Genomic DNA, 71,970 nt, shown 5'->3' on the forward strand with positions numbered 1-71,970 from the left:
GGGCAAAAAGCCCAGAATAAAATTTAAGATTCTAACTGATGCAAAGGATAGAGGGGGCTTTGCTCTGCCGGACTTAAGACTTTATTATGAAGCAGCAGCTTTTTGCTGGCTGAAGCAATGGCTACTTCTTGAGAATACAGACATTTTAGATCTAGAAGGATATGATAACAACTTCGGTTGGCATGCATATTTATGGTATGACAAGGTAAAAGTGCATAGAGGTTTTAAAAACCATATTGTCAGGAAAGCATTGTTTAATGTATGGAATCGTTATAAAGATTTGTTGGAAAATAAAACCCCCAGGTGGTTGTCACCCCTGGAAGCTAAAGCGGTAAAAAAACTTAATATGGATTCAGACTGGCCAAAATACAGTGAAATCTTGGAATATGATGGTGAAAAGCTCAAATTACAGAGCTTGGAGAAATTAAAACCTAAAGTCAGAGACTGGTTGCATCACCAGCAGATTAATGAAACATTTAAGCAAGACAGGAAAGTAGGATTTCAGAAGGAGAGGTCAAAGTTAGAAACGGAACTATTGGAGCCCAATACTAAGAATTTGTCTAGAATGTATAATTTGCTGCTGAAATGGAACACCCAAGATGAAACAGTTAAATCAGCAATGATTAAATGGGCACAAGATATTGGTCATGACATTATGTTTGCGGACTGGGAAAGGTTATGGACCACAGGCATTAAATTTACGGCATGCACTGCCTTAAAAGAGAATATAATGAAAATGATCTATAGGTGGTACATGACCCCAGCCAGGCTAGCAAAGATATATCATTTGCCCAATAATAATTGCTGGAAGTGTAATGAATGTGAAGGAACTTTTTACCACCTTTGGTGGACCTGCCCAAAGATTAAGGCCTACTGGGAAATGATCTATAATGAAATGAAGAAAATTCTCAAGCGGACATTTGTTAAAAAACCAGAGGCTTTTCTCTTGGGCATGGTCGACCAAATGGTACCAAAGGAAGACAGAACATTCTTCATGTATGCAACCACAGCAGCAAGAATTCTACTAGCAAAATATTGGAAGAAGCAAGAACTACCCACTCTGGAAGAATGGCAGACCAAGGTGACAGAATTTATAGGATTGGCAGAGATGACCGGCAGAATCCGTGACCAGAGGAGAGAGACGGTGGAAGAGGACTGGAGAAAATTTAAAGTTTATCTTAGGAACTGTTGTAAAATTTCGGAATGCTAAAATGTCAAGGGATATAAGATAGAGAATTATAGCTGTTAAATCTTAAATTTAAATAAAATATAAAGAGAATCAGTTATGAATTGGAATGAAGGATTGCTAGAAATGCTGTCTTAAAAAAAAAAAATAAGGGTGCAGTGAAGGGAAGGCTTGGGGAAGTCGTGTTATGTATGTTATTGTATGTTATGTCTTAGTATGTTATGTTATGTCATTGTATGTTATGTTATGTTTTTATTTTGTTATATTTGTGAAAATGAATAAATTTTTTAAAAACAAAAAACAAAAACAAAAACAAAATTTCTCCAATGAAAATAGGGGAGTCGAGTGGCACTGTGGGTTAAACCACAGAGCCTAGGGCTTGCCAATCCGAAGATCAGCAGTTCAAATCCCCGTGATGAGGTGAGCTCCCATTGCTCAGTCCCTGCTCCTGCCAACCTAGCAGTTCGAAAGCGCGTCAAAGTGCAAGTAGATAAATAGGTACCGCTCCTGCGGGAAGGTAAATGGCGTTTCCGTGCACTGCTCTGGTTCACCGGAAGCGGCTTAGTCATGCTGGCCACATGACCCAGAAGCTGTACACCGACTCCCTCGGCCGATAAAGCGAGATGAGCGCCGCAACCCAAGAGTCGGTCACGACTGAACCTAATGGTCAGGTGTCCCTTTACTTTGAAGGAAAAGTGGGACATGCAGTGATCAAATCAGAAGTCAGGACGGCCTGGAAAATAGGGACACTTGGAGTCCACACAGCCATTTCTTAGCTATAGAATTGTAGATGTGGAAGAGACCACAAAAGTAATCTAACCCACCCTCTTGCAAAGTCCTGAGATTAAGAGCCTCATGCTCTACTGACTGAGCTATCTCAGATGACCATCTAGGACCAGCCCTCAGAGCAATCTAACAATCAAACCTATTGTACCCTGGTCCTACAGTGATTCTGCTCTTAAAGAGCAATGTGCCTGAAATAGTGAATTGGTCACTAATGTCTTAGCCTCTCCTACTCTCAAGAGGTTTGCTGCAACTGTTGCAGGCAAAATACCAAGACTGGCAGGGTCTTTCCTGGCCGCTTGCTTCTGAGAAAAGTAACTGCTGGATTCAATGGGGCTTATTTCCAAGTGAGTATTGGACTGGTCATTTATTCATTTCTTTAGTGAATTCAAGATGCCTTCTCTAATTCTCCTCCTTCCTCATTTAATCCCCATAGCAGCAACCATGTGAGAGAGGTTAGGCTGAGAGTGATTGACTGGCCCAAGGTCACCCAATGACTTTCATGGCTGAGTGGGGATTTGAATCCTGTTCTTCCAGGTCCAGCTATACAACACTGGCTGCCTGAGACAGGATATTGTGTTTTGGGCGGCATGAATAAGAACACATCATTATTATTTTATTTTACATTTGTTTCCCATTCTTCACTAGCTGGTCAATAGATAATAATAATAATAATAATAATAATAATAATAATAATAATAATAATTTTTCATTTATACCCCGCCCTCCCCAACCAATACCGGGCTCAGGGCGGCTAGATGAAGGTTGACATCTTTTGTTTGGCAGGCTTCCTATGCCTTTAAGAGCTATATGGCAAAATTCAAAGCTAAGGCCTCCACCATTTAGCTTAATGGAAGCAAAAAAACAACAACCTGAATTTCTGCCTGTCAGGAAAAACAACATCAACCTCTAAACCAGTATGAAAGTATTAAGGACCTCTCAAGTCCATAGTATCATAAGTAGGACTAACTTATTTTTAGCAGTTGTTAACTTGCAATTTCTTAAGATTTGAAAGCGGTGCCAATGAATGCCATGTCAGTAAAACCATTCACTGCCATGATTTAATATTGGAGACTTGGGTAATAAAAAGAAGAAAAAAAGAGGAAGTCAAGCAACAATAAATATGTGATTTAACTGCACGGTACAGTACAGTGTAATCACCTGTGCCTTAGCTAAATTAATTTTGTATTTTAATGTTAAGAAACTCCAAGTTTGAAGTTCATAGTCTATACTACAAAAAAAAAAAAAAATCAATATTACATTACCCAAAGGCACTAATGAATACATTACATCTGGTCGAGGTAGGTAAAAACTGATTTCACAAGGCAACATCTGTGCTTATTAGATTACCTGCTTGAATTGCTAGGGCTGATAACATAACTATTCACAGGAGTCAAATACTGAAAAGTTTCCTATGGGATGAGGCATAGAATGGAACAGGAAGGTGAGCAAAAACACATTCTCTGCATTAAGGAAAGTCTCTCATGGGTTAAAGGAACTCAGTAATAATAATAATAATAATAATTTATTATTTATACCCCACCCATCTGGCTGGGCCTCCCCAGCCACTCTGGGCGGCTTCCATAAAAACCAAAAATACAGTAAAATATCACACGTTAAAAACTTCCCTGAACAGGGCTGCCTTAAGATGTCTTCTGAATGTCAGGTAGTTGTTTATCGCTTTGACATCTGCTGGAAGGGCGTTCCACAGGGTGGGCGCCACTACCGAGAAGGCCCTCTGCCTGGTTCCCTGTAGCTTCGCTTCTCGCAATGAGGGAACCGCCAGAAGGCCCTCGGCGCTGGACCTCAGCGTCCGGGCAGAATGATGGGGGTGGAGACGCTCCTTCAGGTATACTGGACCGAGGCCGTTTAGGGCTTTAAAGGTCAGCACCAACACTTTGAATTGTGCTCGGAAACATAAAGGGACAGGAGGTTTTTCTTAACCTTCCGAATGATGTGCTGCTAATTTGAGAAGCTGTAGGCAGGAAGAATTCACTAGAAGTGTGCATTGCCTCTGTTTTGGGGCCAAATAAAAGGGTATTTGAGGATCTCTCCCCCCTCCTAAGTTACAGCTCAATAGTCAAAGCCCCCTTAAACCTGAGCTTTAAGTAGGGCATGTATAAGGAATGGAAGTACAGTGGTACCTCGGGTTACATACGCTTCAGGTTACAGACTCCGCTAACCCAGAAATATTACCTCGGGTTAAGAACTTTGCTTCAGGATGAGAACAGAAATCGTGCTCTGGCAGCAGGAGGCCCCATTAGCTAAAGTGGTGCTTCAGGTTAAGAACAGTTTCAGGTTAAGAACAGACCTCCGGAACGAATTAAGTACTTAACGTGAGGTACCACTGTAAGGGGAAATCATGAAGTAGTCAACAGCTGCAGGAGGGGAGGTCAGGTGGGCTCAGAATGATCTCAGGCTTGCAAGAGAGGTTAAAAATAATATAAAAGGTTTCCTCGATTATGCTCAAATCAAGAGGACGAACAAGCAAGTACTAAGTCCTCAGCGTGGGGAAGACAGAGAAATGCTCTTGTGTGACAGAGAGAAGGTGGAAATGCTCAACACCTGCTTTGCCTCTGTCTTTATTCAAAACGAAAGAAGTGCCCAACCTTGTGATAATGGAATAAACAATGCAAGGAAGAAGATGTAGCCCAAGATAGGAAAAGCAGTAAGAGAACACCTAGCTACTTTAAATGAATTCAAATCTTCACAGGCAGCATTAAGCACAGCCTCACCCTGTAATGCCAAATGGAGAATATTCTCTCTCAACAAAACAAGCACTAGATATCTATACTGGCTAACCTGAAGTTGCTATTTCTTTTTCTCAATGTACAAGCAAGAATACACATCACTTAATTGTTTTACAGTAAGAGATGAACTCTTATTCTTCCTTCAAAAATATTTTAAAAGTATGGATTTTGAAGTTTTTGTTGGCCTGATAAAAGTATTGTCCTAATATGGATGATGGAGGAAAGTGAATTTGTTTTACTTCCTCCACAAAAGCCCCTGGGCCTGCAATTTCACCGTTTTAACACACTCTAGAAGGGCTTTGTGCCTGCAAATTTCATCTGCTTCTGCCCCAAAAGGGGAAATATTACAAATAAGAATGATTGGGTCAGAGCTTTGTTGTACACAGAATGTTTCAGTAGTCAAATCACAGAAAAAGAACACAGGGCAGAGAGCGACTCAGAAACCAATCTGACTTTTTTAAAAACAAAAAACAGGGCAAGTGGAGGGCAAATCTCGGGCCCCATTTGCAGCCCTACAACATATGCACAAAATTCCTTTGTAAACAAAATCTAAGAGTGCTTATGATAGCAGTTACACCCCAATATGAAATACACAAATTCAGTTCCAAGTTGTATGCAGTTGACTTTTCTAAACACAGGGTTCCAAGGAAATAGACATGTGTAGTCATAGGAGAATTGAATCTGTAGCTCATTCTACTGGAAAAAGCAAAGTGAGTGGCTACTTACAAGAACTTATTGTATGCTGCATATATGGTTACTTCTTTGTCCAGTACCCATAGCATTCTCAGAGCATGATGGAATTTAACATAGCTTTGCATACATAATAGATCCATAGGGTCACCATATTTCAAAAAGTAAAGTTCCTGACATCAGCTTTTTTTTTTTTAGAAACCCACCAAAATTTGTTGAGTTTTTTGGGGGGAACAAACCCAAAATAGTGAGTTTAAGCTTTTGGAGCTTTCCATTACGTTGTCATACATAGCGTGTTCTCCCTAGCAGAGAGCACGTGTTGCGGTTGGGAAAACAAGCCACCCTGTAGTGAATGGGGTTTGTCTAGAATCCAAGCCTTTAAGGGGTTAAATTTGGGTTGCTGGGGATTTTTGAGTGTTGCCAATTTGGAGGAGGGATCATAGTCTTTAAATACAGGGGACGGACGTGGGGACGTCCTCTTGGCCGATTTGCACCGGATCACCCGCCCTCCCGCCCTTTAATTAGGGTGGTTTTATGCTTGATTGACCTTGCTATGCCTGTCACGGGGTCGTTCGCCTTTGAGCGGGGGCCTGGTAGGAATTTTGCCATCTGGCTGATTGGCTGGTGCCATTTGGTTTTTGCCTACTGCGTAGCAAATCGTCACAACTTGTAAGGTTGGCGGTTAGGCATTGGTTAAATTGGTGCTTGGAGGGGTAAGTGCCTATCCCTCCAAATGATGCGGATGGGAATTCCGTTAAAGGAATCCAGGGGCTTGCCATTCTTTTCGTCCTTGTCCCCGGAGTCGGACCTGGGCCGTGCAAGCCCCACCGGAACATGAGGGTGAGAGGTGAGGGACTGGGTCTCAGCTCCATTTTCTCACCCAATACTTGTTTCCCACGCTGGCTTCTGTTGATGGCCGGAAGACCAGCTCTGTCCCTGAGGGCAAGGACAGTAGTCATAACCAATGCCTAAGCAACCACTCACGTTTTTTGTAATTGAATAAAGTTGTGGCCAAAATTATGCCAAAAAACCTTAAACAAAAATTGATGTGTGCAGTGTGAATTTTTTTTTGGGGGGGTGGCTTGTGGGACTCAACACGCAACCGGGTTTTCCCTGACATTTTGCCAATTCGGCAAAATCCCCCCGACATCATTTTTGGACCCGATTCCAACAGATTCCACACGAAAAACACTTATGTCCCTGTGGAGATGATAGTACTGAATTGGTGGCGCATGCCTTTCTGGCTTGCACTCTTTATAAAGACTTGAGGATTGAGATTATCACCCCTCTTTTATTGTCCATTATGGGTCGCCCAACCACTGCCGCAGGGTCCTTTCTCTTGGCAGATCAAGATGAGCAGGTGACAGCAAAGGCTGCAAGGTTTTTAGCTGGGGCGATCAGAATATGATCCACCAATTTAATATTGATTCAAAACCCTAAAATGTATTTTATATAATTGACTTTTTAGTTCTACTCTTTGTATATCGTATTGTTGTTTTATTGCTATGGCCGATGGCTGACACAAATAAAGATTCATTCATTCATTCATTTTAAACCCGAAAACCAGAACATGTCAGGAATATTCCTGACATATGGCAAGCCTATGGGTCCACAAATATCCAGTTCATTTGAACAGGCTTTTGTGGGAGAGATAAAATGGTGTGTTATATCACATACTGCATTGTCTTTCTGTTGAAGAATGATCCTGGATGGCAGAACTCGATTCTAGACATGATTTCAGAGCCTGTCCAGTTTACCATATGTTTATTATTAGCATAAATGTAATAGCTCTCAGAAAAACAATTATCAGAAGGGCCAAATCCTCGTTGGGCCATGTATTGAGAGATCTCTTCTCTTTGAGTCTAGGCTTCCATTTCTCATGGAAAGAACAGTTGACCACCACCATTTATTTGCGTATGTTCATTTATTTAAGCACATGCAAATTTTCTATCACTGTCACTTGACAAATACATAATTTAAACCAGAGGGGAGGGAAATTTGGAATCCAAAGGCTGTAAAATTATTATTTTTTTCTTTTTGTATTTTCTTTTCATCTGCATTATATCTGAAAGGGGGGAACTCGTGGAAGGGAAAACAGATCTTAGGGGATGGGAATTTGAAAAAATTGGGTTATTGACGATGAGTGTAATTTGGGGATAAGAACTTGTTGAATTTAATTGTTTATTTAGAAGATTTGGAATACAAGAGGGGGGGAGGGGGAAGTCCTGGTTATTGGAAGAAGTGTATAAATTGGATTTAATTTGTTTTAATTTGGAAAACCTTAATAAAAAATATTAAAAAAAAATAAAAATAAACCATAGCTGACTGATCATAAAAATTATCTTAGTCTGTCTGGTTTTATAGCTGGTTAGGCTAGAGTTCTGCACAAGTTTTTGTAAGCCTTCAAAGTAAATCAATCTGATCATATTCTATTTTCCCAACCCCTTTAGTCATAGGGAAAGGTTATTGAAGGAATCTCTTAGACACATAGCAAACGCTACCAGATTAATTTGAAATGATAAGAATGTAATTAAGGATTGCTAGAAGCAAATCTAAGTTAAATAGTGGTGTTCTTTTTTTTTTTAAGCAATAAAGAAGATTTACTATCTATTTTCAGGTAAAAGTATGGGAGATAAGTGCTTCGTGGGTAAAAAATCCAAAAGTAGACTTTTCTTTGCAATCTGTTTAGCTGCGGTTAGAAATGTTGAGATAGAAGTCAACTAAATTTTACCAACAGTAAACCTATTAAATTTAATGAACTTGACTAAGTAAGGACCATTAGTTTCAATGAACCTACTCTAAGTATAACTTAGGCTGAATTAGGTGGAAGCCAAGACTGTGAAAATGGTAGAAAAGGCCTTTCACTCCTTTTAAGGAGTCTCGAAGCGGCTAACATTCTCCTTTCCCTTCCTCCCCCACAACAAACACTCTGTGAGGTGAGTGGGGCTGAGAGACTTCAAAGAAGTGTGACTGGCCTAAGGTCACCCAGCAGCTGCATGTGGAGGAGCGGAGACGCGAACCCGGTTCCCCAGATTACAAGACTACCGCTCTTAACCACTACACCACACTGGCTCTCACACTAGCCTCTCCAAGGACCATGTTGTGTCTGCCACCCACTGTGACACCTCCAGAGAAAGCAGCCTTACAGGCCTGGGCTATAAAAGAAAGAAATTGGGGGCTACAGCCAGTGTCACGGACATGGATTTCATAGAAAATCCTCATGGAAAGATGCCTCACATGTCCATGCTTCTAGTGCTCGCTTCGGCAGCACATATACACATGTCCATGCTTCTCTCCCCCCACCCCCGGTTGGTCCAACACTTACCCGAAAGCCGACACACATCCTGCTAGCTTCAGCCTTCTGAAACAGATCTCCCAACAGCAGTCAGAGAAGGAAAGAAAACTGCTTTTTTTCATTTTAAGAATGTTTATTAAGAAATATTAATTAATCCTTCGAATATCAAAGCAACCAGTCCCTCCAATTTCTATATTGAGTTTTAACATATGCCAGTGACGCCGTTCTCCTCTTGTCAGGGACTGGCAAGCGGGACATCAGGCACTGAGCAGCATGGAATTCCTCCAGCCACTTGGAAGGACAGTACAATCCAGAAAGGCAAGACTGGGATGCCACGGATGATGGAGTTTCGCTTTTGTTTAAAATGTTCTCTAGTGCGCAGATTTCCTGCATGGATAAGGGGCAGGGGTGGCAGCTGGGAACCGCTGGGATGCCCTCTGATTCTTTATCCTGGGAACTGGAGCTGGAGCCTGATCCCTGGAGTCGTGGCCCTGTGGACGAAGCAGAACGTCAGCTCAGACGCACATTCAGCTGTCTCAGCCACTCCAGACATTTAGAGGCCTATCCAAGGCAACTAGCCGTGATGGCTACGCTCAGCCTCCTCGGTTTGGGGGAGCAATGTTTCTGAAAGAAGTTGTAAGAAGCTGCAGGTGGGGAGAGTGTTCCTACGACTCCCGAAAGGTATTTCCCTGTGCCCCAGTGCCGGAGGTTTGTCACGTCTCTCCAGAGATTTGGCCAGAATAAGGTAAACGTTGGGGAAAGGCTCCTTCCACGAAAAGAAAACAGAGATATCAGCAGGTGCCTGGCTCCCTGCCAGGGGCAGATGAAGGGGGGACGGTCCACCCCGGGTGTCTTCACGGTGGTGGTAGTGACAAAATTACTGTACTTTTCTATCTATAAGACCCCCCCCCCCATGTATAAGATGACCTCTTTTGGGGGGACTATAATTTATTCCAAACTTAAAAATAGAAAGCGTCAACAAAAGAGGTTTAAAGACTCTTTCAAGGAAATCTAGAAAAATATAGTATAAACACCAACAACTGGGAAACACTGGCCTGTGAGTGCTCCAATTGGAGAACAGCCTTTACCAAAGGTGTCATGGGCTTTGAAGACACTCAAACTCGGGACGAAAGGGAGGAACGAGCTAAGAGGAAGGCACATTTGGCAAACCCTCACCGTGATCAACTCCCACCCAGAAACCTATGTCCCCACTGTGGAAAGACGTATGGATCCAGAATTGGCCTCCACAGTCACTTACAAACTCACTGTTAATATGTTCGTGGAAGACAATCTTACTCGGCTAAAAGTGATCGCCAAAGAAGAAGAAGATTGGTGAGCTTTACTAATGGCAGAAAAGGCAACAGCCTGATTTTGAATAGCTTTTCTTAACACAGGGACATCTGATTGCCAGCAGATACGATCTAGTTTGTTTGTAGCTGATATTTATCCTCAAGCAGCTGAGCTATGTCTGTACAAAGTCTGCACCCCAATCTTCAGATTAATAATTTTAAAAGTGAGCTGGCAAGCGCAGCGTTCATATGGTCAGTGAAATATCTGGGTACAAGGCAGGGAAGGGAAAGAAAGGAAATCGGCACAATAGTAATTTGTGGCACATTGAGAACTTTTAGAAGCAAATAAATGCTTTTGTATTGTGTATTGTAGCTTCGATTAGCAGCAGCAATTCAGAGAACTGGACAATATGTCGAGCTGTTTCTGTGGCATTCCCAAGTGTGCCTTTAGTAAATGAAATTGCTTATTATGACTGTTTTTTAAAAAAATTCATTTGCTCCGAGCAATTTTTAGTGATGCTTTCTCTCTATAATTCTTATTTGAACCGGACTGAAAATGCAACTATCTAAAGGTTAAAAGGAGTGCAAGCTGTGTTTCTAGCTACCCTCCGCCCTGTGCTTGTGATTTTGTTGTATTTGTGAGGGTTTTTTTTGCGGTTTCTGGTACATATCTGACCAGAGTCATGACTCGTGAATTGTTTGTCACACTCTGATATGATCAATTTTGAGATCCTCCTATGCTTGCAAAGCACAGTATCGGCGTTGAATCCTGTATTGTTTCATGCAATGGACAATGGCAGAGGAAATGAGCAGACGTTTGGGAGGAAATTACATTTTTGCCCTTGGAATGCTATCGTTCGAGCTTTCCTGAAACCTTAAATCCATTTCATATGCACTAATGACTTTGCAGCTACAGTTAAGCAAGTGCCACTGTCCTGAAAGCTGATCAAGACTAATGTGATCATAAAGCACAGCAGAGATAACAAAATGAACTGCAGTCAACATCCCCACATGATGCGCCTTTTGTGCTAGTCTTAAGAGCTTAGTGCTTCAGTTCTGTTTAACATTTGCAAAGGTGGCAGAAAGCTGGGCCATGATAGCTTTTCGCCGGGAAAGTTTGCAGGGCCTCTTACTGCCTGCTCCTAGGTCTTGCTGACACAATAAAATTGGATCTGAGCTCTACCATTTCGACGGAAGACCAGTGTCTGCAAATTAGAGACTTTGCTCTCAGCACCATCTTTGGAGATTTGAGACATGAGCACGAGAGACGGAGCCTTCTCTGTGTCAGTTCCCCAGTGCTGGGAGGTTCTGCCTAGTTAAAAATCATTGGGCTGCTTCTTTGCTTGACTTTGGCCAAAGTTCTTTGAGCGGAGGGAGGGGGGACTTTTATTTTGATGGGATTTTAAAGTATGGCTGCCAGAAAACCCTGCTCAAAATCATGGAGAACCACTGCCAATTAGAATATAGACCATGGGTCAGCAAACTAAGGTCCGCGGGCCGGATGAGGCCCAATAGATCCGGCCTGCAGATGGTCCAGGAATCGCTGCTTGGATCGCCATTGTGTGGATCGCCAGCGCATCCGTTCTTTCCCTCTCCCTCTCCCTCACATGGCGGCACTTTTCTCCTCAGGGACAGACCAATCTTGTCCCATGCCAGGCTCCATTGACGGTGGGAGTTGGCTTGCCCACCTGTCCGCCTCAGCAGGGCAGCACCGTGAAGGCGGCATGTGACGTCGGATGCCAACTGCTGCTGCATTTTCTTCCTGCTCCTCCTCCCTCTCCCTCAGTCCGCCCTTCCTTCCTTCTCCGTGCCTGTTTCCTGCACCGCTTCCTTGCACACTTCCTTTGTCACTGCCCGCCTCCCATGACATTCAGGCGGGTTGTTGTGGAGGCCAAGGTAGCCGCTTGTGGGTTGACGGGCGGCTCTGTCTTCTTCTCCACGGTGCCCCTCAGGAAGCAGCAGCAGCAGGTAGTGGGTAAAAGCTCCGGTGGCACCCCGGTCCCCCTACCTCCATCCGCGGCTCCTCCACTGGGGCTGCTACTTCTGTCTTCACTGGCCAACACAGCTTCCTACCCTGCCACAGCAGCTGCCTGGCTGGAGAAGCCCAACTGCGGCTACTGGGACGACAACTGGGACAGGTAAAACAAAGCATCTTCAGGCCTCTTTGTGGGTGGGCGAAAACCGTTCATATTTTTCTTTCCAAAATATAGTCCGGCCCCCCACAAGGTCTGAGGGACAGTGGAACGGCCCCCTGCTGAAAAAGTTTGCTGACCCCTGATATAGACAATACCAAGCTACAAGCAGACCCTGTAACTTTCCCTATTTTCTAGGGACAGTACTGGATTTACAGAAGCCATCCTAGTTTTGGATCTGATCCTGGAATATCCCACTTTTCATTAGGACAATGCTGGAGGGTATGGAGTTATGTGAGCCAGGCAAATAAGTAACTATACAACCTTTAGAGGACATCTGAAGGCAGCTCTGTATAGGGAAGTTTTTAAATGTTTCATGTTTTATTATGTTTTAATAAATGTTGGAAGTCGCCCAGAGTGGCTGGGGGCCACCCAGTCTATTGGGTGGGGTATAAATATAAATGTTGCTGTTGTTGTTGGATAGGAAGGCCCTATTTTCATTGGAGAAATGTTGGAGAGTATGCTTCCTGTGGTCCTATGACCTTTTCCCAGCTGGGACATAAAGTAGTTGGGGGGGGGGGGCTATTCTTATGTGGAAGCAAATAAATGATTAACCCCATCTTCCTCTCATAGTGCAGACTTGTTCCCTATTGAGATTCCCTGTGGCTGTATGAGAGAGAGAGAGAGAGAGAGAGAGAGAGAGAGAGAGAGAGAGACTCAGACATTTTTTTCCTTAATTTTGATTCTGGATTTTCTATATGAGGATTCGCCATACTCTGGTAACAAAGACAGATGTTTCAATATTCAGAATCCTTTTTTTTTAAAGCATCTTGTCTAGTGAATAAATACTGTTCTTCTGAAGGAACATGCTTTGGCATCAGCTGGATGTATGGGAGGGAAAAACTATCACTGAATTAAAAAAACAGCACATTTTTTAAATAATAACATCATTTAATTGGAATTGCTTCAACTGAAAAAATGATGTTGCTGTGGCATCACTGTCAAATATTTTTTTTATTGAAAAAACCCTTCAGTTATTGAGTAATAAAGTGATTGTGGCTTTAAGTAAGGTTGAGGTAAGGATATACACATAATCCTCGACCTCAGCTGCCTAAATACCTTGATACACTACAGGGGGGAATGTTTGCAAAGGTAATCATTTAGGTGTTCCTCTCATCATTTCAAAGAGAGCTGAACTCTCTTTTCACTCTAAGGTCCAGATCAGACTTCAAAATAAGATCTGTTTCTTTCTATTACTGAATAAATCAATGTTGCGGCTAATACTCCTGTCTGCTTGCACTGTAAAGGTAAAGGTAAAGGTACCCCTGCCCGTACGGGCCAGTCTTGACAGACTCTGGGGTTGTGCGCCCATCTCACTTAAGAGGCCGGGGGCCAGCGCTGTCCGAAGACACTTCCGGGTCACGTGGCCAGCGTGACATCGCTGCTCTGGCGAGCCAGAGCCGCACACGGAAACGCCGTTTACCTTCCCGCTGGTAAGCGGTCCCTATTTATCTACTTGCACCCGGAGGTGCTTTCGAACTGCTAGGTTGGCAGGCGCTGGGACCGAGCAGCGGGAGCGCACCCCGCCGCAGGGATTCGAACCGCCGACCTTTCAATCGGCAAGTCCTAGGCGCTGAGGCTTTAACCCACAGCGCCACCTGCGTCCCCTGCTTGCACTGACTCTTTGCCATTTCATTTTGCAGGATTACAAAAACCACAGAGCTATTAAAAGAAGTGTCGTCATACCAATTTGTTACTGATCAGTAGAGCACTTCATTGTAATGCAACAGATTAATATAGAATGTGCAGACAGACACAATGGAGAACATCAGCTGCATCTCTTCTTCCAGAAGTGAGTTTGCATTAATCATTGAGATCAGGAAGCCTGTCACATTGTGAGGAGTTTTATTTCCTACCCCACATTTCAATAATTAGTACTGCAAAACCATCATCTTAACAGAATGAAATAAATAATGTTTGGATTATTTTGATTGTTGTTAGCTGCCCTGAGCCCAGCTTCGGCTGGGGAGGGCGGGATATAAATAAAATTTATTATTATTATTATTATTATTATAAATAAAAGTGTTAGTTCCGTTTCCTGTGTGCTTCTATCTACCTGCTGCTTCCAGGATAACTGGAAGAGAAATAGCCATAGATCAATCTATCAATCTATCGTCTATCTATCTCATTTCAAATTTATCCCTGGGGATTATTGGACATGACACAAGAAGCGTCCTGAAATGCAAAGGAAGGGTAGGATTCTAAGGCAGATGAAGAATTTGTCTCCTCTCCAACCAAGAAATGAGAACGTTGAATGCTTTCTGGCAGAGGGTCCTCACATATCCTAGAATCATAGGAATGTAGAGTTGGAAGGGACCCTGGGGGTCATCTAGTCCACTCCCCCGCAGGACTGATTTGTCAATCAGTGTGACACTGCCAACAACAGCTCCTGAGCCGGAAATCATTTTCAGATTAGATACTCTCAAACGTGGGCTCAGTAGTGACTGGGCGTGGTGAGCTCACTACCAAAATTGAAGTTATTGGAATATGCATTTAGATGCATCCTATATTTGCACCTCAAGATCTACTACAGTGGTACCTAGGGTTACATACGCTTCAGGTTACAGACGCTTCAGGTAACAGGCTCTGCTAACCCAGAAATATTACCTCAGGTTAAGAACTTTGCTTCAGGATGAGAACAGAAATCGTGCTCTGGTGGCAGCAGGAGGCCCCATTAGCCAAAGTGGTGCTTCAGGTTAAGAACAGTTTCAGGTTAAGAATGGACCTCCAGAACGAATTAAGTACTTAACCTGAGGTGCCACTGTATTTTAGAATTATTATATTTTTAAAAAATATTGATGTGCTGTTGCATCATAAAAATTTATTGCAGTGGTTTGTAACAACTTAAAAACATATGGGGGCACAGCTGGGGAGGGAAGCAGCAACCACTCCCTCCAGCTAGCAGTGGTGGCCAAACTTGGCCCTCCAGCTGTTTTGGGACTACAATTCCCATCATCCCTGACCACTGGTCCTGTTAGCTAGGGATGATAGGAGTTGTAGTCCCAAAACAGCTGGAGGGCCAAGTTTGGCCACCCCTGAGCTACAGCAACATTTTCAAGGCCTAGCAAATATTTGAATTATGATACCAATGTAGTTTAGTTACACGGTAACAGTTTTCATCTTCTGGATCAGAACTCTGATACGCAATTCATGGAGAACTGCATTTATCCTACATACCTGGACCTTTGTTTTGTTTTCTTCATATGTCCTCTGTGACGCTATCACAGAATCTCCTGTATAAGAGTAAAGGTTAGAAAAGGAACAATCACTTTCTTGGAATCTGTACACGTGCAGCACAATATAAGGTGGCAGAATGAATTGTACTAATTCATCCTGCAGATAGCAGATAATCTCCTCAATCTCTCTGTAGAATATGTCATCCTATAATGCTATGCACCCCTCACCTGCAAGGGCCTTCCTTATTCTGCATTTTCTGTAGTGATGCACAATCACTTTTGTTGTGAGCCATTCTGAAAGCCCATTAGGACTAGTTTAGCAAGCTCTGGATGTCCAGAAATACCTGTGTGTGATCACATCCCACACTCATTTGGGTTTAGGTCAATTCTGCGGCTCACGCCTGTAGGCCAAGAGAAATATCATTGCTTTTTACCAGAGTGCTGCTGAAATTTTCAATCCTTATAGTCACCCAAGATTTATCTGCGCATAAAAATCTTGACTCTTGAAGAATCATAATTAAAATATAAATGTTTCAGAGAGAGTTGGTTACATTTCATGGTTAATGCTTTTCTTGACCTTGATCATTTACATCTATTTCCACAGAGATCTGGGGTTTTCCTCCTTCTCCCATCAGGGTTGTTCTGAAATTGGTACATGGTTTTTATGACCACATGCTAAAAGCCAATCAATATCATGAAAGGCGGAGAGTGACACTGAAAATGCGCATCATTTCATCAGTTGATTCCAATGATGAAAAAGTTGGTATATGCAGCAGAAAAAATAGAGGTGAAAATATATCATTAAATACAGAGCAAGCACAGACTTTTGATTATGATTTAGGTGGATACTGCCCTAGGGTAGGGGTGGAGAACCTGTGGCTCTCCGTAGTTGTTAGACTACAGTTCCCATCATCTTTGTCCATTGACTATTGAAAGCCTCAACACACATCCTCCAACATTAAAGGTAAAGGTGAAGGTACCCCTGCACGTCAGGGCCAGTCGTGACCGACTCTAGGGTTGCGCGCTCATCTCGCTCAAGAGGCCGTGAGCCGGCACTGTCCGAAGACACTTCCGGGTCACGTGGACAGCATGATGAAGCTGCATCTGGCGAGCCAGCACCAGCGCAGCACACGGAAACGCCATTTACCTTCCCGCTAGAAAGCGGTCCCTATTTATCTACTTGCGCTGCGAGGTGCTTTCAAACTGCTAGGTTGACAGGAGCTGGGACCGACAACGGGAGCTCACCCCGTCGCGGGGATTCGAACCGCCGACCTTCCGATCGGCAAGTCCTAGGCACTGTGGTTTAACCCACAGCGCCACCCGCGGTCCCTCCTCCAACATTACTCCAGTGAAAATAGAGACATCCTAAGGAAAGGCAGGACATTCCTGGATCAAATCAGAAATCGGGATGGTTTCTGTAAATCCGGGACTGTCCCTGGAAAATTTGGATAATTGGAAGGTCTGTCAATGTCTTCCACATGTGTTGTGTCAGGAAGATTTTGGGCATCACATGGCAGGACAGAGTCTCAAACAAAGGTGTGCTCTCCCAATCCCACATTCCCAGAATGTGTCCTGTCTCAGTGACATCTACACTGGCTTGGTCATGTGCACAGAATGGAAGATGTCAGGATCCCCAAGGAGATCCTGTGCTCTGTGAGGAGCTGGCTTCAGGTACCAGGCCTTTTGGCTGACCAACTCTGCATTGCAATATTAATCTTGCTATGTGGGAAAACGTGTTCTCCCTAAATGAGAGCATGTGTTGCGGTTGGGGAATGCAGGCCACCCTGGTATGACTGTGCAGTTTGGATAACCCAGGTGTCTAAGTGGTTAATTGGGTTACTGGGGAGTTCTGTATGTAGCCAATTTGGGGGTGGGGTTAGAGCCTTTAAATACAGGTCGCCATTACTGGGCGTCCTCTTGGCTTTCACACCGGATCACCCGCCCACCCTCCCTTTAAGGGGGGGGGGGTTTCGTTTGCTTGACCTTGCTATGCCTGTCATGGGGTCGCCTGCCTTCGTGCAGGGGCCTGGTAGGAGTTTTCCCATTTGGCTGATTGGCTGGTGCCATTTGGTTTTGCCTACTGCGTAGCAAATCATCACAACTTGTAAGGTTGGCGGTTAGGCATTGGTTAAAATTTGGTTGGAGGAGGGGTAAGTGCCTACCCCTCCAATGGTGATGCGGAAAAAGGGAATTCCGTTAAAGGAATCCAGGGGCTTGCCATTCTTTCGTCCTTGTCCCTGGAATCGGACCTGGGCCGTGCAAGCCCCACCGGAACATGAGGGTGAGAAGTGATGGTTTGGGGCCCAGCCTCACTTTCTCACCCAATACTTGTTTCCCATGCTGGCTTCCGCTGGAATCCGGAAGTCAGCTCTGTCCCTGGGCATGGACAGATAGTCATAACCAATGCCTAAGCAACCACTCACAATTATGTATTTAAATAAAGTTGTGGCCAAAATTGATGCCAAAAACCTTAAACAAAATTAATGTGTGATGTGTGTATTTCTTGGTGAGGGTGGCCTGGTGGGACTCAACACGCAATTCCTGGCAGATCACTGTAGTGCCTGGAGACAGACAGTGAGGTTGTGTATCCACAGCAATGGCTAGAAGAAGAATGACTGCTGGGAGGAGGACACAGAGAAGAAACACCATGGTGCATCTGCAGCAGCATGACCAGGCGCCTTTGTGTTCCCCAACTGCAACAAAACATAACTCTCCCATATTGGTCTCTATAACCACAGCAGGTGTTGTAACTTTCCAACAGTTTGTCTTCACCCTCAAAGCTGCACTTCTCCATTGTCTCCCAAGACAGATGGATGAAAGCAGCAACAGTTAACCACCATCTTAAAGTGGATCTTCGAGAGCTATTAAAAATCACAGAGGGACTTTGTTTTTGCAAGTGAGCGAGCAAGACAACCAATTTAAACACTGGTTTCAATAGAAGAATGTTATGTTTACCACCCACTTAAATCAATGGGACTCGTGGGTGGCTCATATTGCCTGGCTGTCACCAAATGCATTGAAACTGTGGACGTTTTTGAAAGGCTTTTGTCTGGTTGGTTTGTTTTCTTGGACAAGGAGTTCTTCACATATGACAGAGCATGTTTTGAGCTGCACTTTGGAAATGGATAGCCCATTGTTCTAGCTATCGTAAACTCTTATTGCCCAAGAGCCACTCATATGCCACTTACCATCTCTTGATAGTCATTTTGGATGTTTTTGTTGCTGTTCAGCTGCTGATAAGGACCATCTGAGAGTCAAGCAGTATTGGTGTACTTAGACTATCTCAGAAGCTGGATTTAATATTATCTTGGCAATCCACTCTGCACATGGTAATGTGGTATTACTTCTCTTATGGCGTGTTAGGGTACACTTGGATGCTGCCACTCATTAATTACATTCTTTGAGCATTGATGCTATTATTTAATTAAGATGCTGCCAGTAAGAATGAGCACACAGAAATCCAAGGAAGGTTTCATAGCTGAACTTTCTTTGGTTCATTTATAGCTCATCAGTTGCAATCACTTCAGTATAAGTGGCAACCCATCTCTCTCTCTCTCTCTCTCTCTCTCTCTCTCTCTCTCTCTCTCTCCCTCCCTCCCTCCCTCCCTCCCTCCCTCTCCCCACCCAGCAGCCAATGGGGTGAGGGACAGATCACTCTTGCCAAAGGTCTGAATTGATAGTTTGTAGCTGCTTTTTGAAATAAGATTAAGGTCCACAAATGGCTCTAGGATCAAAGATTGCCTATTCATGGTCTACATTGACTGGAAGTGACTCTTCAGCGCTTCATTTCTCTCTAGAGCTACTTACAGATGCTTTTACATGCTGGTAACAATACACACAACATAACAGGCTGTTTTTGACTATGTAACTTCTATTTCAAACACTATTCAACATATAATATCTCACAAAGTGTAATTCCATAGACCAACACATCATGCAAGCAGAACATATCCTGAGAAATTAAAGTCCAATGGATGGTCAGGAGATAAAGTCCATTCGGTTCCTAAATTGGCATATTGGCAATAACCACTAATCCTTGTCATGCCATACCTTCAAGTTTTCCATCTGATCCGATATCTACATACAAGTAACGCTAGAGTCCTCAAAGCAGTGATACATGGAACATCATAAGATAAGCATACCAAAATGGCCTTGCGGGAGCCACCCTGCCCAGAAGCAGAGACCTCAAAACTATTGTTTATTAGGAAATGTACAGATTACTAGGGCATTCAGTTAGACACCTGGTACCATCTGGATTTGAAATATATCCTCCATCACATTTAAAGCAGGCTTCCTCAAACTCGGCCCTCCCGATGTTACCATAAAGCACCAATGCAGCAGCAAGCAAAGGCTCTAGCAGCTCAGTCAGCTGCTTGTGGCTGGAAAGCCAAACAGGATGTTTGTGACTGTTGCCATGGGAACAAAGGGGCAGTCCATTCTGTACTGAGCACCGGATGTTAGCTCAGTGTGTGTGTCATATGACCCGTACTGGAAGTACATGGGTGGAGTTTATTCTTACTGCTGTGGAGTGCAGACATGTTTTCTCTGTACTGATGTAAGAGACAGAAATAAAGAATGTAAATAGTTTTCTGTCTGCTTCTTTCCCCTCCCTGGGGATACCAAAGGGGAGAGAGAAGAAACGGTGTGTTCTTCTCACACATCTGGGAAGAATCGCCGAGACCTCGCCTGCTTATCTGCCGGGAGTAGCAGCGGGGAGGTCAACAAGGAATATCTGCCGGTGCCTACGCTGTGGCACATTCCTCTGACCCAGGCAGAATTCCAACAGTTTTTGCCCTACAACTCCCATGATCACTAGCTAGCAGGACTAGTGATCGGAGATGATGTGAATCGTAGTCTCAAAACATCTGGAGGACCGAATTTAAGGAAGCCTGATTTAAAGCAACCTGCAAAAAGCTCAAATACTGGGAACTGTACTTTACTCCTCAGAAAGCTGCAATTCCCAGTACGCTTGACAAACTTTGAATATGTTTTAAATGTATGATGTGTGCTTTCTTCATTGAGCAAGGCTTCCACACATAACATCCCAATTCCATTCTTCTAAACATTTGTTTGCCACTGAAAACGAATAATCTGTTTCTTTTCCATTAGAGAAGGTAGTTTTTCTTCCTACACTGGAACAAAAATAAATAAATCATATACTCTATTCTCAGTGAAGCTTTGTTTCCTTCCACCCTAAAGAGAATCCTTTTTTTAAAAAAAATGCTCTTAAAAATTATTATTTAACAGCAAGCTGCTTCTTTGTTTTTCACATCACCTGAGGTGATGAGATGAAGAGGGCCAAGGAAAGGTCCCTCGAAGCACAACAATTACCTTTGGAGATGCGCTCCAGAAAATGCCAACTAACTGTCAGAAATGAAAGCAAGCTACGAGCAAATTAGTTTGGCTAAATAACACAGAGAATCTCCCTCCTGCCCTAAAACCATTATTTTAAAAGGTGGGGATGGGGGGGGGGAAGGGATTGCTCATCCCTCCTGCCTTTTTCTAGGTCACCTCAGAACTTCAAGCTGCATGAGAAAGCTTGAAGTAAAAGTGCTAAAAAAGAGTCTGCGTAGCGTTATTGATCATTCTGGAAGTGGGAAGTACAAAACGTTATTGCGACAAGCTGAACCACTGAGGTCTGGAGGCGTAGAACCTGCAGGAAGTCCTGCAGCTATTAAGCTTAGAAAGGTCACTACAGAAACAGGAAGTGCCAGACACTCTTCAGTGATTTCCTCCTCCTCTGGTGTCTTTTAATCCTGATTAGCTGTCAAACTTTGCTATCGCTTCCTAAAAAGGCAGGGATTGGAAAAGAGAGCTGTCAGTTACTGCTTCTGGTTTAGGGGAAAGGTGTCTGCTGCAGTTTTGTGAGGTTCAGTGAGTATCAGAGCTGCCATACACCCAAATAAATCACCACCTTTGACTAGGGTTATGAGAGAAATTTGTCCAGTTTCTATCTTAATGTAAACCTACCAAATTTGTGCTTTTGGAACTAGTGGACAAGCTGAGACACAACATTTTGGAACTAGTGGACAAACTGAGATGCAACATTTTTAGCTGAATTTTGCTGCTGAACTACAACAGGCCTCAGTTTAGCAGCTGCCCAACATTTATCTGAATTTTGTAATTTCATAAAGATGCCCAACCGAATAAAGTATGCAAAAAGGTGCACGTTAGTGAAAAGTACAATTAAAATGTGCATATTCATGAAGATAGCATTCATAAATGCATTATGTCAAGGGACAATTGCATATACCAGGCCTATTTGCATATAAAACAGGAGAATTTTGCATACAAGCGCTTACAAATTTTCATGCAGACTTATCGCAAATGTAAGTATCAATCACAGCAGGGTAATAGGATGCATAGATCAATTCTTTTTTTAAAAAACCAAAAACTGGTGTTAGTGCATTGTGGCATTGTGATGCAGAATGCAAAAAGGAGCTCTGTTTGTGAATAGGCCAACAGATGGCAAGTGTACTCAAAGGTAGCTTACAAGCCAGAATATAAATAGCAGTGGTAAACCACAAGAGAAAATATGCAATAGAACAAATCATTAAACAAAGCTACTTTAACAGGCTCTTTGTTTTCCCTGCAAGTGGTTAAAAAGACCCTTTCAATAATTATGTAATAATGATATATGCCTATAATTATGTCTGTGCATATGTGTATTTATTGCATCTATTTCCCACCTTCTTTTCCCCAAGGAGCTCAAGGTGGCATATATGGTTCTCCCCCTCCTCGTTTAATGATGATTTAATTTAATTTTGATTTATGCCTTAGAACTTAGTCTTGTAAAAATAAAAGACAACTGTTCATGACATCCAGTTGTTGAAAGAAGATGAGATGATGGGTGTCAGTTTGCATTTCTTAGTGCAGAAAGTATTGATCTGATGTGTAGAGATCTTTCCTGTTCTAATTAATTCAGGAGGGTTCTGGAAGCTTCTGGAAGCTTCTTTGTGTGAAAGAAACAAGCAGAAGGTTTATGGTGTTTGGGTTATTCTTTTAGAGAAGCTGAGTACAGCTGGTTTAAACTGGTTCTGTTATCTCTTTCAGTCAAGGTCATGCTGACTATAAAAGTAAGGCCAGGAGGAGCCTGGGTTTCACTTTCTCTTTCTATCTCTCTCCCTCCTGGTGTGGTGTTCTGTACATAGTATGCTTAGTTATTGTAAGTTCATAGAATCATAGAATCATAGAGTTGGAAGAGACCACAAGGGCCATCGAGTCCAACCCCCTGCCAAGCAGGAAACACCATCAGAGCACTCCTGACATGTGGTTGTCAAGCCTCTGCTTAAAGACCTCCAAAGAAGGAGACTCCACCACACTCCTTGGCAGCAAATTCCACTGTCAAACAGCTCTTACTGTCAGGAAGTTCTTCCTAATGTTTAGGTGGAATCTTCTTTCTTGTAGTTTGGAACCATTGCTCCGTGTCTGCTTCTCTGGAGCAGCAGAAAACAAGTTCAAGTTAAGTCTGCTGCAAGTGGATTTCTTATGGACAGTGCCAATCCTGAATATATTGGCTTTGTGACCATTATGTTCATTTGCCTTCAGTAGCAGTAAAGCTCTTCTGGATGAAATATAATTGCCTCTGGTCTATTTTGGGGGAATCCTGCAACGTGTTTAAGTTTTTACTCTGCTAACTATACATTGGAATCTACTCTGGATCAATAGTGAGTAGAATTCCATGACATGGGATTCCAGGTTCGCTCCATATTTTGCTGAGCTACATATTCTGCAGAGCTACAGAGTCACCATCACACCTTACCTGGATGGAGATGGGGCAGGGGGAAAGTGAACTTGAGGCTGTGTGGGCATACCAGTATGAGCACCTGCTCAGCCCTGACCTCACCACAACCCTGTGCCACCTCATGCAGGTAAGCTGTAGTGATGCTGGTGTCAAAGAGGTACCTTTCCAGCTCCTCCACACACCACACTGGTTGCTACTGTGTGGCCTACATGCAAGTCATGCATGAGCTGGGCTAAAAGGTGTATGGAAACTCAATTGCTCCTTGCTACCTTCCTTTCAAAGGAACTTACATGTTGCCTCCTTTTCCCAGAAAAGAAAAGTGGACTCCACTGTCTTTTGTTGAAGATGTTTACAACCAGGAAGGTCTGTATGTGTGGAATGGCAAACTGGTCCCAGTCCCTCAACAATGATGTTCCAGAATGCTATGAAGGTTCCACCGAAGTACACAGATGGAGTAGAAGGGGAATCCAGATAGCTTGAGCCATGCTGCAAGCTACCTGGTCTACCTAAGATCACACCCTTGTTGCCTGAATGGGATTGTTCTTGTCCCACCCCTTGCTGGGGATAATAATAATAATAATAATAATTTATTTATACCCCGCCCATCTGGCTGGGTTTCCCCAGCCACTCTGGGTGGCTTCCAACAAAATATTAAAGTACAATAGTCTCTTAAACATTAAATGCTTCCCTAAATAGGGCTGCCTTCAGATGTCTTCTAAAAGTCTGGTAGTTGTTTTTCTCTTTGACATCTGTTGGGAGGGCATTCCACAGGGTGGGTGCCACTACCGAGAAAGCCCTCTGCCTGGTTCCCTGTAACTTGGCTTCTTGCAGTGAGGGAACCGCCAGAAGGAGAAGGCCATCGACGCTGGGCCTCAGTGTCTGGGCAGAATGATGGGAGTGGAGACGCTCCTTCAGGTATATTGGATAAGGATACAATACTTCCCCAGGTTCTTATTTCAAGGACAGGTCACATGGCCCAGTGATGCCAATCACACCAATGCATGTGTATCCCTATTTAAGGCACAGAATTCTCTGAAGCTGACCTCTTCTGATGTGGGCCCATTTAGCAGTATGAAATTAGCTGGTTACCCATTCAGGGGACCAAGTAACAGTTTCTGTGGGGTGTCCCATGACTAGCTGTTGGAGCACCCATTTCACCCACTCCACACTGCTATTTATTTTCCCTGGGTGGTTTTTGGCTTTAATGCCACTGTGTAGGACACGTAATTTTGCCCAGTAGAGGAGACTAAGGGATTTCACATTCTGCCTCCTCAGATCTGACTTGCCCTCAAGGTAGCCAGCTTAGTTTAAAGTTGCCCAAGCAGGAAACACTATCAGAGCACTCCTGACATATGGTTGTCAAGCCTCTGCTTAAAGACCTCCAAAGAAGGAGACTCCACCACACTCCTTGGCAGCAAATTCCACTGTCGAACAGCTCTTACTGTCAGGAAGTTCTTCCTAATGTTTAGGTAGAATCTTCATTCTTGTAGTTTGGATCCATTGCCCCGTGTCCGCTTCTCTGGAGCAGCAGAAAACAACCTTTCTCCTTCCTCTATGTGACATCCTTTTATATATTTGAACATGGCTATCATATCACCCCTTAACCTCCTCTTCTCCAGGCTAAACATGCCCAGCTCCCTTAGCCGTTCCTCATAAGGCATCGTTTCCAGGCCTTTGCCCATTTTGGTTGCCATTTAACCACACATCTCTCATATGTCTTCATTCTAGGTGTGTGAACAATCAGAAATCAATATATGACTCAATGAATATATATCTCTGAACATATACATTGTGAACATGTCTCCAGCACAGTTCCCCATAAGAAAATGACATTTTAAAGCTTACCTTTATCTACTGTTAGACTGCGATCATATACACTTACCTGGGAGTAACTAGCATTGAACTAAATAGGACATAGCTCTGAGTAGACATGCAAATGACTGCCCTGTTAATTTCACTATCCTTTATGGCAAATGACCTTAAATAAAGCTCCTTGCATCTGTTTGCCTACCAATGTTCCCTGGTGTTATTATTGGATAGCTTTCCTCATAGCCACCCCAGAGAAAATAACTATATCCATTTCAGCTGATTTACAACCAAAATAAATACAGTCTGCTGTACAAATATTGAGTTTTACCCACAGTTAATCAATGTTAGATGAGTTTATCAGTTCTTTAAAGAAATTCCAGGAAGCCATCAAAAGTGGGTTGTGACTGGAACAGGTAATAAAGAGGCCAGACACCAATATATGGATTGAACCGGGTCCACGGCTCACAGATCTCAGCAGAGGGATACAACTGTGCTGGAACAACCAAAATGGCCTTGTGGGAGCCACCCTGCCCAGAAGAAGAGACCCCAAAACTATTGTCTATTAGGAAACGTACAAAATACTAAGGCATTCAGGTAGATACCTGGTACCATCTGAATTTGAAATACAGTGGTACCTTGGGTTACAGACACTTCAGATTACAGACGCTTTAGGTTACAGACTCCGCTAATCCAGAAATAGTAACTCGAGTTAAGAACTTTGCTTCAGGATGAGAACAGAAATCATACAGCAGCGGCGCAGCGGCAGCAGGAGGCCCCATTAGCTAAAGTGGTGTTTCAGGTTCAGAACAGTTTCAGACTAAGAACAAACCTCCAGAATGAATTAAGTTCTTAACCTGAAGTACCACTGTATATCCTCCATCACATCAGGCCATATTATGCATGCTTAGAGAGCTAGTAGGACCTGCTGTGACAAGCGGGGGCATTGTGGAATATACTGACCCTACTGAAGACCATGAAATAATCCGTCCCAAAAAGTATGGTGGTCCACAATTCTCTCAGGTGTGTTAGGACATTTGTATTGACTATTTTGTTTGAAAGACATGGAAATGATAAAATACATAAAACAGAATAAAGTACATTGCAAAGTTAAAATAATTATTTGAACCAGACATTCTGTCAGATAAGAGTTTGCTTCCCTGAATAATTTAACTTGCCATTTCCAAAAACATTTCCCCTTAAAATGGCTGCCCCAAAGGCAAAACAGGCCACTTTTTAGAGACATAGGGAGACCTATCCCCTAAGAAAAAAATTATCAAATACCTAGGTGATCTCCCAACTGGGAGATTTAAATCTTCGAACAAGGCTGTTCTTAAATCCTCATAAATTGGGCAAACCAGTAAGCAGTGGCATAAATCTTCAAGCACATTACATCCACATAGGGAAACTCTCTCTTCATAGGAGATGTAAAATATGCATACATTTCTTCTTATTTTTTTAAAAAAAGAGTTCTGGTTCATTTTTAAAAACAAAGAACTGCGTCACAAAATTCAGAGAACTGCGAAATCCAAAGAATAATTACTTTCTGATCAGTAATCAACAATTGCTTCATGATCCAGGAGGTATGAATTAGTTCAGTGTGCTTATAAATGTGGACTAAACAAAATTTCCTACATCCCTATTTCTTATAGTCCAATATGTTATTACTTATATATTTCTCTTTAAACAAATCCCAGCCTTATTAGCATTATCATTTCCTTTTTGTGTCCTTTCCTGCTAAAATGAAATGTTGAGCTAGGGGAAAAATTAAGTATTCTTCTTGTCTCTTTTCACAGAAAATGTCACAAATGTCTTTACAGGAGATGATTATGTAAGAAAAGTCTAGTGTAGCAGCAAGCAATGTATGTTCAATAGCTATGTGTAATGGTTATGTGGGTTGCTCATGCGTAAGTTGCCACCACTCCTGTCTAGGTTGCCTAGTTAAACCTTTTCCTGGCTGGACAGCTCTTCACTTCATGGCTGTTTCAGTCGCTAGCAGAATCCGTCAGTGGGCGTTTCTTGAACTTCTTCCAGCAAAGAACTTCTTCCAGCAAAGAAGTTCTTTGACACCAAGTCTACGCTTACTTTCCCTGCGCGGAAGTCTTCTGCACAGGGTGGATGTGGGTAGCGGAGGACCTGTGCTCTCCCCGCTGGTCTCCGGTGAAGAGTCCTGGAGCCCCCTCTCCGATTCCCCCATCCACCCCCCTTTATCCCTGGTGTTACGCTGATTTCCTTCCCCAGCCGATGAGTTCCCTCTCTCCCTGCTGGGCCCTTCTCCGGCATCGCTTGGGAGCCTTGCCTCCACTTCTGGCTCCGATGTCAGTTTCCTGACACTATGTATCAGTTCCAATGAAATTATCTTGATAAGCATCTGAATGACGTTCTCAGATGATTCAGTTAACCATTATAAAAAGGAAGCCAATTAACAATGGCTATCCATGTTGCTACAGTAGTTATTTTATTGTTATAGTGTGGCAGATGCCATTAAAAAATTGATACTTGCCATCTTCTACCATTGTGGCTCTTTAGGGCACTTAGGATGGGGAGTGGTGGCTTCAGATATATGTGTTCTACAATTCCAATCAGAGGTGATGATTGGCTATGCTGAGTGGGACTGATGGGAGTTGGGCTCCAAGAACATAGAGAGGGCAACAGGTTTTCCACCTTTGTCTTGGGAAATGCCTGAGTGATATGGGCTTCTCGCGTACTATACAGTAGAAATGCAGCCAATAAACAAACAATGAGGGAGAACTTTATGAAGGCATGCATACCAGCAACACCATGTCAACTAGACCTTCATCATATTTTCATGATGGAAGGAAATGAACTAGAAACTGTAAGGGTTATGAATATGACCAACAATTTTTGTTGGTACTGTAAAGGTAAAGGTACCCCTGACCGTTAGGTCCAGTCATGGATGACTCTGGGGTTGTGCGCTCATCTTGCTCTATAGGCCGAGGGAGCTGGCATTTGTCCACAGACAGCTTCTGGGTCATGTGGCCAGCATGACAAAGCTGCTTCTGGCAATCCAGAGCAGTGCACAGAAATGCTGTTTACCTTCCCACTGGAGTGGTACCTATTTATCTACTTGCACTTTGACGTGCTTTCAAACTGCTAGGTTGGCAGGAGCAGGGACCGAGCAACGGGAGCTCACGCTGTCACAGGGATTTGAACCGCCAACCTTCTGATCAGCAAGCCCTAGGCTCTGTGGTTTAGATCACAGCGCCACCCGCGTCCCTGTTGGTACTATAAAAGGTAAAGGGACCCCTGACCATTAGGTCCAGTCGTGACCGACTCTGGGGTTGCGGCGCTCATCTCGCTTTATTGGCCGAGGGAGCCGGTGTACAGCCTCCGGGTCATGTGGCCAGCATGACTAAGCCGCTTCTGGCGAACCAGAGCAGCGCACAGAAATGTCGTTTACCTTCCCGCTGGAGCGGTACCTATTTATCTACTTGCAGTTTGACGTGCTTTCGAACTGCTAGGTTGGCAGGAGCAGGGTCCGAGCAACAGGAGCTCACCCCGTCGCAGGAATTCGAACCACCAACCTTCTGATCAGCAAGTCCTAGGCGCTGTGGTTTAACACGCAGCGCCACTCGTGTCCCGTTGGTACTATACTGCAGCCTTATTCTTTGATTCAGAATGCATCTGCTGAAGTCCAGCCCATCATGCATATCAATTAGGGTAATTAGCTCATCAGCAAGACAAGTGGCAATCTTCTTCACCTCCTAAATTCAATGATCCAAATGGGGGATAAGGCATTCAACTTTGGCTCCCCATGGAGTCATTTCTGAATTGTATACTTAGATCCTTCTAACAGGTGTACAGGTAAAGACTCCATTTCATTATTCCTCATTTTAAAAGCCGGTGGGTTTTTGTTTCTTGGGTTTTTTTGCTTCTTCTTCTTTCTTTTTAACAAAATACATATTACAGAAAAATCAGTGTAGTTCTTTGTGGAATCAGTAATACTATTCTGTATGCAGCAACATGACAGAATTAGTGGACAGGTAGGCAAACGACTATTATTATCTTAAAGGATTAGCCCAGTAATCCAACGACAGAAAATACTTTTTAAAAGGACACACACTCAAGTCTCATTTTCTCATTAAAAACAAATGTGGTTACCTCCTAATAGTTTCCAATGTGTAATAATAATTATATTTGGAGCATTTTTGTTGTCGTTGTTGCAAACTTTAATTCACATCATCTTTATCTGTTTTTCCATCCAGAATATGCCATGCAGTTGATCAACATTTTAATATTGGATTATTTTATTTAGACATAAAGGGCATCTGTGAGGAACAGTCACTAAAGTCAGCATTCTCAATGAACCTCTCATAAATTTATACTGTTTTGCAGACTATTTAACCAGCTGAAATGTTTCTCATAATTTGGGGAAATGGGCTATATGGACAACATCTGCATCAGAAATTTGGAAAGAAAGTGAAGCATGCTAAGACAATAATCTTACCCTCTACATCATAAATATTTCTTTGTGAATAACGTTATTATTAACATTATCATGATAACTCTCCTCTTCCTACTGTTCACCCTAAGGCTGGAGTGTGAGTTAGAACAATTACCGTATTTTTCGCTCTATAGGATGCACCGGACCATAGGAGGGGGAGAACAGGAATTTTTTTCTTTTTGTTCTCCCCCTCTAAAACAAGGTGCATTCTGTGCATTCAAGGTGCATTCACCCGAAGCCTCTGGAGGCCAGCGGGAGTTCCCACTGGGCTCCGGAGGCTTTGGTTTCCTTTTGACCTGCTCTTTGGGGCTGGTGGGGGGACGCGCTGCTTTCCCCCACCGCCAGCCTCAAAACGCTGCCTTCCAGTTGCCCCCCGAGCTTGTGGTGCTGGCGGTGGGGGGAAGCGTTGCAGCCTTCCCCCCACCTTTGTACAGCCTTCGTAGCCTCCGCAGGGCAGCGGGGTGAAGGCACCCCGCTGCCCTGCAGAGGCTTTGCGCAGCCGTCTGCAAGCTAGAACAGCGAGATGGAGCACTCCGTCTCACTGTTCTGGCTGTGGGGACAGCCTTTGTTGCCTCCGCAGGGCAGCGGGGTGAAGGCACCCTGCTGCCCTGCGGAGGCTTTGCGCAGCTAACCCCAAGCTAGAACAGGGAGATGGAGCGCTGCGCAGCGCTCCATCTCCCTGTTCTGGCTTTGGGCTTAGCCGCGCAGCCTGCATTCGCTCTATAGGATGCACACACATTTCCCCTTAATTTTTGGAGGGGAAAAAGTGTGTCCTATAGAGCAAAAAATACGGTACATACATAATTTTATTTGTATGCCACCTTTCCACAGTTCAAACCACGCATAAGGCAGCTAACAAAAGGATAAAAATATATATCCATAATTATAACAGGACAAAAGTAGTCATGAACAATAAATAAAACTTTAAAAAAATGCACAACCAATTTCCACATGAATCACAAGTTCAAAGAGAAATATACAAGAAACCAACAGCAAAACACCCACCCCAAACAAAGAAACCCAAACAACACCCCAGCCCAAGAGTCTGTTCAACAGTCTCAGCATTTGTAGCTGTGTCCAGTCAGTACCCAACTAAATCAACATGTGCATGGAACAACTTCAATAAGCGCAACATGTGAAGACATAGCACTAACATAAAGGACAATAAAAGACAATGAAGCATATACTACACCATGTCTTCGATCTGGCCTGATCCTCATGCTCAGAGACAATCATTTATGGGCCCATTAAGACTTGTATTACAGTGGTACCTTGGTTCTCAAACGTAATCCATTCTGGAAGTGTGTTCCAAAACCAAAGTGTTCCAAAACCAAGGCATGCTTTCCCATAGAAAGTAATGCAAAATGGATCAATCCATTCTAGACTTTTAAAAACAACCCTTAAAACAGCAATTCAACATGAATTTTACTATCTAATGAGACCATTGATCCATAAAATGAAAGCAATAAGCAATGTACTGCAGTCGTACAATCAATCAGTTGGTAGCTGAACTGGGTTTCACACAGTCACAAAAACAAAACAAAAAGAGCTGCAGAAGCAAAAACACAAAATAAATAGCAAAAACAGAGAGACCTCTGTGTAACTCTCAGAATGGAAGTGTGCCACTCAAATTGGAAGTGTAACACTCAAAACGGAGCACATTCGGCTTCCGAAAACAGTTAGCAAACCGGAACACTTCCGGGTTTGCAGTGTTTGGGTTCCAAGTTGTTTGAGTACCAAGGCATTTGAAAACCAAGGTACCACTGTACTGATATTAATACCATATGCGGACTTGGGTGGAACAAAGAGTGCCTCTGTTATCGTTGATCACGAAAGTATTATAATGCGTTCAAAAGAAAGCTGGCATTTCATATCTTCCCAAAGAGTCTGACATATGCCCAGTGTTTAAAAATGATTTCTTACATAAGTTATGAGTTTTCAAGAGACCTGAGACCTTTCATGTCCAAGTCTCAGGGGTGCTAATTAAACTGTGACTGATAATAATCTTGTCTTCGCATGCTGTACTCCTCTGTTCTATCATGTACAGGTGTTTGAACTAATGAGAACGCTCCCTGGATTATCTTCAGGGTTTATTGTTATCATTTAAAGACAACAGAGCCATGTATACCTGAATTAAAAGCACATTTTAGTTCCAAGGAAAACAATAACAGTTGATTCAAAGCTAACTTACAGCCTGATCTTTACTCTGAAATCTTCCTGAGTTCTACTACAACAACAACTCAGAAACAGTTCCTGCCTTATATAGAACTCCCTTCAAAGGTTGGGCCACTCATTTTCAGTATTTGAAAGGGCTTTGAAAACCCACCTTTTCCAAATGACTTTTGATATACTTTACTTGGTTATGATTTATTGAGGTTTTGTAGCTGTTTTATTGATCATTTGTTGATTTTATCAATGTTTTATCACTGTGCTTCTGGATACGGTTTTTATACTGGTTGAATTACATTTCAATGTATTGTTGATTTCTTTTTCATTTCATGTTAGCTTTTTATACTATATTGTTTTTCAATGCTTCTAATTACAATGGTACCTTGGTTTTCGAATGTTTCCATTGACAAACGTTTCTGAACTTGAACGCCGTAAACCCAGAAGTAAATGCTTCCATTTTCAAACACGCCTCGGAAGTCAAACTTCTGAGCAGTCTTCCGTATTGAATCTTCCGTTTTGAGGCTTCCATATTGAGTCTTTGGTTTCGTTTCAGAACTTGAACGGTCTTCCAGAATGGATTACGTTGGAAAACAGAGGATTGGTTGGATCCAGAGGTAAATATTTAAATACTAGTTTAATCAATCAATCAATCAATCAATCAATCAAGGGTTCTATCCAATGATCCTGTGCCACTCTCACAACAGATTTCCTTGTGCACAACATATCTCTCTCTTCTCTCGTCTGCACCCCCCATCTTTTAAACCTGGTCAAAAGGGTTGGGGACCCTCTGCAGCAGATTTTGGGAACATGCAGATGGAGGAGAGATAGGGGAGTCACATTTTGTGATCAGAATTTCATTTTCACAATTTTGGATACAGCCTCAAGTGATAGATTTCAATGGAAAAGTGTGTGCAAGTGGCAAGTGTGTGCAGAGGATGGAGGTCTTAGCTTTTCAACAATAATACACAGATATTTCTGAAAATCTTACAACTCTATGAGACTGGTATTAAACATGGATCTGATGTTCACATGAATAAAAATCTTATTCACCATTCAACTTAACCCTACCCCCCTCTTCCTCCAAACACTTAACCTGGTTTGCTGTTCCCAACCTTTCAGGTCCAGCTAAGGTTATTGTCAATGCTGGGTTCAAAACTGTTTGATTTAATTGATTTAATTACTGTCAGAAAGGGCTTTTCCCCCAGTGTTGTCATCTTAAATCAGAAAATGGTGTTAAGATGTCAGTGCAAGTAAAGTGTTTGAATGCAGATCTGCAGAGATGCTTACATCAAAATATCTCTCGGGGCTAAGGCATCGCAAAGCTGTTTGCTAACCACTGAGATGATAGTAAACATATCAACAAGAATTGTGTCCAACCCATATGCATTCAGCATTATGCAGACATCGGAGAACTAGAGAAAGCCGCAAGTGATCACCTTCTGTATTATCCCGTCATCTACAATGGATGGCTCATATTAGAGTTGCCATCAAATTGTGCAAACAAGTGGAATCGTACAATGGATCTGGCAGTGTCTACTTGGAGCAATTTTTTCCAAGGAAATTCAAATGAAATTATGAAAGAGTTTGAAGAGGACTAGATATATTTCTTAGGAAGGTGGGTTCCCAATGCCCTACCTAAGACCCTCTATTGTAGGATGTTAATTTTCATTGTAAGTGTGCTGTAGTTGTTTTCTTATCTTCACCAGCGCTTGCATGCCCTTTAGGAAATCCATGACTGCTACAGCTCTCCATGCAGTGGACAAAGACTTTCCTCCATTGCATCACTGACAATTTAATTTCCCAGAAGGTGGAAGAACCAACAAGGGGATCATCTATTTTGGACCTGGTCCTCACCAATAGGAAGGAACTGATTGAAGTGGAAGCGCTCAGAAACTTGGGAGGAAGTGATTGTTGTTCAATGTCTTTACAAATGACTTGGATGAAAGAATTGAGGGGATGTTCATCAAATTTGAAGATGACACCAAACTGGGAGGGGTGGCTAATGCCACAGAAGGCGGAATCAGAATTCAAAATGACCTTAACCGATTGGAGAACTGGGTGCAAGCTAACAAAATGAATTTCAATAGGGACAAATGTTCTGCACTTAGGAAGGACCAAATGCACAAATATAGGATGGGGGACACCTGGCTTACTAGCAGTACATGCAGAAAGGATCTAGGGGTCTTGGTGGACCACATGATAACATGAGTCAACAGTGTGATACACAGCAAAAAATGCTAATGCTATCCTACACTGCATCAACAGAAGTGTAGTGTCCAGACCAAAGGAAGTAATAGTGCCAATCTGTCCTGCCTTAGTCAGACCACACTTGGAATACTGTGACCAATTCTGGGCACCACAATTTAAGAAGGACGTTGACAAGCTGGAAGGTGTGCAGAGGACGGCAACCAAGATGATCAAGGGTCTGGAAACCAAGCCTTTTGAGGAGCGCTTGAAGAAACTGGGAGGAGACTGAGAGATGATAGCTATCTTCAGATATCTTAAGGGTTGTCCGTGGAGGAGGGAGCATGCTTGTTTTCTCCTGCTCTGGAGGGTAGGACTCGAACCAATGGCTTCAAGTTGCAAGAAAGGAGATTCTGACTAAACATTCAGGGGAAAGAGCTGTTCAGCAGTGGAACAGACTCCCTCAAGAGGTGGTGGACAGAAGTTGGATGGCCATCTGTCATGGATGCTTTAGCTGAGGTTCCTGCATTGCACAGGGTTGGACTAGATTATCATTGTGGTCCCTTCCAACTCTCTGATTCTATTGTTCTGTGTCTACTCAGAAGTAAGTCCTATTGATTTCAATGGAACTTACTTTCAAGGGAGTCTGTACAGGGTTGCAGCTCTAATGTGTCATCCCAACCTCTCAACTAACTAGAAGGGATCCCTATATTTATAGCACCTCAAAAATGTGCTGACACCTTCTCCACTGGTGGGAATGTGTGAAATCTGAGTCTTTATTTCACTTCTCAAATATACTTCTATTTTCCCATATATATAGTGCATGTTTGAGACATTTTTTTCGCATAAAGAGTATCATGGTAATTTTTTGGCAACAGCTGTCACCCTTTTTATTTTGGAAACCCTATCCAGATATGCAAAGTTGACATACATTTTGATATGGAATTTACTTTTTATATATAATATATATTTTTAAAGTACAGATTCATGTACACTTGGGTTTTTGTGTTTATCATCTAACATTTACGGGTAATATTAATGTATGTTTTAAATACCATGTAAACTGTTTAGAGCTTTCAGCAATTAAGCATATATGAGTTTTATAAATAAATAAGCAAAAGTCCTTTGTTTGTCTTGCAGATCGAAACCATTATATGCAGCTGGCTTATTGCACATTCCGTGCATATCAAGTAGTTCTCAAGCCGAATACCTGCCTAGGACACCTATCCATATCAGCAAATTTGCTTCACCTGACTTATCCAAGAGTTTTCATGCATTATCCTGCACAGCTGCATTATCCTGCATTACTATGCTGATGCAATCCTATCTTCCATTCCTAGCAATCTCCTGATTCCTTAGCTGGACAAACTAAGTGTGGCTTAGAGCCTAGAAAAGGACTCTGCCTCATTGCATCTCACTCCAGTTGCCTCCTTACAAGGACACTGAAGACCTGTAGCACCCTGGATTTACCATGGCTATGGATGCCAAAATCTGCCAACTGGCGCAGTCAGTTCTCTGCACCAAACCCAAGTGCCCTTGCAAAGGTTTACCAAGGCATTTCCTTATATAATACAGGGTGCATGTTTTCTTATTGATTTTTTAATACTGAACATTCTGTTTTTTTCCAGAAAGGTGCACCATCTAAAGTAAATCCTATTGTGCGTACAAATTGTACAACTAGCACATTTTAACTACTACAGATAGCTTTGCAGCCACATTATTGCTTAACCTAAAATCCCTTTTGTTTCACATCGCTTCTGTGCCGTGTAACTATAAATAAGCTAATAGCTCAGATTCTATAGTTATATAATGCTATTGCAATTATGTCTCCAGTGTATCAAATCCATGCAAAATGCATGCCCTATTCCTGCTTCAGGGAAGGAAAAGTAGGGAAGCATAAATATTTCAAGCGATGCTTTGGGCAAACATGGTATTGTTCTGCACCTGCAGATGGTGCTATATCACAACATTTTCCTTTGTGATATCAGATCAGAATATACTGATTGCTCTAGCTTTGATCTTGCCATTATATATGGAGGGATTTTTTTATTTTAAAAAATGCCAGATTTCGCACAGGAAAATGTCACTGTGGGCAAAGTCCCAATGAGATGCAAAAATTTACACAGAAAATCCCAGTGTTTTCATACATCAAAACACATGATGCTCACAGTGCCCTCAGTCTTTGAAGCATTTTGTTAAGAACTGGTAAGGGATCTCCTTTTGCATTTCCCTTTATTGCAAGGCAAGGCAAAAGTCCCCTGTGCAAACCCTTCTTGGTTTTGTGCAACTTCCATCTGTGGCTTAAACATCAGATATCCATGGTGGATTGTGGCTGTTGACTGTGGGGCATGAATACCCAAGCAGAACAATTATTTTTGCTCCAGAACTCAGACCTTTCATTTTCCCCTCTCACAGTTGGCTGGTGGAAGGAAGGATGGAAGGAAGGAAGGAAGGAAGGAAGGAAGGAAGGATTGTAGGCCACACTCACACTGTACATTTTATTAAAAATGCCGGTGGCACTGTGGTCTAAACCACTGAGTTTCTTGGGCATGCTGATCAGAAGGTTGGTGGTTCGAATACCCATGATGGGGTGAGCTCTGTCCCAGCTCCTGCCAACCTAGCAGTTCAAAAGCACACCAGTGCAAGTAGATAACTAGGTACTGCTGTGGCGGGAAGGTAAATGGCATTTCTGTGCGCTCTGGTTTTTGTCACGGTGTCCAGTTGTGCCAGAAGCGGTTTAGTCATGCTGGCCTCATGACCTGGAAAGCTGTCTGTGGACAAACACTGGCTCCCTCGGCCTGAAAGCGAGATGAGCCCCGCAACCCCATAGTCGCCTGTGACTGGACTAAACCATCCAGGTGTCCTTTACCTTTTATTTTTAGCTTTTATGTGCATTTAAAACACATGACTCAAAGAATCCTGGAAACTGTACATGACTTTCCTTGAAGAATCTTGGAAACAGAGCTACAATCCCCAGCACCCTTAGCAAACTACAATTCTCAGGATTCTTTGGTGGAAGTCTTCACACAAAAATCCCTACATATTTTCTTGGCTGGAGAAATATAGCATAAAATTAAGAGAAACAAACCAATTCCCTCCTTCTTGTCTATCCACAATAATGGGGGTGTGGTCTTCCAAATGTACGAGAAAGGGCATTGCAGGTTGCAGAGATATTAGTCACATGAAGATCTGACTACAATGATGGATGAAGGGAGGTGTTTTTTAAAAACAATAATAATGATAAATTTTATTTATACCCCCCCCCTCCCCAGCCAAGGCCGGGCTCAGGGCGGCTAACAAGCAATAACACAAACAAGTTGAATGAATACAACTTAAAAACAAGATTAAAATACATTAATACATTGAAACATTAAAATGCAGCCTCATCACAGGAGGAGAAAGGAAAAAAGAAAGGGGGGGGGGGGAATCAAATTGACTCCAAGCCAAAGGCCAGGTGGAACAACTCTGTCTTACAGGCCCTGCGGAAAGAAAGCAGATCCTGCAGGGCCCTGGTCTCATGAGGCAGAGTGTTCCACCAGGCTGTAGCCAGTGTTGAAAAGGCCCTGGCTCTGGTTGACAACAACAACAACCTTTGTTTGTTTAAAGCTGGAAGTTTGATATACGTTGATATAAATATCTGCTTTGTAAAGATCTTCATGTGGATGCAAAACTGCTCTTGATTCCAGAAAATATATAACATTACATAGCATCCAGCAGCCAAATTGTGGAATACATTGTCATCTGAGATGGCTCCTGGGAGAAATTATTGGCGTCTGTTGTGAAGCTGCCTGGAAAAGAGTAGACTGAGAGGCAAGGGTGCCAACTTGCTCCCCACATTGTGGGGGCCTGGCATCACCTGACCTGTCCCACCCCCACTCGTTGCCCGTTCTGCCTCGCCTGTCCCATCAGCACTTGCCTGCGGGTGGGGGGCGCGGAGGACAAAAATCACCTTCATTGCCTCCACCCTGTGAGCCAGTGCTCACCCGGAGGCAGTGGGGGATGGTGGCCCCCTCAATATTTGTGGCACTGCCCAGAAATATTGAGAGGGCTGAAGCCTCTTCCACCCCTATAGTTGACCCCACTGCTTAGACATATGATAGCCAAATTCAAACATCTCAATGGCTGTCACATGCAATATGAAGCTTGTTTCTCAAGCTCCAGGGAGCAAGACCAAGCTAATGGATTCAAGTAACGAGAATGAAATTTCCAACTAAACATCAGGAAGAACTTTCTGGTGGAAAGAGCTGTTTGACAGTGGAACAGAATCAAGTGGTTGATTCTCCTCCACTGGAGGTTTTTAAGCAGAGGTTGGATGGCCACCTATCATGGATACTTTAGTTGATATTATTTCATTGCAGGATGACCCTCAGAATACCTTCCCACTCTATAATTATATGAAAAAGGTCTACACGGTGCCAAATTTATCCTTGCTAGGCTTGCACCAAGTCCTGGTGCATTGGAACAGACAGATGATGGCTATTCCCACAAATGCAAACTTTCCTCTTCTTATCTCAGTACAAACAGTGGTGGCAACAGCAATGATATCCATGCCATACTAAGGCTTGGTCTGGGGCTAATAGTCCTGCATGCCTGGATCACTCATTTGCAAGCAGGATCTCTTTAAGGTACTGCAATCCTTTATTCCCTTTCAACCCAAACACTTTCTGATAGAAAATCATCCGGCCAATTGCACAATCAATGCATATTCAAGTAATTATCTCATCATTTGTCTGAGAGCTTTCACCCATACAAATTGCCGTGCATTTTCCAATTCCGACAAACAATTAAGAATACGATTAGCTTGGAGAATAGTGAGACCTGCCAGCTTCAAAGCTCTTGGATTTAAAACAGCCAGACAGGTATGTTGGCTTTCTTGACATTGCACCACGACACTGCTTGACCACACAAAAGCTTCTATATGTGTAAAGCAAGTTGTAGTGGTGATTCTAGCATCTGTTTTAGATGCAGCAATTGACTTCTTCAAAATCCATCAAATTTTGGGAATCAAGTCTTGGTGGATTCAAGAAGGTGGGCAACTTCACTAAAATACTTCCACAGCAAAGCCTAGTGACTTCATCCATTTGTAATCCTGCATGAAACAAAATCAGAAGTGTGTGCATGGCCAGTATGTTGCCATTGAAGTATTAATGAAGTATGTTATTATTCAAACCTTGAATAATAATCGTCACCTTGCCAACAAAGGTCCGTATAGTAAAAGCTATGGTTTTCCCAGTAGTGATGTATGGAAGTGAGAGCTGGACCATAAAGAAGGCTGATTGCCGAAGAATTGATGCTTTTGAATTATGGTGCTGGAGGAGACTCTTGAGAGTCCCATGGACTGCAAGAAGAACAAACCTCTCCATTCTTAAGGAAATCAGCCCTGAGTGCTCACTGGAAGGACAGATCCTGAAGCTGAGGCTCCAATACTTTGGCCACCTCATGAGAAGAAAAGACTCCCTGGAAAAGACCCTGATGTTAGGGAAGATGGAGGGCACAAGGAGAAGGGACGACAGAGGACGAGATGGTTGGATAGTGTTCTCGAAGCTACCCACATGAGTTTGACCAAACTGCAGGAGGCAGTGGAAGACAGAAGTGCCTGGCATGCTCTGGTCCATGGGGTCATGAAGAGTCGGACATGACTAAACGACTAAACAACAACATTATTCAAACCTACAGTTACCATTCTCCATGTGTCTCTGATAGCTGCATAACTGGCAAAGGTTTCACAAACAAACAGAACAAATAAAAATTTCTTCATTGGGTGCCAGGAAACCCTTCAAATGAGCCATGCTGCTTCACCACTTTAAAATTAGGCTTTCCACATTTTTGGGCTGTGGGGGGAGAGGGAAAGAAAGACTCATATGCCTTCTGCAACACATTTTGCATGGCATGCAGAAGATCTGAAGGGGAACCTTCCCCCCACCATTGCTCCCAGTGGCGTAGCGTGGGTTGTCAGCACCCGGGGCAAGGCAAGTAATTTGTGCCCCCTAACCCGTGGATTTGCGCCCCCTAACCCATGGATTTGCGCCCCCTAACCCCCAGATGTTGCACCCGGTGCGGCCAGCCCCCCCCCTGCACCCCCCACGCTACGCCACTGATTGCTCCTCCAGGTAGGCGAAAGCTTTACTGGTTGGAATTTCTCCCAGTTATGCAGAAAGTTTTGATTTGAAAACAAGCCATAACAGTTTAGAGAACCATTTAAAGTAAAGGTAAAGGGACCCCTGACAGGTAAGTCCATTCACAAATGAGTCTGGGGTTGTAGCCCTCATCTCACTTTATAGGCTGATGGAAAACTCTCTGCAGACAGTTTTTCCAGGTCATGTGGCCAGCATGACAAAGCCACTTCTGGCAAAACCAGAGCAGCACACAAAACACCGTTTACTTTCCCACCGGAGCGGTATCTATTTATCTACTTGCACTTTTTTGGCATGCTTTCAAACTGCTAGGTTGGCAGGAGCTGGGACTGAGCAATGGGAGCTTGCCCTGTCATGGGGATTCAAACCACTGACCTTCTGATCGGCAAGCCCTAGGCGCTGTGATTTAGACCACAGCACCACCCCCATCCTAGCGAACCATTTAGTTAAGCACAAATTAAAAACAGATATATTGACTCCTGTTACAATGGACTCGCATGGCTCAAGGATTCAGAAAACCCTGCAGTATACTTCCTTGTTTCCCACATCACTATGGTTTGATAAAAGCTCCATGTCAGAGGTAGGTAGCAGTACACCCTCCAGATGTCAATGCTGAATTTCAACTCTCATCAGACCCAGCCAGCACAGCCATTGGTTAAAGATGACAGGAACTGTAGCAACTTCTAGAAGGCATCACATTGGTTGCCCGTGCTCCAGGTCATGTAGAAGATGATCATGAGGAAGTGTATCCCCATAGCGGCATCCCAAATCCATGATACATTGTTGTTGTTTAGTCGAGTAGTCGTGTCCAACTCTTCATGACCCCATGGACCAGAGCTCACCTTCCACTGCCTCCTGGAGTTTCATCAATTTCATGTTGGTCGCTTCTATAACACTGTCCAACCATCTCGTCCATTGTTGTCCCCTTCTCCTTTTGCCTTCAATCTTACCCAACACCAAAGTTTTTCCCAGAGAGTCTTCTCTTCTCATGAGGTGGCCAAAGTATTTGAGCCTCAGCTTCAGAATCTGTCCTTCCAGTGAGCACTCAGGGTTTATTTCCTTCAGAATGGATAGGTTTGATCTTTTTGCAGTCCGTGGGACTCTCAAGAGTCTCCTGCAGCACCACAATTCAAAAGCAAAAATGCATGTGGGAAAACATGTGAACCTAAGAGGACAGTTGAAAGCAAGGAGAACAAGATAATAGAGAAGAATCTCTGGTGCCCCATGGGATTCATCAACTACTGATGCTGATTCACTGATGTAAATATATTGCTTAGGACCACGACATTGAAATTTATAAAGAAATTATTCCTGGTGACTGCACGTGACTAAGAAGATGCATTAATATTGCATCAGTCCTTGTATGCAAATCTTTGATGCCATCAAAATAGTTCTGTGAATTTTGGTCTACAAGAAAGTTACTTTTCACTTTCTTCTGTTTGAAAGAAATCTACAGCTCACTGGCAAAAATAAAATAAAATCTCTGTGAATCAGCACGTTTGAAGATGAAACAGAATAATGCTTATTGATATATTGCATGTGACCATTGTCATTGGGTTCTATCTTCCAGAAACCTATGTTTCCTATATTAGTTTTGTGGGGTGGAAGGGTTAGCTTTAGGAGGAGAGGTGGATTTTGTTTTGTTTTGCTTTTTGCTGATGTTTGCATTTCTGTGGGGAGATGGTCTCCTGCTACAGATAAATACCATCTGGTTCCAGAGATTAATCCAAACTTGAGGAAATATGCCAAACATAAAATGTGTTTCTTGACATCTGTTCTGAATATGTCTATAGTTTTGCATGTTTGCTCCTCTGTTGATTTTGTTCCATATCATTCAGAAAACATTTAACTAGTGCTCGGTGAGTTTGGTTGCTTTGTTTGGTAATTGACTGTTTTCTCCCTATATATTGCTTTAGACTTTCCTTTTCCTCTGCATTCTGTTAAGCAATGATTATCATAAGAAGCGCTCTGCATTTTTCATTCATTTAGAGTTTGGCTTCCCTCTCCCATAGAGTCAAGGGTAGATAACAGTACCACAAGACAGAAAACAATGGATTCCTGTTCCGGATCTAAAAATCAGGCCAGAAGCTTGGAGGAAGCAAAGGAAGATGAACAGGAAGAAAGATGAAATCTAAATGCTTAGTAGGCACAGATGTCTACACATGTTGCTGTTATAATGTGATATTTTGAGAGGATGATCCAGGCAAGTGAAATGAAAGTCAAGAAGTGGCAGAGAAGGGAAAAGCTTGGTGGGAAAATGAGTTTGTGAAAACAAAATTTAAAGACAGAAACTGAATATAATAGAAAAGGGGAAAGTGTAATCCAAGACAGCAATGAATCTGAAGCTGGTGTATAAGAAATGACAACTGTATTAGGAATTGTTGATAGGAGAAAGGACCTTGCAGATGAAGAAGAGGCCAGGGGAAAGAAGTGGAGCTTTATAATTATTTAAACAGCCGTTTATTAAAATTATTGGTTATGGCATGTTGCAGCAAAGAACCCAGGACAGATAAGAACAGCCAGTAGCTGTATATGTGGTGGCAACATGGTCAAAAACATATAAACTGGAATAAATCAAAACTGATTACAGTGGTACCTCAGGTTACATACGCTTCAGGTTACATACGCTTCAGGTTACACACTCCACTAAGCCAGAAATAGTGATTCAGGTTAAGAACTTTGCTTCAGGATATTGGATGTAGCCAATAATATAGTGTGTGTCTAAGCTGTGGTTGAAAATATATTTCATGAATATATGGGGGAACGGCTGAAGACAAAGACTGGGAATGCAATCTGATTTCTATTTGTTCATTATTTTCATTAATATTTATGCACACTTTACCATAATATATGTATTTTTGTACACAGTGCTTGACTGGGGAAGGACATTGCAAAATTCAGAGAGGTGTGAATTGCAAATGATGGCTGTTTGGTTCAGGCAGTGTTTCAAAAAGTGTGAAATTGGGTAGGTTCACCTTTCTATGTGGACTGAACTGAAGTTCTCCCACATCCAAACTCCAAGCTTCCTGGACCACAGAAAAGATGCAATGATGTAATTTCTCTCCTGTGCTTTTTTAGATCAGAAACCATGAGAAAACCGCAGGACACCAGAGAATTATTTAATAGAAATACACCAATGCCAGCCTCATCTCAATGATAAGGTATGTTCAACTCTAAGGAACATACTTCTAATTTCTAAGGAAATGTTAAATCACCATACAAATAAAAGAAAAGACAGAGGGGAAGATAACTTTGGAGGAAGTATACAACAGGATTCATCTATCCATCAGAGACAGTATTCTCTGCATCAGTGCTGCATTGCCACATTTGAGATCCACAAACATGTGAGTTGGGGGACTCTGTTACAGTAAGGACCACTCCAGATTCCATCAACCACTCTGGAATAGAATTACATTTTGTCATGGGCAAAAAATAAAATAAAATTCAAAGCAGATCCAGGCACTTCTGTTTATCCCTGTCTATATAATCCCAGTGTCCACAACTATTATTCATACACTTCAGACTCCATCCGCTGTCCAATATTATCAGGTTAGTGACTTTGATGTAAATAAGGCTTTTTCTGGAATGAGAAGAGATTCCTTGAAAAGGCTATGCTTTACAATAATGCTTAGTCCATATACAGAAAACTGTTCACTGTGGGCTACACTGGCTTGTTTGTTCTTTATCTGTGTTGGGAGATATGAACCGCTAAGGGCCATGAGCAGAAAATACGTATTTTTGCAACAGGATTAAATCATGCAAAAGAAGTCAATCTGTACAGATGCAGTTGGGAGCGAGTGCATTTGCTCTTTTTGGAGTTTTGTTTGTTACGTTGACCAAGAAGATTTGGAAGGCAAAGAGAAGTGGAGATGTTCTGCATGGGGTGGGGGAGAAAATTGGCCATGGAAGGAGGGAGAAGTCATCCACTGGAGCAGGCAATTACTTGCTTATATTTCCACAATGCTGAGTGTTTAATATTAAAGTGGGTTCTTGAAGCACTAGTAAGGTTAGTGTCTGGCATTTTAGGCTTTTGTCTGAAAAAGGGTGTCTCAATAGTTTGCCAAATGGGCTATGCGTTGCCTCAGAGGCCATGTTCTAAACACCATGGTGTAATTACTATCATCAATGATAATAACCATGGAAACTACACTCTAAAAAATAATTGTTTCCATGTTAGTTTCAGATGGTGCTAATATTATGGATCACTAATTGCTTTGCAAAAGGCCTCATTTCTCTGCCAACTGTAGACAAAAGTGTTCTAGATAATCTTATTTCCAAATTGTGTAAGGACAAATTCTGATGACCTGTGTTCAAACACAGAAAAGGCATTTTAGTCCAAATGGTCTCAAGGATCAAAGAGTGTTAGAGTGGATCAGCTGGATTTTTTTTAATTAAAAAAATGGCATTCATTGCTAGACCTGCTTATATTTATAGTGGAAGGAAGGAAGCAAAGAAGGAAGGAAGGTTCGCCACTGTGGTGTAGTGGTTAAGAGTGGCAGACTTGTAATCTGGTGAACCGGGTTCGCGTCTCTGCTCCTCCACATGCAGCTGCTGGGTGACCTTGGGCTAGTCACACTTCTCTGAAGTCTCTCAGCCCCACTTACCTCACAGAGTGTTTGTTGTGGGGGAGGAAGGGAAAGGAGAATGTTAGCCGCTTTGATACTCCTTTGGGTAGTAATAAAGCAGGATATCAAATCCAAACTCTTCCTTCTCCTCCTCCTCCTCCTCCTCCTCCTCTTCTTCTTCTGGTTTGTATAATATTCCATCACCAGCCCCAATTGGATTTTATTATTCATATGGATTCACATAATTCAGTCATTCTTTTGTCAAAGTAATCATAGCTACACTTATGAAGAAGTTCAGCTTTTTTCCTGAAGTCCCTGGGAAGAGTAGTATTTCAGGGACTGGATATCTACTTTGAATGCAGGTGGTCACAGGTGCAATCTCTGGCATCTCCAGGTTCAGTTGGAAAAGACCCCTATCTGAAACCATGGAGAACCATTGCCCATCAGTGTAGACAAACTGAGCTAGATAGATCTAAGGGTCTGACTTGGTATAAGACAGCTTCCTAGGGTTCTCTTTAAGGTGGCGTTCAAATGGTTTGTTGAATGAATACTATTCACAGAGAATAGCTGGTGAATGTGTGGCTTGAAATGGGATAATTTAGGATAAAACTACAGTGGTGCCCCGCAAGACGAATTTTTTTTTGCAAGACGAAAAACTTGCTAGACAAAAGAGTTTTCCGTTTTTGAGGTGCTTCGCAAGACGAATTTCCCTATGGGTTTGCTTCACAAGACGAAAACGTCTTGCGAGTTCTTGCGAGTTTTTTCCCTCCCCCCCTTTTTCTAAGCCGCTAAGCCGCTAATAGCCGCTAAGCTGCTAAGCCGCTAATACAGTGGTGCCTTGCAAGACGAAAATAATTCGTTCCGTGAGTCTCTTCATCTAGCGTTTTTTTCGTCTTGCGAAGCACGGCCATTACCGGCTTAGCGGATTAGTGCTATTAGCGGCTTAGTGGCTATTAGCGGCTTAGAAAAAGGGGGGGGAAGGGGAAAAAACTTGCAAGAACTCGCAAGACGTTTTCGTCTTGCGAAGTAAGCCCATAGGGAAATTCGTCTTGTGAAGCACCTCAAAAACGGAAAACTCTTTCGTCTAGCGAGTTTTTCGTCTTGCGGGGCACCACTGTAGCGCTAATCCGCTAAGCCGCTAATGGCCGTGCTTCGCAAGATGAAAAAACCGCTAGACGAAGAGACTCGCGGAATGAATTATTTTCGTCTTGCGAGGCACCACTATATATGGTAGGCTTTGACAAGAAGTCACCAGAAGGTTGCTGTAAATTAGTGCTGGGCACAGTGCCCCCAATCCACCCCGTGGCCTTGATCCATGACCCTTTGATCAGGCTGACCCTTCCTGGATCCCAAATCAGTTCAGGTACAGGGTTAATGATTAATATTACAACCCACTAATTAATCATAAGCACAAAACAACCCCTCCGCCAAGCTACAAATCCAACTTAATGGTGTAATGTTGGAAAGTGTTGATCACTTTTCCTACCTGGGCAGTTATTTTTCCATGAGGGCCGACATCAATGCCGAAATCCAGCATCGCCTGAGCTCTGCAAGTGCAGCTTTCTCCCAGCTGAAGCACAGGGTGTTTGAGGACCGGGACATTTTCAGGGAAACCAAAATGCTTGTTTACAAAGCTATTGTACTACCAACTTTACTGTAAGCTACTGAAACATGGACCACTTATAAACACCACCTCCAACTCCTCGAAAGATTCCATCAATGGTGTCTCTGAAAATTTTACACTTGGGAAGACAGGCAAACCAATGACAGTGTACTGGAAGAAGCAAAGATCACCAGTGTCGAAGCAATGATTCTTCAACATCAACTTGGTTGGATTCATCATGGTTGTGCAGATGCCTGATCACCATCTTCCAAAGCAACTACTCTACTCCCAATTTAAGAATGGAAAGCAAAATACTGATGGACAACAAGAGAGGTTTAAAGACGCTCTCAAGGCAAATCTAAAAAAAAAAAGTAGTATAAGCACTGATAACTGGCAAACACTGACCTGTGAGTGCTTCAATTGGAGAACAGCCTTTACCAAAGGTGTTGTGGACTTTGAAGAATGAACTCAGGGTGAAAGGAAGAAATGAGTTAAGAGGAAGGCAAGTTTGGCAAACCCTCACCATGATCAACTCCTGCCCGGAAACCTATGTCCCCACTGTAGAAGGACATGTGGATCCAGAATTGACTTCCACAGCCCCTTACAGACTCACTATTAAGACAATCTTAGTCAGCTACAAGTGATCACCAAAGAAGAAGAAGAAGAAGAAGAAGAAGACACTCAAAAGGTGAGAAGCTCTTGCAACTAGAGTATGGGCCACTTCTAGTATTAGCCAATCATTCTTCCATGTAAATTTAAGGAGAAGTTGAGTTAGAAAGCTGCCTTATACTGAGTATATGGCTATTTAACATTTCAGTATTTTTCCAGTTCAGTGGCTCTCCAGGGTTTCAGGCAAGGTTCTTCTGAAGCTTTAGCTCAGGGTTTCCCAAACTGTTTTTGGACTACAACTCCCATCATCCCTAGCTAGCAGGTACGGGATAATAAGAATTGTAGTCCAAAAACAGTTGGAGACCCAAGTTTGGGAAACTCTGCTCTAGCTGGAGAGTCTGGGAATTGAACCTGGCACATTTTGCATGGAGAACAGATGATTTTCTCCTAAGCTACAGACCTTCCTTCTGACCTCCCCCAAAATTAAAGAGGCTAGGACTCTCTGACTCCCTCCCCATAATCAGAGAGGACTTTATTGAGACAATAGTTTGGACATGGGATAGCAGAGCTTCCTTAGCAGATCTCAGACAATGGGGAGAAGCATATGGAGATGTTGTACCTTCAGATACTCCTCAGGTGGAAGTCATGAGTTTCATGTTGATTGGGTGTATGTTGGCCACTTGAAATAATTGTTGCATGCTAGCTTCTGTCAAGTGGGTGCGACATGGAGATTCAGCTTTTTTCAACAAGGGGCACCACAGGGTTTTTATTTTTCACAGCTTATCCCTATGTGTGTCTACAAAACAGGACATCAAGTTAAATGGCACTTACTCCCAAGAGTGTAGGCATCAGAGTGAAGCCTTCATCCAGCAGTTTTCAGAACTCTTGCACCTAGTTGAAAGCAAAAATAGGGGCTGCCATTAAACTAAAGGCAAAGGTCATTGTAAGTCCGTGCAACTCGTAAATGATATAGAAATAAAGGGCAGGCATAGCTATTAAGCATACAGGTATTAGTTGAAATAGAGTCATTTTTCATTGCCAACACGTCTGTCTGGTCTTGTTTTTTCTTCTTCTGGAATTCACTCTAATTCTCGAGAGTAAGGCAAATTTTAGAATAAGTACTGCTTGACATTTACCTTTCCATATATGATAGATATTTGAAAATGAGCATCTGTCAGTGCTCCAGCATCAAAATTAAATTCGCCTTCTGATTAGCCATGCAAATAGCTTGGCCTGGTAATCTCTGCAGCATCTCTTTGGTACTCTGAGACACCCCTCAGCATTAAGGAATTGTCACTTATCAGTATACTTACCAATTACCATAACGCAAAGGACATTCAAAAAAAGAATGTTAAAGGTTCCGATGATATTAATTTGCCTCCTTCTCTGGTGAATTTCAATTCATATGTGAGCATCCATTTACAATGCTGAGAAAGGAATTCTCCTTTCTCCTGCGCAGGCTCTTGGTGACTGTATCTTATTGTGTTGCTATTTTTAAATAAGATACAGCCGTCCTTAAACAATATACACTGTGTTTCTAACACTCCAAATAAGACAGCTCAGTATTCATAGTGGAGATTGTTGTTTTACACATTTTTAACCTTATATAAATCTGGAGGCATAAGAACCATTTTTAGAAAACATCTGTCATCGTGCAAGTAATTAGGAGCATTCTTATTTGCTTTCTTTCCCTGATAGTATGATTTTATATTTCTGCGCATTCGTTTTTGCAAACCTTTCAGCGTGGAATAAAGTGGCAAATTGTGATGTACATTTCTATAACTTGGAACAACATAGACCAGATCTACTGCTATTCATGATAATTTAGGACCTTTTTTCTTTTCTTTTTTGGCTACTGAGCATTTAATTAAATGGATTGTCTCCCCGAAGCATCAAATCTATGTAAGCAAGGACTGTATATAAGGCAAGCCTGTCTCCCTTGCCCCTTGCTAGCTTCATTTTGGGAGTTGTTAGTACTTCAGTACTTCTGATGCACAGCCACCTATGTCTTCCAAAGTGCACAAGGAAGTCACAGTGCATGCATGGTACCCCATTCTCTAACAGTGAAAAGGACACTGTAGTAGCCCTATTCGGGCATTCAGCACCCATGCACAAAGAGAAACATACACAACTAGGTCTGGCATCTTGGCAATGAACTGCATGCTGGACAGGCAACCCCGGCTAACTTACTGTAAGGAATAAAAACACCGCTTTTTCATAAAAGGTCAAAAGGCCTCAAACTGTTGCAACATCTGAGTAGAAGGGTGTAACAGCTAACTAACGGCCAACTCGCTTGGGGGCTTACCTTTACTGGCTTGGGGTTAGAAAAACAGGGCAGCTTGCTGCTAGAATGTGGTTTATCTAGACACACCAGCACGCTTCAGTGGGGTAGAACTTGTGTACGCCTAAGGGGGTGGTCAAGGAGTGGCTTTATCGCTTGGGTAGATGTGTGAGAGCATAGGAACACGCTTCCTTATTTGAGAAATGTAATTAAGAGTGAAAGGGATGTGGGTGATGCTGTGTGTTAAACCACAGAGCCTAGGGCTTGCCGATCAGAAGGTTGGCGGTTCGAATCCCCGCGACGGGGTGAGCTCCCATTGCTCGGTCCCTGCTCCTGCCAACCTAACAGTTTGAAAGCATACCAGCGCAAGTAGATCAATAGGTACCGCTCCAGTTGGAAGGTAAACGGCATTTCTGTGCACTGCTCTGGTTTGCCAGAAGTGGCTTAGTCATGCTGGCCACGTGACCCGGAAGCTGTCTGCGGACACACGCTGGCTCCCTCGGCCTATAGAGTGAGATGAGTGCTGCAAGCCCAGAGTCGTCCACGACTGGACCTAATGGTAAGGGGTCCCTTTACCTTTACCTAATTAAGAGCGAGGGTCCCTGAATTCAGGCGAATGGGAGATGTCAACAGGGGAGGTACCTTCCCACTCAGGGGAAGGTGATATAAACTTGTCTTTTACTCAGCTTGGTTCTGCCTGTATTGGGACACCTATCCTTCCAATAATGTATCAATAAACTCTTTGCTGCTTCACTAACTTTGCTCAGATTTTATTTTAAGGGTCCCAGGACCCCGAGTCTTGGGGCCAGTGTTTAATTTCCAGTGCCAGTCTGCAAGGGGCTGCTTCTACATGCACAGAACATACAGGGTTCCAGCTCAAGGGGGAGCCAATATGAATATTGCAGGTTTTACCTCCGTCGACATGCTCCAAATGCATAGACAATGTGGGCTGTGAGAGCAGGGCTGGTGGATGGGAGCCGCCCCCCTCTGATTCTCCTGCACACTATTCATTGTTAACCATGTGGAGACTGAGGACTCAAGTGGGCTTAAAACGGCAAGTTGAGAGTCAAAAGCTTATTTCTTAATGGCCATTATGCTAGAGAAGGAAAATTTGGTACAGTGATACCTCGGGTTAAGAACTTAATTCGTTCTGGAGGTCCGTTCTTAACCTAAAACTGTTCTTAACCTGAAGCACCACTTTAGCTAATGGGGCCTCCTGCTGCCGCCGTGCTGCTAAAGCACAATTTCTGTTCTCATCCTGAAGCAAAGTTATTAACCCGAGGTACTATTTCTGGGTTAGTGGAGTCTGTAACCTGAAGCGTATGTAACCTGAAGTGTATGTAACCCAAGGTACCACTGTATAGCTCAGCCAGTTTTAGTGTGTTTGCAAGGGGAAATTATCCTTGCCTGATACTGCATTGGCTCCGAGTATGTTTCCGAGCACAATTCAAAGTGTTGGTGTTGACCTTTAAAGCCCTAAATGGCCTCGGCTCAGTATACCTGAAGGAGCATCTCCACCCCCATCATTCTGCCCAGACACTGAGGTCCAGCTCCGAGGGCCTTCTGGTGGTTCCCTCACTGTGAGAAGCAAAGCTACAGGGAACCAGGCAGAGGGCCTTCTCGGTAGTAGCACCCGCCCTGTAGAACACCCATCAGATTTCAAAGAGATAAAGAACTACCTGACATTTAGAAGACATCTGAAGGCATCCCTGTTGAGGGAAGTTTTTAATGTGTGACATTTTAATGTGTTTTTAATCTTTGTTGGAAGCTACCCAGAATGGCTAAATATGGTAGTACCAGATTTGTCTCACAGAGGCTTGGGCAAAATTGAGTATCATATGAATCAAGTACACATGACCACAGAGGGCTGTGAGTCGGGTTGGATTGGCTCAGAGCAATCTGTGACTGTCAGGGGGACAGGTATCTGGTAGGAAGGAAAGACAGGCAGGGCAGGAAAGCTGCATGGTAAAGGCTAAGATCTACCTGACAGGCTTCTGTTTAGGTCAACATCATGGCTTTCTTTCCCACCCAACACTCCATTGTATTGATGCTGTTGAGCACGGGCATCGATCCTGTGAGGTACCATTTCTGCTACTGCAGGTTGGAGTGTGAAGAAGCACCTGCACAGGACCCATTTCTGCACATTGCCATTAGGAGTCTCCAGATCAGCAAATTTTGTCCAAAGGGGGGGGGGAGGATGTCAAACAACACCTCCAGAAAAGGATTTCTGTTTTTAGCATGTGGAAAGCTGAGCTATGGGACTCCTAGCCATAGGGAAATCTCAGCAGCAAAGAATTTAGCCATTTCCAAAGGTGGATTAGATATCAGTAGAAAATTGTGTCTGCAATTGACAGCCAATTATGCCAAACTCTGCCTCCATCTGGCGCCATTTTGAGACTGGTGGGCCTCGGTAATTTTCAGCCATCTGAAGCACATAGGAAGTCTGAGAATCCCTGCAGTATGCCAATGCAACAATGTTCACCCAAATCCCGCTGTTGTTGCTGCTTTTTAAATCTGCAGAAATAGGGTGTCCAAAGAAAACATGTTGCTTTGCTGAGGTAAAATAAACACATAATTGCCTTGGAAAGTCCAGTAAGAAGAGCTGTACATTTAACACATATTTCTTAGTAGCGATAACTCTGGAAATACTGTAGCTGGTTTGATGAATACTGAACAGCTTTGTCTTTCATCTTTTATTCCCCCCTCAATACATGATGTTTATTAGGACAAATCCTTTCATTCACACAGAGAAGATAGGGAATGTCCGATAGGACTTGTTCTACCAAACATCAGCACTTTGCTAAAAGAAGAAATTCAGTGTGGTGTACCATGGTCAGAGGGCAAGACCTGAGCAATGCGGGCCATGAGTCAATCCCCACACAGTCATGAATCTGACTGTGTGACCTTGAGTCAGACCCCATATCTCAGCCTACCTGCCAGGAGCACAACAGCCATGTGAGGTAGATTCAGGCGAAGGCATGGTAACTGAACCAAGGTCATCTAAGCAGCTTCACAACTTGTAAAAATCCCATGTATATTGCCTGCAGCTCTTTAAAAGAACAGCAGGATATAAAGGCGATGCATAAATACATACATAAACAGTTTGCTAATAGCTTGATGCAAATAGAGAGAACATTTTGCACACTCATAAACCTGAAAAAGTTCTCCTGATTATAAGCTTCTCCACCCCTGTTGATGTCAACTTCTACATGCTTTGATATGGAAAGCAGTTAACTATACTTTTTTTTAAAAAAGACAACCTATAAAAACCCTCTTTGATGCCAAAGCCTCCAGTAAAATAGTTATTTAATTTGTTCACAGACCTGTAGGCAGAAAAAATGCTCTGACAGAATCTTCACCCTAAGACATTATTAGGAGTGTAATGTAATTTTGTCAACTCTGTCTTCTGGTTCCAGTTCTGGGGTTTGGAAGAAACTCTTTTAATCAAGGCAATTATGCGATTTTTGTTCTGAAATTCCAATATACTTGTTGAATTATGTTAACTGCTGTATACTGTGCTATAAAATGGTGCCAATTAAAGAGAACTCATCATGGTGTCTCCCAGATGCCCTCAACCTGGTGTCCTTGATATATTTTGGACTGCAGTTCCCATCGGCACTGGCCAGTACATGCAGGCTAGGACTTATGATAATTGTAGTCCAAAATATACGCAGGGCAACAGCCTCTGTTCTTATTTAGCCTGTTATGCCCTGTTTCGTATGCTTCATTACCATTTGACACAAGATTTTTGTGTTTTATCATTTCTATTACATACCTTCCAACATTTCTCTGATGAAAATAGGGACATCCCACTCTATAATGTTAATTTTACTATTTATACCCCACACATCTGACAGGGTTTCCTCAGCCACCCTGGGCAGCTTCCAACATATATAAAAACATAATAAAACATTAAACATTAAAAAAACACAAAAAAACTTCCCTATACAGAATTGCCTTCAGACGCCTCGGGGGTCGGATAACTCCATAGCCTCCAACATTTCTCCAATGAAAATAGGGACATCCTAAGGAAAAGTGGGACATTCCAGGATCAAATCAGAAGCCAGGATGGTTTCTCTAAATCAGGGATGTCCCTAGAAAATAGGGACACTTGGAGGGTCTGCCATTATGTCTTAGTATTATTGATACTGTTTTTTCTGTTGGATGACAATGGAAAACAATTCTTTGTGTGGAAATAATTTGGGAGAATCTGCAAAAAGCACAGCAGACTTCCATAAGTTTCCAAACACTTCTGAAGATTAATACTAATGGTGGTGGTTCTTTTGCACCCATACCTGAGATAATGTCCTTTACAATACAATCAATTCTGAGTTCAGCAGTAATCTCAGGGCCAGTGGATTGGAGCCTTGTAGTTTATTCTGAAATGGACCTGAAACTAGGAATGGGCATATTAGCCTATTTCTATACTGTGCTACTTTTGCATGCATTCGAACACAAGTCAGTTCCATCCCATCTTCTGCATTTTTTTTTAAAAAAAACACACATTAAAAATGCATTAAGGTTGTACATGTTTTCACACATTGTCCCATAAAATATGCATTTTTTTTTACACATTTCCGCTATAAAATACTCAATTTTGTTTGCTTTCCTGCACATTATCCCTAGCATTTTATCAAAAAACTAAATCTAATTGCAAAATCTGGAGAAGTACACAATATGATTGTTAACTTCATTCAAATATGTATAAGAAACTGAATTAGCTTAGTTTTCTTTAAAATCCAGATTGAACAAGATTCTTCTCCATCTCTGTTGGTATCTCCATTGTTTTTGGTGAAAGAGAATTGCCTCCTAAATTTTGTAGTTTTTTCTCCAGGATCTTCTGGGTAATAATACCTTCAGCATGAATTTAGTGGCTTCTGACATGGAAGAACAATGGGTGCATAGGAGTTAGCTTGAAAACCAGGTTCATACCTGCTAAGTTTAAAATATCTAAACAATGTTATAGATCATTCCCTTATCTTGATGATTTCATCCTTCTTGCCACTTGACTAATGAAAGCCAAGGATATTTTAATGCTTTCCTTCATTGTAAATAGCTTTTTCTGAACTAATCTGCAGCAATAAATTTGGCTCATATAAAGACTAGCATGCATTGCAAAATCATCATGGACTTACTCAAATATGACAGATATGAGACCAAAGTTGGGCTGTCCTGGGCTGGAACCTAGCTGAGTGAACTCCCTAGGACTATGTATGGATCAGAGCAGCAAATATCTAACTAGTTCATCATTCTGTTCTTATATTGAGCAACCAGATGCCTATGGAAGTTCACAAGCAGGACATGAATATTCAGAGGCATAGTTATCTGACAATACCCTACGGTTTGGCCAGGCCTGGTATAAATACTCAGAGTTCTTCCTGGTTGAGTGATCAATATCTTCTAGCAACTCTCCAACGCCAGACTCGGACTGATGTGGAGAAAACTGGAAGTCCATATTTGGAGAAGATATTCATGGCCCTGACAATAGATACAATATTCCATAAAGCTCTCTACGGTGAGACCCATTGTTAGGATAATTCTATCTTCTTTCCAAATATATAACCAGTATGTTATTCAACTGAACAAATGTAATTTGTATGCAGCCTTAATCATGCACACTTTTTAGAAACTGGCATCAGGCACTAAGTACAATCCTGTCAAATGGCTGGCAGAAGATTAACTCTGACACCTAATGACATGCCAAAGTCTGACAGAATAAGAACTTACTGTATAACCAGTGTCAATCATTCAGCAAGTGCCACTTCAAATGTTTATCCTGTTAGTGGAGACATCCATCTGTGCCAGAATTCAAAACACCGCCGTGCCTCGTTGAATGCGAAAACGTGTTGAATGCGAAAGTGAAAGTACATGAAAATGTGCCAAGAGGATGTGTGTGAGTTTAAAGTAGAGAACAGAGAAAGCGTGGAGGGAGAAAGATACTCCCCCCATGGAAATATCCAGTGATTGTATTGACATTTCTCACTCACATTCTTTGTGCCAAAGATCTGATCCCTCAGCTTTCTACCACGTAAAGGATGGGTTCTGCGAGACTAAATAAATCGTAACATAGAAGTGGCGTAGCAGATGACTCCACACTCCCCTAGCATGTCTTCCCAAAGTGAAATCCTTGTTGATGTGTGGTGGTGTGGAGCATGTAACATATGAAGCCACCACAGACTGATTCAGAACATTGGTCCATATGTTTCATTATTGTCTACACTTCTGAAACCGAAATTCATAAATTTACACCTTAGTTTATATGGAGGAGGTCCATATCTCACAGCACGGTCATCTCAAGAGAGGCTTCTTCCACCTCTAACTCGGCCAGATCATTTTGCATAGTTCTAGCCTAGGGATTCCTCCTTTATATCTCAATAAAATCCTACCATTTGTTAATTTCTAGAGTTTAGGTGAATCGCCCCAACCTATAAAAATATACTTATCTGAGAGGACCCTGAGTAAACATGCACAGCATTGAACGCGTAGATACGTTTTAGAATGCAAAAAGAAAGAGCAATTTAGAATAATTCTTCCCTTTTTAAGTCAAAAAAGTGTCTGCCTCATCCTCCAAAAATTTGGGACAGGACCAATGGACTGTTCTATTTTATGTCTCATTCTGCATGACTATTGGGCCCCAAATGTTCTTTGTAAATCCAGTCATCCTTTGACTCAAGAACACAATTTATGCAGGAACACACTGAATTACTCACTTTATTCTAGTTTATGTGTGGTGGTGAGAAACATGTAACCTATGCAGCCACCTTATACTGAGTCAGAACATTGGTCCATATGTTCATTACTGTCTACAGTTCTGAAACTGATACGGGGGGAAATGGAAGAGGCCGTCTTCACTCCGGTATGATACCCCTTTATCACATAAAGGTAAAGGGACCCCTGACCATTAGGTCCAGTCGTGAGTGACTTTGGGGTTGCGGCACTCATCTTGCTTTATTGGCCAAGGAAGCTGGCGTACAGCTTCCAGGTCACATGGCCAGCATGACTAAGCAGCTTCTGGAGAACCACAGCAGCGCAGAAAACGCTGTTTACCTTCCTGCCGGAGCGGTACCTATTTATCTTTCATTTTGACGTGCTTTCAAACTGCTAGGTTGGCAGGAGCAGGGACCGAGCAACGGGAGCTCACCCCGTCATGGGGAGTCGAACCACCGACCTTCTGATCGGCAAGTCCTAGGCTCTGTGGTTTAACCCACAGTGCCACCTGCGTCCCTTCTTTATCACATACACAGCCCCAAAAGACAACAACAGGAATCCACCAACAGCATACAAATCAATATGGCTAACTTGACCCACCCATCCCGAACAAATCTCACTGCGGCCACGCCCAACTTCTCTCACTACCAAGTAAATATAACAAGCGAATAGAAAGAGAACCTTCCCAAGTGACGTTGACACTAAACCTCACACATACACTAAGTAAATAAATAAAAGTTTTACCATGCCACCCCCTCTCTCCAGAAGTGGAGATAGCTGCTCCAACCCCTGGAGTGGCCCCGGGGGGGGGGGGGGCTAGCCGCCCCCGGGGGTGCTGTGGCACGCATCCCAGGGGTGTGTGCCAGGGGCGGGGCGTCCTGAGGGGGTGGCGCCTGCAGCAATTTCACTCCCCCTCAGGGATGGCACCCGGGGCAGACCACCCCCACCACACACCCTTTTCTCCACCAATGCCTCTCTGCCCCCTCTTTTTCTTCCCAACCTTATACTGCATATACCGTATTTTTCGCTCTATAACACGCACCAGACCATAACACGCACGTAGTTTTTAGAGGAGGAAAACAAGAAAAAAAATATTCTAAACGAAATAGTGGATATATGATTTTTGTGGTTCATGCTGTGGCCACAGACATGTGATCTGACAGTGAGTTTGGAGTAGCCCAATGCAAAAATCCTGAGGATCCATGTGGATCCATGCTTTGTAACCACGGAGGAGGGAAGGAAGGGGAACCATGGATCCTCTGCTCACGACTGCAGCAGATCCCCCCCGCCACCCGCAGGCATTCTCACAAGAAATGTAATAGACCTGTAGAAAACACAACCTGGAAAAGAGACAATGCATGTACTTTTGCAAACTAAGAAAATCTTCAATAAAAAATAAAAAAGCAGAAGAAAAATATTGTCTACACCAGGGGTAGGCAACCTAAGGCCCGGGGGCCAGATGCGGCCCAATCGCCATCTCAATCTGGCCCATGGACGGTCCGGGAATCAGCCTGATTTTACATGAGTAGAATGTGTCGTTTTATTTAAAATGCATCTCTGGGTTGTTTGTGGGGCATAGGAATTTGTTCATTATTATTTTTTCAAAATATAGTCTGGCCCACCACATGGTCTAAGGGACAGTGGACAGACCCACAGCTGAAAAAGTTTGCTGATCCCAGTCTACATTGAGTGACACTAGATCCCCAATGCAAGAACTTTCCCTAGCCCTGCCTGGAGATACCAGAAATTGAATCTATGTCTTCTGAATGCAAGTCAGATGCTCTGCATCTGAACTCTGTCCCTTCTCCAGTTGAGTCTTCCTTAGCTCCCTTGCTATCTCAGCGATCGCTCATCCACCTATGGCCTAAGAACCATTACAAAATGAGGCTGCCCTCTTTCTAAACAAGCCATTTGCAGTAAGCCACTTGCATGGCACGGTGAAACAGAAGTTCTTGAAAACACACATAAATGAAGTTGACTCTTGCAAAAATTCACAGCGTGAATGACTTCTTGTTTACTAATGCTCTCAGTTAAAAGCTTTGCAACTCCGACTAGTGGAAATTAGCTCAAGATTCAAAATCTCAGTAGGACAGGGATGGTGCTTTCCTGCTATGAAGACGAAGATGAAACCTGCTGAGACCACACCACAACTGTTGGTTGCTTTGCTCTCAAGCTTTCCTACAGATGCTTTTTGAAAACCGGGGAGAAAACATAGCTCCTTTCCCACAATAATTTCTCCTTTGTTGTCATTGCTTTGTATGAAAAAAAGAAAGGAAAGGGAAGATAAGCTACTGTCTGCCTCCTGGGTGCACCGAAGCAAGAACTGGAAATTGTTATGTAGTTGTCCCTTTGTTGCGGTGTGGAAAGAGGATGGCCACAGGAACAACACAGGGAGTTCCAGCTATTCAGTGTGAATTTAATACAGTGGATTACATGAAAATATGGACAAGCCCATAGCTTTTTATTGAGCCAGCTTCCATTGGCACAAAAGGCCAGATGTTTGTGAGTTACATTCCAAGTGTAGTCCAGAAGAATGGATAGGCTGCTAATTCTCAGTGTTGCACGATAAAGAGTGCTGTGTGACTCATAATAACTTGCAGAGGGCGTGCCTGTATTTTTAGGTTAGTGTGGCCCAAGAGGACAGAAATAGCTTGCCCAGTGGATAGAATTACACTGCTAGCCCACTCTGATAAGTGGCAGTGTCCCTGCAAGGAACCTAGTCTTGTGGCTTCCCTCTGCTCCTGCCTAAATAACCCAAATAACCTGTAAACTCAAATAATGCTTCTGCAGAGAAGACTTCTTCTTGCCTCTCTAGGCAATTCACTGCCCTGGGCTTGGGCCCCTCCAGACAGCCTCCTCTGATAATTTTGCTATTTCTCTCTCTCTCTCTTTTGTGTAATATTTTTATTAATTTTCACAAAACTACATAAAAAAGGCATAAAATAAAACATTTAAAACAACTGTATATTCAATCCATATTAAATCCACAGTCTGCCCTGAACTTTCCTCCACTCTTGGTTCCTTTATAATATTTTCATTCACACATGTCAATAAAGTCTTTATCTCTGATTACTTCCAATTTTGGTACATTGTCTATAATATTACAAGTGTTATTTAAAATCCTGCTAATGTATTGACTTGTGTACATTGCTTTTGTAAATATGCAATAAACATTTCCTATTCTTTTTTATATTTGTTGTAATCTTGATTTCTAAGCTTCCCGGTTAATTTAGCCATTTCAGCATACTCCCTTTATTTAATTTGCCAATCTTCTTTGGTGGGGACTTCTTCATCTTTCCAATGTTGAGTTAGCAATATCCAGGCAGCCATTGTTGCATACATAAACAAATTCTTATATTCTTTAGGTAGATCCATTCCTGTATTACCTAATAGAAAGGCTTCTGGATTTTTAACAAAGTTTATTCTTAACATTTCTTTCAATTCATTATATATCATTTCCCATAATTTTTAAAATAACCTTACACTGCCACCACATATGATGAAACGTACCTTCTATTTCTTTACATTTCCAACACTTATTTTCTCTTGTTTTATACATATTTGCCAATTTATCCAGTGTTAAATACCACCTATACATCATTTTCATATTACTCTTTAAGTAAGGTACAGGCTGTTAATTTTAGGTCATTCTTCCAAAGTCTTTCCTAATCTTTCACCTGAATACTATATCCCACATCTTTTGCCCAATAATTTTGCTATTTCTCTGCATTACGCTTACTCAGATCTTTCAGTCACAACCGACCCCAGAGCAAAGTTGAATTACTCACCCTCAATTTTATCAGGGAAGGCCACCACTTATCATGAATCAGTAGAAACATGTTCATTCTTCCCAGTCAGGAGTTATGCACCAATTCTGGTGCAGGTTACTAGTTACACAACCTCCAGGTTCAAAGGTTGCCTTACACCACAATCTTCTGTGACAAAACACCTGTTGCTGGGGAGCAACAATGGGAGAGGGCTCTTGTTTCCATGCCCTGCTTCAGAGAAGTATCTGATTGGTCACTGTGGGAAACAGGACTAGATGAGCTTTGGGTCTGATGTTGTAGAACTCTCCTTTATGTTCTTATCAATGACTTGCAGAGACCCATGGAGGGTGGGCTTCTTGTTTTTGTCTATCACATGATGGTGTATGTTTTGACTCGACAGAGTGGGAAGTGACGGAGACAGGATGTTTGTGTTACTGTGTTCTGTGAAGTGGGACTATTGTCCTTTGTTCTTTTTTCTCTTTGGTGTCTGATGCTAGAGAGAGAAGGACCCATGTTGCAGTGCTCCGTGTCTGTTTATATGTAAATAAAGTAGATTAGCCAACATGCTGAGTTGCTGAGGTCTGTTACACATGATGCACAAACTCTGCGGATCCCTAAGTGTGCCGGTGTTGATTGGCATCGGTCACTGTGATGTTTGGGCTGAAGAAAGCTTATGAAGCTCCCAAATGATCAACCAGGAGGGAGAGAACATGCCAGTTGGGCATGTGTCTCTGCCAGGGTCCTACTTGAGTGTAGGTTGAGCTCCTGACACTTCTCTGGCTACTTCCCACTCTTTTAGGACCACGTTACGCAAGGTAAGTTGGAAGTCCTACCAATATCAGTGGTACTTTAGGGCTGCTATTCTATACATACTTACCTCAGAGCAAAGTCCCATCAAACCCAGTGTGATCCCCCTTTACGTTAACCTGCACAATAGGCAGGCCTACTCAGAAGTAATTCCTCTAGGCACGCATAGGATTGTGCTATAGGGCTGTAATCCTATTTATTGTTACAGGCCACCCCAAACCCTGCTGAGCTGTGCACAGGGTTCCACGGGTCTTTGCCTTCAACCAGGGTCTCTGCTCCGTTGGAGAAATGAACATGTGACAGAGGCTGTCACAGCTTTAAGAAATATGATTTATTTACAAATTGACAGTTTAGATGGAGGGGGTCCATATCTTACAGCATGGTCATCTCAGAAGTGGCTTGTTCCACCTCTAGCTCAGCCAGATCATTTTGCATAGACTAGCCCAGGGATTCCTCCTTTAGATCCCCTTTATATCTCAAATAATCAAAATCCTACCATTTGTTAATTTCTAGAGTTTTCTAGAGTAGATCTCCCAACCTATAAAAATATACTTATCTGGGAGGAACCTGGGTAAACATGCACAGCCTTGAACACTTGGATACATTTTGGAATGCAAAAAGAAAGAACAATTTAGAATAATTCTTCCTTTTTTTTCAGTCAAAAAGTGTCTGCCTCATCCATCAAAAATTTGGGACAGGATGATTTAGACCAATGGACTGTTCTATTTTATGTCTCATTCTGCATGACCATTGGACCCCAGACGTTCTTTGTAAATCCAGTCATCCTATGACTCAAGGACACAATTTATTTATGCAGGAATATGCTGAATATTTACTCACTTTGTTCTTCAGTTTAACACATTCTGTTGCATCTGTAGACGAGTCTTCTTTATTTGTGCATTCCAATGTTCCAGCTTCACACTGAGTAGAAAGAAAACATCTTGCCGTATTTTTCCATGTATAAGACACCCCCGTGTATAAGACACCCCCTACTTTTGGGAAAATGGGCATATGCACTATCCATGTATAAGATGCCCCCAGATTTTTAACCTTTTTAAAAAAGTAAAGCGTGTTCTCCTTCATGGAGAGCATGTGTTGCAGTGGGGGCCGCCAGGACACTCCAAAGTTGGGGGCGGGCTAATTGATTGTTGGCCACTGATGCGATTGGGGCTTCCCTTGTTGTTGGGAGGAAGTTAATGTTGCCATTTGTTGATTGACAGTCAGAAATGCTAAAACTCTTTGCACGAGGCTAGGGCTTCCTCTTTTCACCCGTGCATCAGATTGCCCTTCCCTCCCTCCTTATATTTAGGGTTGTTCGCTTTGACCTTGCTATGTCTGTCATGGGGTCATCTGCTCTTGGCGCAGGGGCCCAGTAGGAATTTTGTCCATCTGGCTGATTAGCTGGGGCCATTTGGTTTTTGCCTACTGCGTCCAAATTGCTACAACTTGTAAGGTTGCGGTTAGGCATTGGTTTATGGTTTGGTTGGTTGAGGGGCATGGATTGGCTGTGCCTGCCCCTCTAATGCTGCTGCTGCAAGGGATTACGTTAAAGGAATCAGGGGGCTCGGACCATTGCAAGAGCTCCTGGTTGCATTTGGCGAGGGCTGAGGGCAGGCTCCCTGCTCCATCGCTACCCCCAAGTGTATTCCCCTTTTCTGACTTTCGCAGGCGTGCGGAATGTCAGTCTGTCCCCCATGGTGGGGGCAGATAGTCGCAACCAATGCCTAAGCAACCACTCACATTTTTTGTATTTTAATAAAGTTGTGGCTAAAATTATGCCAAAAACCTTAAACAAAAAATTCTGTGTGATGTGTGAGTTATTGGGGTGGCCCTGGGGACCTCAACATGCAAAAAAAAAACAACCTACACGGAAAAGTATGGTATATGCCCCCCTTTGCTGAACAAAAAACAGCAGCAGCAACTTGCAACTCTTTTGAGACTAGTAGAGTCATGATGTGACAAGACTAATGCTCTTGACTGCTGCCCTTCTATTAAATAAATAAATCCAACTCTTGGTGTTTCATCCATCGTACTTCAGTGCCCCAAATGAGCTGCATTTCCACAAGTGTCATGTGGAGGTCAGTGTTACTGCACTAATAAAGAGCTATAATAAAAAGCCGGTTTGCTTAAAATTCAGCCGACGTGGGACAAATGCAACTGTCAGCATTTGGGGGCCCTGAATAGCTGTAAAGGTTAAATATCAATTTGTTTTAAAACAGAAATCAAACTCTCTCTTCCAACTTAAACAGCGATTCTAATAGCTTCCAGCCCATTATCACTACTATGAGGGCACGAGGCATTGGCTTTAAAGTTTGACACCCATAAAGTCGAAAGGAACACACTAATTCAATGCAGATTAGTTTCGGAAAGTTTCTTAAAGGGAAACTGAAACTCAAGATGTGTTTGGCACTACGATTCTGCATTCAGACCTGGATCCAAAAAATCTCTGAAGTCATTAAGGCTTTTCAACTAAAGCAGCAATACTAAATGCAGTCCCCATTCAACCTCATTCAACTTAGTAGGGTTTATGTCCAATTCGAAGAAGTGGGTCTACCCTATGGGGGTACAACCCTATTTTATAGGGATGCAGGTGGCACTGTGGGTTAAACCACAGAGCCTAGGACTTGCCGATCAGAAGGCCGGTGGTTTGAATCCCCGCGACGGGGTGAGCTCCCATTGCTCGGTCCCTGCTCCTGCCAACCTAGCAGTTCGAAAGCACGTCAAAGTGCAAGTAGATAAATAGGTACCGCTCCGGCGGGAAGGTAAACGGTGTTTCCGTGCGCTGCTCTGGTTAGCCAGAAGTGGCTTAGTCATGCTGGCCACATGACCCAGAAGCTGTACGCCGGCTCCCTCAGCCAGTAAAGCAAGATGAGCGCCACAACCCCAGAGTCATCCACAACTGAACCTAATGGTCAGGGGTCCCTTCACCTTTACCTTTACCTTACAACCCTATTTTACCAAGATTGTTCAGCATAATTATCCTGCCGCAACTGACGACATGCTTTTGGGCATGTCAACTTATTTGCCACCTTCCTCCTAATCTACTTTACATAATTGGGATCAGGCTAAAGCACTGCCACAAATTCCTTGGAGCTAGAAGGAAATAATACTGACCCAATAATAAAATCCAAAAAAAAAAAAAAAAAGGTAGAAAGCTTCTGGCTCTCATAGCATGCAGGAAAAAAAATGATCCTAAAAATACCCAAACAGGGAAGCCAAAGCTGAAAAGAAGCATTAATTAATTAATTGTTTTATTGTGTTAAGGATGTGTCAATTATGACACACATGCCATGGGGGCTACTGGGTAGCAAAGTTATAACTTAGAGCGAATTGAGTGTGGTTTAAATGGGGAAATATTATTATTATTATTATTATTATTATTATTATTATTATTATTAAACTTTTCAAAATGTGACAGACTGTATGGACACCTTCATCCTAACCAGATGTCCTGGAAGAGTCCCTTCCAAAACAAAACATCTACTTACAAATTTGGCCATGTTCAGCTCAGCTGTCCCACCCATAGAAGAATATTAAAAAGTTTGATCCTATGGCTGATACCCAGGGTAAAGACAACAATAATTGCTGCATGGAGCAGTTGTGCCTTCTGCTTCTCGGCACTGGGTGATAAAGTATTATGATTATGACTGTTATGCTTATCATCATCATCATCGTTATATTTTAATACACTGCTTAATACTGCTAGTGGCTTCTGTGTGGTTTGCAGGTATAACAAATGAAGTAAGTTGGTACTTGTGGGCCTCTTCACACCCTTGTGCTTCTAGGGCAGCTCTGTTGTGATGGACACTGCAACTTCAGTAGCCCTTTTCTGGCTTCTCCTTTCACAAGATGGCAGTTAGGGGTGGTGCCTTATCTGGCCCCACCCCTGCTGCAGCATCTACATTGGCCCTGCCCCCTGGCAACCATTCATTTGGGGAAAAGCATGAAGCACTGAGCTTGCTGTACACACATGGGCTACCCACATAATTTTGAACTCTGCAGTTGGGCAAGCAAGACAGCGAGTTCTGTTGTGAAGATCTAATTGTGGTAGAGACCTAGTTTCTTCGTTTATCCACAGTTCATGAGATTCCTATTAGAACTCAGAAAAGGCAAATCATAGAATACATACAGTGGTACCTCAGGTTACATACGCTTCAGGTTACATACGCTTCAGGATACAGACTCCGCTAACCCAGAAATAGTACCTCGGGTTAAGAACTTTGCTTCAGGATGAGAACTGAAATCGCGCCGCGGTGGTACGGCAGCAGCGGGAGGCCCCATTAGCTAAAGTGGTGCTTCAGGTTAAGAACAGTTTCGGGTTAAGAACGGACCCCCGGAAAGAATTAAGTATGTAACCAGAGGTACCGCTGTATATTATAAAAAATCTGTATTTTCCCTTCTACCTATGAGAAACACCCCCCTCCCCCCCAAAAAACAGTGTTATCCCCTTTCTCAATAAATTATGACATTTCTGAGCAGAAACCTACATCATTGTTTTTCATCCATCTTTTACTTTGGAGAAAGGAACAATATATATATATATATATATATATATATATATATATATATATATATCCAGAGGCACACAGAACGCCAACACCAATCAACCACACCAGACCCAAACCCAGACCCTCTCCACAGATGAATTACTGACACCATCCAGTAGCCAATCCATGGTGGCACCTCCGGATGCTGCACCCCCCTGCAATCCCTACACAGATCTGGCTGACACAAGCCACAAAACCACAGCTCGCCCCTATACACGAAGCCAAGCCAAAGCACAACTAAGTGCAATACAGCCATCTTCTCAGGAAAACTCTTCACAAAGTTCAAGAGGTCAAGACACAAAGACTTTAGCAACTAATCCACACCTAATGACCCACCTAAGTGGTACTCAGGATATCACTCAAGAAATCACTCAAGGTATCTCTCAAGTAATTAAGGAACAAAAGAAGAAAAGGCACACTAGCCTGGGAACTTCCTCTCTGCCCAGAACATTGGAGGCTAGACACCACACCCCCTCTACAGTATTTATAGGAACTCAAACATTGAGATCCCGCTCTGTTCCAGTAACAAGAAGCCGAAAGCACCAGCCTGAAGATGACGAGTGAGACCTCGTCGAAACGTCGCCTAGACACCCCAACTTTTACACGGGAAGACACCCGAAGACACCAAAACCTGCATTCCTGTACCCGTGAAAATCTACGAAAGCAAATATATATATATATATATATATATATATATATATATATATATATATATATCTCCCAACAGTTTTCTGTGCATTAGTGGTATTTTTTTATGATTCCACTATGTCATAAGAATAAAACATACTGCGAGCAATCTTCAGTAATTACTGTATCACACAATTATGTTGCTATTCTTACAGCTCTGCCATATTGCTATTGTTAAGCGTCTGTTAAGCATTATTCTCACTTGAAACCCTTATACGTTTGGCAAAATGTCACTAATTTCTAAAGTCTTTTTTTCCACGTGTGTATTTTGCAGCTTCACGGACTGCTTTGAATTAGCATGTTTGAAAGGCCAAAGTCAGTGTGTGTGACAGTAGCCTTGCATCTAGCTCCTCATTCCTCCTTCAGAATATCCAGCAAAACAAGCACCTGTGGTTCTTTGAATGCTCTTAGACTCATGCTCTCATCATCCCTGACCATTGGCTGGGGCTGGTGGGAGTTGTAATCTCATGCCATGGGTTCAACATCCCTGTAGCAGAGTTTGGATTTGATATCCCGCTTTATCACCACCCTAAGGAGTCTCAAAGCGGCTAACAATCTCTTTTTCCCTTCCTCCCCCACAACAAACACTCTGTGAGGTGAGTGAGGCTGTGAGGCTTCAAAGAAGTGTGACTGGCCCAAGGTCACCTAGCAGCTGCATGTGGAGGAGTGGGGAAGCGAACCCGGTTCACCAGATTACGAGTCCACCGCTCTTAACCACTACACCACACTGGCTCTCAATGTACCGTGTGTTTTGAACACAAGGAATGCCTGCTGGGTCAGGCCAATGGTCCATCTAGCTCAGCATCTAGATCTTACCCTGACCAAGCAGATGCCTGGCTGAAGCCTGCAGGCAGGACATGAATGCAACAGCACTCTGCCCTCCTGTGATTCCCAGTAACTGGAGAAGGATACATTTCCAAGCACAATTCAAAGTGTTGGTGCTGACCTTTTAAGCTCTAAACGGCCTCGGCCCAGTATACCTGAAGGAGCGTCTCCACCCCCATCGTTCTGCCCGAACACTGAGGTCCAGCGCCGAGGACCTTCTGGCGGTTCCCTCACTGCGAGAGGCCAAGTTACAGGGAACCAGGCAGAGGGCCTTCTCGGTAGTGGCGCCCGCCCTGTGGAACACCCTCCCATCAGATGTCAAAGAGATAAACAACTACAGTGGTACCTCAGGTTACAGATGCTTCAGGTTACAGACGCTTCAGGTTACAGACTCTGCTAACCCAGAAATAGTACCTTGGATTACTAACTTGGGTTAAGAACTTTGCTTCAGGATGAGAACAGAAATTGTGTGGTGGTACCTCAGGTTAAGAACAGTTTCAGGTTAAGAACGGACCTCCAGAATGAATTAAGTTCCACTGTACCTGACATTTATAAGAAATCTGAAGGCAGCCCTGTTTAGGGAAGTTTTTAATGTGTGACATTTTAATGTATTTTTAATCTTTGTTGGAAGCCACCCAGAGTGACTGGGGAAACCCAACCAGATGGGCGGGCTACAAACAAACAAACAAATAAATAAATAAATAAATAAATAAATAAATAAATAAATAAATAAATAAATAAATAATTGCCAGCTGTGACCGTGGAGGTAGAACATAGCCATTGTGGCTAGTAGCTGTATTAAGGGCATAAGGAGAAGGGGATGACAGAGGATGAGATGGTTGGACAGTGTTATAGAAGCAACCAACATGAATTTGATGAAACTCTGGCAGTGGCGTAGCGTGGGGGTGCAGGTGGGGCCGGCCGCACCGGGCGGAACATCTGGGGGTTAGGGTTAGGGGGCGCAAATCCACGGGTTAGGGGGCGGAAATCCATGGGTTAGGGGGCGCAAATTACTTGCCTTGCCCCGGGTGCTGACAACCCACGCTACGCCACTGAACTCTGGGAGGCAGTGGAAGACAGGGGTGCCTTTAAACATCTTTTAAATGTATCATGTCAAGGCATTCTACTAGATGTTACAGTCTTTTTTCAAATGGCAGCTACAGTTTTACCATTATGCCTAGTTTGCCCTAATTTGTATGAATGAGAAACATGACCATTTCTTACTCCAGCCCCCTTTGTCTCCATATAACATGCCATTGGTGTTCCTGTATCTTTATGTACTTGGCAGCATTTTGCCTTCTGTTCTGTGATGCTAGGTGCTGATTAACTTCTTCTTCTTCTTCTTCTTCTTCTTCTTCTTCTTCTTCTTCTTCTTCTTCTTCTTCTTCTTTTGAATTTATAAACCGCCCTATACCCAGAGGTCTGAGGGTGGTTCACAGAGCAAAATCAAAATATAAAACCACAAAATATATAATCAAAATAAAAACAACAGCCCAATAACCACCTGTTTCCTGGAGCTGATTGTCTCATATCTGAACTCTTGTAGAAATATAATGTGTGAATCTGTGGACGAAAAAGTGTCTCGCTTCTCACCCCACTTGATGATAATTCCAAAAATACAACACCATGTATTGCAGTGGCAAATGTCTGTGGAGGTATTTCTGTGCAGAATCTGTGTCCATTCATTTCATGTACCAAATGTTTGTCCCATAATGGATGAGCCATTTAAAATCTCTGCAGATTTGATCACACGTTACTCTGAACACAGGTACAAACTGTCTCTGCACATGTCCTGGGGTGAGACGGTGCACAGTTATGGATTTGTGCATCTCGGCTATTTGTGGACATGTGGACATAGGTTACACACTTATTGAATGTTGCATACAGACATCCCCTCCTTGCAGTGCCCACTCAAGATGTTCCACTTGACAGGGGGAGCTCCCGTTGCTCTGTGCCAACACCTGCCAACCTAGCAGTTCAAAAATGTACCAGTGCAGGTAGATAAATAGGTACCACTGTGGCAGGAAGGTAAATGGCGTTTCTGTGCGCTCTGGTCTCTGTCATGGTGTTCCATTGCACCAGAAACAGTTTAGTCCTGCTGGCCACACGACCTGGAAAGCTGTTTGTGGACAAATGCTAGCTCCCTCCGTTTGAAAGTGAGATGAGCGCCGCAACTCCATAGTCGCCTATGACTGGACTTAACCATCCAGGGGTCCTTTACCTTTTAACTTTACTGTTTGTGCCAATGCATAGTATATACTCCTTAGAATTATAACATTATCTATGGACAATTACCTCCTTACCCTTACTTAACATCTCTCTTTCTTCCTGCTTTCTCTCTCTCTCTCTCTCTCTCTCTCTCTCTCTCTCTCTCTCTCTCTCTGCCAAGAACCAAATTTTGGATATGATGCTCCTGTTAATTCAATATTTGTTTAATGAAAACTCAGCTTTTGGGAAATGCATCATTTGAGGCTTGAAATTAAAACTTGGATGGCATAATGTTCTGAGCTGAAATCCACTGGCTCTTAATTGCACCTGTGTGCAATTGTTAGCTCCGTGAACGGCAAGCAATAGGACCAACACTGAGTGAACTTGCCTAATTAGGTTATTATTGCATGTACCATACCTCTGTAAGTGGTGAGAACCTTCAGGAGCAGCTCTGCATGGGTTTGGTTTCCTTGGGGCGAGAGAGATGGGTGATGTGTTTATAACATTTGCTTTATTTACACGCATACCTCACATCAGATACCGACGGTCCGAAGGTGACTTCACCTTGCAGAAACTCACCTCTGTGTTTGGGTCTTTATTGTTCTCAAGTGCAGAGCATCCCTTTATCAAACACACTTGCCATTTCCTCTTAGTGGGCTGTCCTCTAAGCTCTGATGCATGTCTTATAGTAGGAACACAGAAGGATCCCCAAATATATCCTAACCATTAACTCCCACCAACCAACATTCTGGGCTTTGAACCAGAAACTGTCCTAAACAAAGGAATGGTTAGCTCGTAGCCAAAGCAGTACAGTAGTACCTTGGTTCCCAAATGCTTAGTTGACAAACAAAGCGGCTCCTGAATGCTGCAAATGTTTGCGAACATTTTTTGGAAGCCGAACATCTGTTTTGGCTGCCAGCATTGTTTCTGGAGCCCATCAGCCAAACAGAAGCCGTGCCTTGGTTTTCAAACATTTTGGAAGACGAATGGACTTTCAGAATGGATTGAGTTTGGGAACCTCCAAGAAGCTCAAGGAGGCATACATTGTTCTCCCCCTCATATTATCCTGACAACAATCCTGTGAGGTAGGTTAGACTGAGAGTGCATGACTGAGTCGCTCAGTGAGCTTCTTGGATCAATATTATTGCTATTTATTTATTTATACCCCTATCTTCCCATACAGGGGCTGCATCTACACTGACCTTTTTCACATTATTAGAATGATATTAGATATATTGTTCTAAAATGTCATAGGGCATACTGGTAAATTAAAAACATTCCTCACCTTGTTTTGTTCATATTGCCAGTTTCTGGTTGCTCTGCAGTGGCTGTTAGGAGCATCCTACTCTCGTGTAGGACCCTGGCAGAGACACATGCCTGACTGGCATATTCTCTCCCTCCTGGTCGATCGTTTGGGAGCTTCCAAAGCTTTCTTCTGCCCGAACATCACAGTGACTGATGCCAAAAGGCATTAGCACACTTAGGGATCCGCAGAGTATTCACAGTTTGTTTAACACACCTCAGTAGCTCAGCATTTTGGCTAATCTACATTTATTTACATATAATACACTCGGAGCATTCTGCCTTAGCTCCTTCTACTTTCTCATCAGACAGCAAAAAGAGAAAGAACAAAGGACAATAGTCCCACTTCACGGAACACAGTGGTACAAAACATCCTGTCTCCATCACTTCCCACACTATGGAATGAAAACATACACTGCCATGTGATAGACAACAATCTCATGACTGCAAACACGGAGCAGTAATCTTAACATTGGCATCCTAAGGAAAAGTGGGACATTCTGGGATCAAATCAGAAACCAAGGCAGCTTCTGTAAATCTGGGACTGTCCGTGGAAAATAGGGACACTTGGAGGGTCTCTGTTACCATAACATTACAGGAATTAATAACTTCAGGTGAATGCTTGAACCACTGTAGGAAGCTCCTGCAGAACTGAATCTTTGAGCTCTGCATCCTCTGCTACTGAGATTTGTCGCAATCCTCCGGGTTATTTCATTTTTTTCATTTAAACAGTACGTTAATAGTCCCTCATCAATCAGGCTATTCATATCTCAGTACTGTTCCAAGAACACTCCCACTCCTTACAATTTGCTTCCAACTTGGGTGGCGGTTTAGTGAGCAGATGACATTTTTATTTCTTCAATACCCTTCATGTGTGTTGCAATACACATTGACTTTAAGCCACATCTAAGAATGCTGCGCACAAACACAATGGAATAAGGTCCCCGTGGTGTCTTTTACAAACTAGCTGTGCAAAAGTGGGTTAAAGAACAGTAGCCATGAGATTTGCATAAGCTGGAGAACTGCATGGCATAGAGAAAATTTAATAACATCAGCTAAAGGAGGTAAGAATGCAGCCATAGGTGTCCAGACAGAGCCTGTGAAGGGTTGAGACAAAAGAAGAAGCGCTAGGATCTGTTGGGCAGCAAATTCTGCCTCACTTAGATCTCACTGGTACCCAGTCACAGGTCAGTTCCATTCTGCCTCCTGCCATTCTGTCCTGTCTTGTTATGCAGCATGCCATTACATTCTGACCCATTGCATGGATTTTGTGCATGGGTTTTTAATGTAAATACGCGGGTGGCAGAGAGACGCAGGGGGCGCTGTGGGTTAAACAACAAAGTCTAGGATTTGCCAATCAGAAGGTTGGCAGTTTGAATCCCTGCGACAGGGTGAGCGCCCGTTCCTCGGTCCCTGCTCCTGCCAACCTAGCAGTTTGAAAGCACATCAAAGTGCAAGTAGATAAATAGGTACCACTCTGGCGGGAAAGTAAACAGTGTTTCTGTGTGCTGCTCTGGTTCGCCAGAAGCGGCTTAGTCATGCTAGCCACATGACCCAGAAGCTGTATGCTGGCTCCTTTGGCCAACAAACTGAGATGAGCGCCGCAACCCCAAAGTCGGTCACGACTGGACCTAATGGTCAGGGGTCCCTTTACTTTTACCGTATGCACTTTCATGTGAAAAGTGGTTACTTAGGCAAAAAAACCACAGCCACGGAACTGAAAATTATCTACAACACTCTATAACAGGCATAGCAACCTAAGGCCCATGGGCCACAAGCAGGCCACGGGGTCATTCTACTGACCCACGAGCCGCCCCTGAACCGAGTTGCCCACATGGCGAGTCCCCGTGCACTGCGCTAAAGTGGTGCAGCGTGGCACAGGGACTCGCTTTCGCAGTGCCAGAAATCATGTCTGCGCATGCACAGACAATGGAAATTGCTTCTGTGCAGATGCAGACACTGGAAATTGAGGTTACACTTACGAGGGCCTGAGATCCTGCCCACAGAGAGGGCACCGCAGTAGTGACCCGGCCCAGGCAAGGTAAGCCTTGCCAACCCCTGCTCTACAACATGATTGCTTTGGATTCCCCCTTTAAATATGACTGAGAATTAAATCTCAGTTGAATCTATTGCCAGATTTTGGTGCTTTCACTGTCACCTGTTCTGCTGCTGCCTCAATGCCACACAGCCATTTCCCT

At 43.0% G+C, this 71,970-nt stretch overlaps 3 long non-coding RNA genes across 3 annotated transcripts; 1 reads left to right on the forward strand and 2 right to left on the reverse strand.

The window, feature by feature from the left end:
- The first annotated feature begins 5,991 nt into the window (after positions 1-5,991).
- On the forward strand, positions 5,992-17,841 carry LOC310826623. Its single transcript, XR_014555899.1, has 2 exons — positions 5,992-6,083; positions 17,471-17,841. It is a non-coding gene; the product is annotated as an uncharacterized lncRNA (long non-coding RNA).
- On the reverse strand, positions 12,182-37,517 carry LOC310826613. Its single transcript, XR_014555890.1, has 3 exons — positions 37,433-37,517; positions 15,363-15,418; positions 12,182-12,791 (listed from the first exon to the last, which is right to left on the reverse strand). It is a non-coding gene; the product is annotated as an uncharacterized lncRNA (long non-coding RNA).
- Positions 37,518-47,139: 9,622 nt separating this feature from the next.
- On the reverse strand, positions 47,140-59,630 carry LOC310826585. The gene is made up of 2 exons (XR_014555862.1): positions 59,418-59,630; positions 47,140-47,531 (listed from the first exon to the last, which is right to left on the reverse strand). It is a non-coding gene; the product is annotated as an uncharacterized lncRNA (long non-coding RNA).
- Between the last annotated feature and the right edge of the window lie 12,340 nt (positions 59,631-71,970).

Source organism: Podarcis gaigeae (assembly GCF_964106915.1).
Source record: "Podarcis gaigeae genome assembly, chromosome: 10".
Taxonomy (NCBI): Eukaryota; Metazoa; Chordata; class Lepidosauria; order Squamata; family Lacertidae; genus Podarcis; species Podarcis gaigeae.